The following is a 67,613-nucleotide window of genomic DNA, read 5'->3' on the forward strand; positions in this document are numbered from 1 at the left end:
GAAACTGTCCACGGAAAGATTTATCTTAGATGTATGCTTGAGTGGAGTTCAGGTTGGGCGTGATCATGGTAAGGGAGAGACAGAGGCAGTCAGGGTGGAGGCTGGGGAAAGGAGAGGGCAGAGCTGAGGGGTCCTTGCTGCAATGTCACCAGGCAAAGTGACACCAGAGAGGAAAGCTTGGTCAGCTCTTGTTGTTTCTCCAAGCATTTCATCCCCAACACACCAGCTCCGACCTCTGACCCTTCCAAGACTGGATGTAGGGGAAGGAGTTTCAGGGGCAAAGGTGATTTTACACCCACGCGGCAGGTGCTGTGGACAACTCGGCATTGGTACTGCTGGGTTGCATAAGCAACTAAAAAACACCTGTGTGTGTGTGTGTGTGTGCCTGTGTTTTGTGCCTTCCTCAAGATTCTTCATCTGGGAGCTCCAACTGCCCTCTTTCTTCAACAGAGCGATGCCTCTTTTCAAGTTGGCCCCTTACAAGTCTCCCCCGACCCCTGAGCTTCCGTAGACCACCTCTCTCTCAGGATCCCCCTCCTTCAGTGGTCCCCTTGGAATGGACCTGTTATAAGACAGCCCTGGGCATCTCCCACGAGGGGAGCGTTCAGGAAATGCGTGGCTGTGCCTTCCGTCAGGAGCTCCAGCCACATCCTCCCGCCTTTAAGCATCTAAGGGATAGCAGCCCCCAGCTGCGTGTTCCGCGCGTCCAGGGACAGTTTCCTTGTGGGTTTCTTGATGGAAACACCCCGCCCCCCACCCCCACGGGGGCGGTGAAGTTCTGGAGTGGAGGGGAACGCCCGCCGCTCTGACAACCCTCCCCCAAGGGGTTTCCTCCCCCCCCTTCAACCGCATCTCTTCTGGGGGAAGCTGGAGGTAGACAGTCAGCAACACTGGCGACCCAGCTTCCGCTCACTCCCGAGCAGCTCCTCAGCCACCCAGCTCTCTCTTTAAGGCGCAGCGATGCTCTTGCGCTCTTAGCCTTCCGGGCCTCCGCCCAAACCGACGAGAATCTCACTTTAATATCTTGTTTCTCAATATAATTGTGATTCAAGGGGATATTTATTCTAGTGGAAACATGCTTATATTGCGGTCGAATCATAAGGCAATCGGGGAGCAGACAAAGGAGGTCGCGTCTGAGCTCGTCTGGGTCAGTTCGGAGGGTCTTTGCAGAGGAAGCGCCCTGTGGGCGGGTCTGCAGGCCGAGTGGCAGATACCGGGCTCTGAGCGGAGACGCGGCGCTGCTCCAGCTTTGACACCGCCGGTGCATCCCTCTGTGACAGCTCGAGGTCCCTAGAACTAGAAGAAATGGTTTCCAGAGCCTGACGCACAGTGCCTGCCAAACCGTGCGTGGGAAAGTACAGGGAGGCAGGAACAATGAGGGTAGGTCTGAACAGAGAAGCCAGAGAGCAGCTCTACCCGCCGCGCGCACGCCCGCCTACACACACACACACACACACACACACACGCACGCACGCACGCGCGCGCCAGCGGTTTATAGTCCATTCATTGGACCCTCTATCCAAATCCATTCCAGAGCGCACAGGTAACTTTAGAAAAAGGAAAGGAAGGAAAGCGTGAACACGGGGCCCAGGACCCCCGTGTAACTGAAGCCGACGCCCTGTGGGGCTCCCCAAAGGCCCAGCGGGGAGAGAACAGGCGACCGAGCCCAGAGACACAGCTCGGGGGCGCGCTGCGGGGTCAGTCGGGGCTGGCTCCTGGCCGGGAGGGTGGGCGCCCACAGGGCGGCCGTCCCCGGGGGGCGAGCGCAGGGCAAGCGCGGCCCCCGAGCCCGGAGCGGCCCCCAGCTCTGCCCCCAGCCCCGGCGGCCTCGTGGTCTCCCCGAGGGCCAGCGGCGGAGCCGAGGATCGCCCCTCAGAGCTGGGGGGCCGTAGAGACGGGTCCGCGCCGCGGACTTCTCGGGGAGGCAGCCGGGGCTCGCAGGACGCAGAGCCCGGGGCCTGTCCTGACGTCCCCCCGGGCGGCGGGGAAGCGCGGGCCGCGTGCGGCTGTGGCCCGGGACACGCGTGTCTTCTCTCCCGCCGTCCCTCGGGACGCCCCGCGGGAAGGACAGCCAACGCCGGACGCGACGGGAGGAGCCCGCAAGGACGCGGAGGACCGCCGAGGCGCCGGTCCCAGCGGAGAGACGCCAGCAAAATTCTAGAAGAGGCAGAGCAGCTGCCGAGGTGATGAATAATGTATCGGAGTGGAGAGCGCTGCAACCTGATCCCCTGCAGGGAGAGGGCAGGGAGAGGGCAGGCAGCAGCCACCACTGCGCGGGGGCGGGGGGGAGCCCGGGGTGGGGTGGGAGGGGCACCACGGGCAGCGGGGCTGCGCCCAGGGGCCGCGGGAGGCTTGCGAAGGAATCTTAGGGCCCAGGTCCCTCTGGCCCCTCACGTGGCCAGTTGGCCCGCTCACCCTCCACCACCCACGCAAGGACACAAACACTCTCCTCTGCATATTTGCCCCCAAAGGCAGAGCTGAGACGGGCTTGCACGGGAACAGTTTATTTAGGAATCTGATCCCAAGAAGCGGGAACCGAGGGACAGCAGAAGCAAAAAGGGAAGGAGGGAGAGGCTCGAGCAGGTGCATTGTTCTCTGGACCAGAGCGTGGGTGACTAGTTGTTCCATCTCACCAGGATTTCTGAGAAGGCTTGTGAACTTGCTCCCGGAACCGCCTGCCCTGGGGAAGGGATGGGCAGAGTTTGTCTCCATCGCCTCCACCTACTGTGAGCTGTGGCATCCGTTTCCCCACCCCCCTGGGCTGCACACACGCGATACCTACGGAGTTTCCCCTCCAAGGCACCCGGGCAGCCCAGGGGCAGAATGGAGAGTTGCTGGCCAGGTGCTGGCAGCGTGAACCTGCGTGGGACTGGTCACCCCTGTGTGAAATTTCTCACCACAGCAGCAAAGGGAGTAAAGGTCCACGGGGAGGATGTTACATGGTTCACAACTGTCCCAAACACCATTGCGAGCTGGAGGCTCTGGGCTTGGGAGTGGCCGGCGTGGTGGAAGGTATTTTTGTTTGTTTGTTTCTTCAAATGGTTTCTTGATTTTTTTTAACATTTTTTATTGAGTTATAGTCATTTTACAGTGTTGTGTCAGATTCCAGTGTAGAGCACTATTTTTCAGTTATACATGAACAGACGTATATTCATGGTCACATTTTTTTCCGCTGTGAGCTACCGCGAGATCTTGTATACGTTTCCCTGTGCTATACAGTATAATCTTGTTTATTGGAAGGTTTTAGCAAGGGGCTGCAAATAACAGCTTTCATTAAAAACCCAAACACTGGACAGAGACTTCTCCAGCCCACCTCCTTTGCTTGGTCTCAGGAAACCGATGGCTGTGTTTATGCCCTCAGGCAGGAGACCAGAGGATCTTCCCAAGAGAGACAGTCTAGCACAAGATAAAGACCTTCAAATGCTGGTACTTTAGAGTCCCTCCAACAGAACGGCCAGGTCCCCGCCCAGGAACCCTGCATGGAATCCTACCATTCAGCAAGCTTCAACCCTACACACACGGTTTCCAACCTCCTTTGTCCCTCACCCTTAAATAAAAATAGAAAGCAAGAGAGCACCAGCCTGCAACATTAAAGACAGCTTTCGTTTTAAAGTTTTCTCTTACATAGATTGACTCTCTTCCCTTCAAGTGCATTTTAATGTCTGTTTGGCTTTGGCTGTTAACAGCAGCCTCAGAGGGACAAAAGAATCTTGGCATTCAAGAGGCAGCATTAAGCTTAAGAGTGCATGCAAATGCCGGAATCAAATCTGATTCCGTTAATGTAAATTGGTGCAGCCGCTGTGGAAAACAGTGTGCAAGTTGCTCCAAAAACTAAAAATAGAGCTACCAAATGACCCGGCAGTCCCACTCCTGGGCAAATATCTGAAAAAAAACAAAAACACTAATTCAAAAAGATACATGCACCCCAGTGTTTGGAGCAGCATTATTGACAATAGCCAGGACATGGAAACAACCGAAGTGTCCATCAACAGATGACTGGATGAAGAAGATGTGGTCTGTGTATACAAGGGAATACTACTCAGCCATGAAAAGAATGACATTTTGCCATTTGCAGCAACATGGATGGACTTGGAGGGCACTGTGCTATGCTAAGTAAAATAAGTCAGACAAAGAAAGACAAATACTGTATGATATTATTTATATGTGGAATCTAAAAAATACAACAAATTAGTGAATATAACAAAAAAGAAGCAGACTCACAGATATAGAGAACAAAGGAGTGGTTACCAGTGGGGAGATGGGCGGAGAGGCAATATAGGGGTGGGGGAGTGGGAGGTACAAATTATTGGGTATAAGAGAGGCTCAGCGATGTACTGTACAACACAGGGAATGCAGCCAATATAGTATAATAACTGTAAATGGGAAGTAATATTTAAAAAGTGTATAAAAAATACTCTTAATTTTAGAAAAACATCTGATTCCATTAAAGATAGTCACGTGAAATTGAGAAAGTCACTGAACTTATCTGTTCTTCAGTTTCCTCATCAGTAAAATGAGAAGTAATAATGAGCCCCATGTGCTCCTGGTGCCACTGATGTCTGAGGAAAGAGCTGCCATGGACAGTGTACTAGTCACATGAAACAAATGTAAACAGCTCCCCCTGGAGTTGTGCAGTGTACAACAGGCATGACTGTACAAGGAAGCCATGTGCTGCAAAGCTGCCAGGGAATGTCCACTGGGATCTGCATCCCACTGGCCATCCACCAGCCTCCATACCACCATCAGAGTGATGGGGCTGGAGACACACAGAGCCCTGCTTACTTCTGGAGAAATTCTCTCCTCCGTACTCTCAGTGTGCATAGCCTCATCACCACAGTTTACAAAATAGCCCGACCATACACTTCATTGTTTGCACACCCGTCACTGGGTCACAAGTCACCCCTTATTAGCTGGAAACTCACCCCTTTTAGCTTTGTACATCTCTGAGCCCGCCTGCCTCCTTAGAGGTGAAATCCTTCCAGAACTCAAGGCCATCAGCAGAAGCTTCTCTATTTCAACCTCTTCTCTGAACATTCCCTTCGCCGTCTCCCGTAGCTGAACCTGGCTGCCAGTAGTGAGGACTCTGCGTGCCCTTCAGCCTGCTCTTTCAAATCCCTTGAACAGGTGGGCTGGGATGTGAAGCAGGTGTTTCCCACTCTTCACTGTGGCTTCCAGACCAGCATCCCTCCTTACTCATGAAATAAACCTGGTTCTTGGAAACCCTTGCCATTAGCCAACATCATTAGCTACCTGTCATTGTGACAGTGATCTGTGGACCACTAGGTCAGTCCCCTCTTTTCTTAAAGATCATTGTTTTGATCTGTTTGCCTGAATGTAAGCACAACTGTGACTCAGTCCAAACTCATTCTGCTCACATGACAGGCGAGTAAATTGGGAGAAGAGGGGCAAGGAATAATGACTTTATTTAGAAAGCCAGCAGATCAAGAAGATAGGGGACTAATGTCCTGGAGAACCATCTTCCCCAAGTCAGAATTCAGTCTCCTTTTATACTAAAAAGGGGAAGGGGTGTGGCTGATTGTTGCAAACTTCTTGGTGTCAGAATCCTTTGTTCTTGCAGCCGTCCATGTAGGTCAGCTCACAATGTTCCTATAAACCTCCAACAAGATGAATGTTATTCTCTGTTCTGCAACTTGTTATCTCTATATGAATGGAAAAGTGTTGTATCCTTAAAGGTTAGAGCCTTGAGAATGGGCTCTCCTGTCTATTTCAAGCTGTAGGCAACATCCTTTTACAAAAGGTGGGGAACCAGCACGACTAAGCGCAGGAAACAGAGCACAGGGTTAGAGCTAAAGGAACAGATCTAATATGGAGTCAGATTGGGTTCTTCCCTATTACACAACCACCTCCACTTATGTCCTGAATTCAGTCCCCTCTAGTCTACTCAAAGATATCACTGGGCCATTTTCTGTCCTCTCTCATGTCATAAATTTCCCTTTCTGTGGATTGTTTCCCTAATTATACAAAGATGCTCTTATCTTTAAAAATGGTAAGAAAAGAAACTCCCTTGAACTCACATGTGTCTCTGGCTTCTTCACTTGTCCAGTGCTTTACATCAAGACTCATCAAAGAAAGCCTACAATCTCTGACTCTATTGCCAAAACATGGCCTCTGTACCTGCTTACCAAATTGAGACTTGAGGACAGAGTTTTGGATGAAGTAGAAAAGGCAGCTTTATTTCTTTGCCAGGCAAAGGAGGTCATGGTGGGCTAATGCTTCTTAGACTGTGAGCCCGCTGGAGAGAGAAAGCAGGGGTTTTACAGTAAAAGTTCAAGAGTTCAAGGGATGGAGCTAGTTTCCATAGAGACTGCACACAGGGTAGCAAGTTGTTGCAAAGTTTTCCTGTTTTGCAGATGCAGTGGTCCCCTTCCCTATGATAGGTATGAAGTTCACCTCTGGATTTGGGACTCTCTCAACATTCTCATACCTAGAACAAAGGAGGCATAGGAAGGGGCTCCATGGAAAAGAGCTCTAGAGAGAAACTTGTGCAGTTTAAAGTCAGGTTGATAAATGCTTTTAGCCTTTTAAGCAGGCTGAGGCCTGGAACCTCCTGGTGTGGACTGAGGCCTGCAGCTCAAATAACAGGATACAAGGAAACCACAAGGGATCAAAAGCAGCTGCAGACGTGTGCCATTGGGGCAAGTTATGAACAAAAAGATGCACAAAACACCTAACTGCCATTTCTGAGGTGTCAGGGGCAAGAAGAGGACACTGGGGGCAAGAGCAGGGCACTGAGCATGATCCCTGCACACAGCATGAGGGCGTTGGGCAGACCACCCAAGCCTCCCTCCTCCCTCCCCAGCCTAACCGTGGCAAGAGCATAACAAATCCCTTTAAGCCGTTATACAGTTAGACAGTGACAAGCACCACTGCAGATATCAGATGGTCACCAATGACAGCAGGGTCCTGCTTGGTTACAGATCCACATTGTTTCTCGTCATTATCCTTGGAAACTACTCCAGCTAGATTGTTATTGCCGCAATAGAACCAAAATCACCTTCATCAAGGTCAATTCCATGTCATCAGATCTCATGGTCATTTCACCAGGCTCATCCTTCTCAATGAGGCTCCATCAATGCCCATCCTTTATAAAATGTTGCCTTCAGTGGCCTCAAGGAACTTCCGGACTGTTTGGAGGAGCCATGGAAAGAGCAGCACAGGTGTCCACTGGTCTGGGTCTCTGTAATTTAGGACCAACTTTAGGATTAAAATAGGCAAAGTATTTCTTGGGGCCTCTCCTACATTCTACATTCAATGACTACTTCCTACACACAGGGATGCGCTGTGCTGTGAGCCCTCCCAGGGCTCACAATGTAGAAGGGAGACATTCTCATTGATTTAAAAAAAACCTCTTATTTTATTCTTTCCCTCCTCTGCCCAAACTGACTTTGCTGACTCCCCTCTGACTTCCCAGTGAGTCTATTACCAAGATCTTCCATCATATTTCCTGCTCACTCTCAAGCAGATCCCAGTGGCAACTAGGAACAAAAATTGCTGATTAAACTCATTTATTCGTAGGGCAAAATGATTGGGAGTCCCCTTTAAACTCCTAGGTTTTTCGAATCTAATAATGCTCTTTATATGAAAACAAGAATCAATATGTAACAGGCTAAGAAACTCTGTGAAGTACAAAACGTATAGCTTGAGAACGGTATTCAAGCAAATAACAGGCTTTTCAGTCTGATAGATCTATTTTCCTTCAAAGGCTTAAATTCTTCCATGTTGTGGACACTTACAGCAGGCAGCATGGCCCGAAGCGTGAAAACTTGCGAGGAGCGTTACCATGTGCTTTATGTTTTCCCTTGCGTTTCTTACTTCCACATCAGAGCACACAACACCATTTCTGAAAATTGCATCTGCCAAGCGTACAAGGTATCAAAAGAAGTTTTCTAGCTGAGAAATAGTTCTTTCTCCTTTAAGAGTCATGAACCACTGTTTGGAGAAACAGTTGATTTTGCATTTTAGCCTTTTTTGATGCTGTCTTCCCATATTCTGAATTCTGAGAAGCCATGGGAATGCAAACGTCCACCGGTAACTCCTGAAGACTTGTTAAAGAAAATACCATTACTTCCTTAGCTTTACTAAAGACCTAAACTATCTTTGACAAAACAAAGTGGGCCCCAGATTTTTGTTTTCTAAGACATTTTTTAATATGAGGGCATGAATACATCATCAACTGAAGTTCTCATTCTCAGTAGCTCCCACATATTTTCCATTTGGTTCTTTCAAAATAGAATTGCTAGTCAACCGCATTCCAGGGTTTGTGTACATCTAAGGAGGGTGAATTACCTGGGCTAGAATTCACACCAGTTTACTTACGTGGTCCTCCTCTCGTCTTCATCGTCTCTATAAACAGAAGCTCAAACCCAAGACCTGGGACTCACCTTCGTATTCTTATCATCACTCACCTTCCCACCATCACCGGGTCTTGTCACTTCCAGATCCACACGTGTGGGTGTGAACTCGGTCAGTTTATCGCCATCTTCACCACCAGCTCCTGTTGGGGGCAGCCCTAACCTTTCACCTGAGCTAAAACTGTAGGCTCCCAACGGGTATCCATTTCTGATCCATCCTATTCCATTCTACACAGAGCCGACAAAGTCTTATTTGTATATCTCTTCCTGTTCCAAACTTACAGTGGTTTACATTCACAAACAGGATATCCTACGGAATCCTTACCAAGATCCGAGAGACCCTGCGTGATCTGGTCCACCCCACCTGCCCTTGGCTCACTATGCTCTAGTGATATCAGTCTTTCAGGTCCAGCAAAGATCTCTTCTGAGTCAGGACCTTTGCACAGGCTACTGCCTCAGCCAGATGCTAAGGCAGAACATAACTTATATATATATAATAACTTTAAGCTGTGCAGCCAGAGAGTCCTTTCTGAGATCCAAAGGTTGAATGGGCCGCCCTGCTCATTGGCTCAGAGCACATCCCCCACTAAATAATTTTAGTGTATTAAAATCACACTAACGATCTATCGTAAGTCTCCCTCCCGACAGGACTGTAAGCCCCAGGAGAACAGGGGTATGACTGTTTTTCTATTAAGAACATCATCTTTGCTTGGAAGCTTCCAAAATAAATAATTGCCTACTCAATAACTTTTTGCTAAGGCATAAATTAATGTTTTTTTTTCCCTTCTGAAATCTGGCCTGCCCCAGAACGTGTTACTTTTTCCTTCTAATCTGAATCCAGTATTTCCATGGAAGGATGGTTTCTGAGGAACAGAGCTCTCTCTCAACTCCATTTGTTGCTGTAACAAATCCCTTTGCTGCGCTATTCCTTGTTTTTTTATTTATTCCACGCTCATGTGAAACTCGTGTGCGTGTTCTGGCCCTGAGGCAGCTTTCCTTCTCTAGAAGGAAACCCAAGGCTCTTCCATGTGGGAAGCAGCCGTGTTCAACTGAAGCTGTGAACACGGATGCTGCTCTTTGCATCAGGCCCGGAGGCAGGCGAGCACGGAGGACAGGGCCTGGGGAGTGCTGTTCCTGACCTGCGCTCACGCCTACCTGACGAAACCTGGGATTTGACACATGCAACTGCAGGAGAGACACGGAAATATGTTCTAGCCCAAAAAGAAGGGGAAATGATATGGCGATCAGCTCAAAGACAATCCCAAGCTTCTAAAGGGATGGTGTCTCAGGAATTCCTTTCCTAGTGCAGTAGTTTATTCTTGGGAACGCACTTTATTCCACCAGCTCCCTCCTCTCTACCGTCAGGATGCTGGGTCTTTAAGCCCGTGGACAGGAAACACGAACCCAGGAGGATCACAGCTGATTTGACAACTCCCTCTCTGGCCAAGATTCCCATGCTCTTCCTCTGCAGGACAAGGTCGCTGAGTCACCACCCGCCTCTGGGTTAGAGCCGGCAGAATTGAGGAAGGGAAGGATAAAAGGAGACCCCCAGGGACTCTGACATGGGTGAAGATCTGGGAGTTGGGAGATAGATGTGCATGGAAAAGGCTTGCACAGTGGTAGCCTTCGCCTGTACGCGCACCGCTCGAGAAAGGCTGAAACCCCAGGAGCCCCTGCTCCTGCTCTCCCCACTTGCGTTTCCAGTCTCCTCCTTTCCCTTCCGACTTTTGAGTGAAATATGGCTTGTTTTCCCCTGAAATGTGGGGAACATCTCTTACTGAAAATTAAACTGCCTGTGAAATATTCTCTGGGTCTCAAGGATCCTGTGTGTCCCTCTGGGTTTCACTACAAGGCCTCAGTGGGAAAGGATGGAGAATTGTTCCGCAGATGTAGGTAACGCTTTTTATTTATTGTCTTTTTCTAAGAATTTCTACAGTTTGAAACAAAAGTAGTGAGCTTGCTCTAGGGCAGTAAAATATCGAATGTTATTCCGTAATGGGCCAAAAGTGAGAGACCGCAGCTGGAAGGAATAAGCTAGAGGAAGAAAAGACGGGAGCCTGCCCCCGGGGAGCTTTGGGATAAATCAAGTAAAGGAGAGCGGCCGAGGAGCCCTCTGAGAACCAACGGCCGGCGCACCCGTGGGAGACACTTTACGCAGGAGGGACACCTGGAGGAAGCAGGTGCCTCCCCGGCACAGCGCCACTTCCTTTCCCCAAGGAAAGGCCAAAGACATCAATGCACGGGCTGACGAAACTGAACAGACAGCCTGTGTGCCCAGAGGCCTGCTCAGGGAGAGCTGTGGGACTCTGATTTGCAGCGCATACATCTAACTCCAAACCACCTACGCCGACCCTTTTCTGTCCTTCAAAACGAGTATGTAAGAAAGCCATTACCTGTCTTAAGATGATTACATGAAGCCCATTTTTCTCTTTTTTCTTCTTTTTTGGAGTATATTTGACCTGTGACATTGGATTCGTTTAAGATGCACAAGGTGTTGATCTGATCCATGTATATGTTGTCATGTGGCTGGCGTGGCAGCCTTCACTGGCACCTCTACCCCAGAGTTGTCATTTCGTTTTTTGTGGTGGAGTTAATTAAAAGCTAGTCTCTGCAGCCATCATGGAAAACAGTGTGGAGATTCCTCAACAAATTGAAAGTAGACTTACCATGTGATCCAGCAATCCCACTCCTGGGCATGTATCCAGAGGGAACCTTAATTCAAAAAGATACCTGCATCCCAGTGTTCACAGCAGCACTATTTACAATAGCCAAGACCTGGAAGCAACCGAAATTTCCATCGACAGATGACTGGATAAAGAAGTTGCGGTTGGTCTATTTATACAATGGAATACTACTCAGCCTAAAAAAGAATGAAATAATGCCATTTGCGGCAACATGGATGGCCCTGGAGATCGTCACATACTGAGAGAAGTAAGCCAGAAAGAGAAAGACAAATATCACATGACATCACTTATATGTGGAATCTAAATAAATGACACAAATGGACTTATTCACAAAGCAGAAAATGACTCACAGGCATAGAAAGCAAACTTACGGTTACCAAAGGGGAGGGGGGGAGGGACAAATTATGGGTTTGGGACTAACAGATACACACTACTGTATCTAAAGTAGATAAACAACAAAGACCTGCTGTAGAGCACAGGGAGCTACATTCAGTATCTTCTAATAACCTATAATGAAAAAGAATCTGAAGAAGAACATGCACACATATATATGTATGACTGAATCACTATGCTGCACACCTGCAACTGGCCCAATATTGTAAATCAACTAGACTGCAAACAAACAAAGGAGAGCTAGTCTCTTAGCAAGTTTAAGGATTATAATACAATAATGTTGTCTCTTTGTTCATACTCACTAGACTGCGCACTGGCTCTCCAGGACTTACTTATCTAGTAATTAATTGCAAGTTAAGCATCCGCCCACCACCTCAGCCCCGGGAACCTCCATTTCACTCTGTTTCTACGAGCTTGGTTTTTCAGACCCCGCATGTAAGTGAGGTCGTACCTAGCATCTGCTTCTGTTAGTTGCCCCTGCCTTTCATCTCTACTTTCTTAGCTCCTCCTGATTCACCTCTTGCCACTTTCTCCCCCCTTCTCGTCTCTTTAGTTCTTGGTTGCTTCCAAATCCCTGTTTCCTCTCACCACGGCAGCTCCAGGGCCCCCGTGATCTCTGAGGACCTGGTCCAGCTAATTTCCTTCTCACGCTGGGCTGCAGATGCCACACTTCCACCCTCATTTCATTTGTGATCGATCAATCTGGAAATATTTATTGAGTGCTGGTTTGTGCCAAGCACAGAGGTGGGACTGGAGGGCAGAGCGTTTCACGCCCAGGATGGCAGAGAGCTGACAAAGTTAGTGAAGTTCTGGGCTTGGTGTCGGCTTTGGTGTGATGCTGGGACTGTCATTTATTAGTTCTGTGACTTTGTTCAAGGTGTTTACCTTCTCTAAGCCTGAGCTTTCCCATCCATGCAGCGCTTGGTATGGATTATAAGAGCGCCTATATGTAGTGGAAGGCGCTGATGGAGATCAAACAAGGTTATTTATAAGAAACGTTCACCACGGAGTGAGCAGCGTAGTGCCCACCACTGACACGGGCTAAGAGCTCATCACCTCCTCGGACTGATGCTGAGCTAACAGAATGGTAGCACTGATCACCCCGGGATCTGCAGAACACTTGATGGGTTTTGAACTTTATCTGTCATTTAAAGGTGGATCATTCCCGGGGCTACGGTGAATGCCTGCTCCACCCTCCTCTCCAGCCTCCAGTCCCACATCTCCTGCTGGCAAGGGTCGCAGGACTGCGCAGCCCGCGCAGCCGCAAGGCGGTTGGAACCCCACCGGCTAACAGGAGGTCTGCCCAATTGAGAGCCACGGGGTCGGGGTGGGTACCAGTTGCCTCAGCACCGGTTTGGGGCTTGGAAATGACAGTGGATGCGGGGCCCTGAACACCCAGTGGCGGCGGCAGAGTGCTTGGCCAGGGAGTCGCACAGGCTGTGACTTTGTCCGGCGTTTCTGCTTGTCGTGGCTGGTGGAAGCTTCCTCCCCCAGCGGGGGAGCTGCGGCTAGCGCTCGTGTACCACATATGGTTCCGCCTCAATTACGATTTTTATGAGAAGCATGTCTTTTGGAGACAAGCTCTTGGGGAGAGATTGCTCTTTTTTATTGTTTTGCCTGAAAATACGAAACTCCCTTCCTGCAGCGAAGCCGAGCAGTCTTCTGATCTCCCTCCAGGAGTGCACATATGCTAGCGAACCATACCTCCCCCAGATCCCTTAATCTGGGCACGGCTTGCAAAATTAATGAGCCACGAGGATCCCAGTTGCACAGGGATTTTAATGGCAATACTGATTTGCATGATCATTCTGACTTTTCACCATGTTTTCTTCTCAAGTCTTATTTCCCCCTCAAGATACTGTGATTGCACAGGGAAATATATACAAGATCTTGTGGCGGCTCACAGCAAGAAAACATGTGACAGTGAATATATATATGTATGTTCCTGTAAAACTGCACAATTTTCCTCTACACTGGGATTTGACACAACATTGTAAAATGACTATAACTCAATAAAAAATGTTAAAAAAATAAAATAAATTGGGCATCCACCCCTCAAAAAAAAGCTGTTGTGATTGCTTCTGTCATCCAGGATTGAATGGTGACCCAGAGAAGTCAACTCGACTTCCTAGGGTCACTGGAGAAAAGCCTTACCTGTCAGCACTGGTCTCCTGATGTCCGGTCCCGTGTGTCAGCCTTACCCATTGCCTTGCTGGTGTAGGTCGTGCTGTTCATTCTTCTCTCCAGGCTCAGTGAATCCGTCTCATCCAAGCTTTCACCGTGACATTTCTGACTTTGCTTTCCACCCCGCTGCCGTTGTCACCAATTAAATCTGGTCTGAAACGCTCACAGTCCTCACGTCTTCACTTCTACTTCTCCTGGCTCCGACGTGTATCCATCCTTATGGCCACATGATCCCTCCTAAAAATAATCTTTGAGACTCTATTATCTGTAAATTAAAACCAAAGTCTTTACTCAGGCGCGAGAGGTCCCTACCTACCCGTCTGAGCTTCCTTCCAGGGAGAATCCTCCACTCCAGGCTGCTCCAGGGGTGCGCTGCCCTCAGAGGGTAAAGGGTGCCCCAGCCTAAGGTCTGTCCCTTTCCCTGGAGCACCCTCTACTCCACCGCCCCCCCCGAGACCGGGTGAGGCCCGCTGCCCTGTAAGCCTTTCTGACCACACCGGCCAGCAGTGACCGCTTGTTCTTCAAGTTGCCTGCCTCACTGCTTCCGGGCAGGTTCTGCCTTATGTTCCTCGAGCATGGTTTTGTTTGTTCACTGTCCCCACAGAACTCCAGGAAACTTGGCTGCACTGCTTTCTTTAGGCTCTGAGCAAGCGGTGTGATCCTTCACAACTAACAGACAAGGGCGCTTGTGCACCTGCTGAGCCACGGGGGTCCTAGAGCACGTGGGAGAGGAGAGGCAAAGGGGATACAAAGAACAGCCAAGACTCACCGCAGACCCCAGACACCTCGGCAGTGGCTGCTGGGACAGGTTCTGCAGTGGATGTGAATAATTTAGTCTCCAAGTGGACTGAGTCTTTGAAGTAAGTAAAGAAAAGCCATGAAGCTCTGTGACACTGGAGAAGAGCCAAAGTCCCCCCAGACCCCTTTGGGGGGCATTTTCCAAAGGCCCTTGGTGTGGTCGCCGGTGTGGTCACCGGCTAACAGAGTGGTCAGCTTCGGAAGAGAAAGTCGGGAGAGTCTCCACGTCTAAGACCGTTTTTCATGAAAACGTGTATTTCCTGTAGCCGGTTACTCTCAGAGACCGTGCTGCGCCCTCTGACACACCAGGGTTGAGCTCAGTCATAGCCCAGTCAAAAAGGCAAGGCGGCAGCTGGCTTGTCCGGTGTCCTTTGTGATGGGGCTGGGGTTCCCTGTCACTGGGAAAAACAGCCCAGAGATGCCTCTGGACATCACCCTGGAGGCCACGCTGCCCCTCATCACTGATGCTGTCAGCCTTGGACACTGGTCCGCTCCCCGCCCATCCTCTCCCAAGCTTTTCACGGTCAGTGCTGGATCCTGGAACTTGCCTTTGAAGAGCCCCAGGGTGGGGATCTACTGTTGACTGCCTGGCTTGGACTTGCCTCTCCTGAAATTTCTGAGCAAAGCCTTGTACTCGGGTTTGTATTATTACTTCACCAGAATTGGCCCAGAACCCGTCCTTGATGAAAGCTTTCTCAACAAGACAGAGTGCTTCTTTTTATCACTTCTGAGTGACTCTCTTGAGCGGATCTAACCAGTGCTCACTAAGTGGCCCACTGTGCCCAGCACTGGGCTGGGCCCTGAGAGCATTCACAACATTCAGAAAAACGGGATGTGTGACCCGGAGGGTCCCAACAGTCACCTAACCCAAGCCTCCCCTTGGAGAGCGGAGGCCGACGGCCAGTCTGACGGGTTTATAGGATCAGATCCATACGGGCTCTCGTGACGAAGCTGAGAGAGTGTGCTCCCTCAATTCCTCATCTCATCCCTGATTCAGACTGTGAACCCAAATAAGGAAGTTTGTTAAAATTGTTTCTAAAGTGAGACTAACAAGGTGGGACTAGCTCAGTGGTAGAGCGCATGCTTAGCATGCATGGTCCTAGGTTCGATCCCCAGCACCTCCATTTGAAAAAAATTTAAAAATAAAGTGAGACTAAATAAGTGACTGGTGAAGGCTTGAGAGGCTCTGTGTGACAAGGCAGATGAACGGGCAGGTGGTAAAGTACACGTCTCACCCTCAGTCAACTGAATACTTTCGGGATAATTTATTTTTCACGGGCTTCTGAGCAGGTGAGCCTGCGTGATGACTATCCTGCCCGCCCAAGGAGCTCAAGGTTTCCGTTCACTGACGTTGTCCCTCAACGGAATACACAGTCTCTTTCCAGGGGATACTGAGTGGCGTGCAGATTGCAGGGAGAATAAATATTTCACAGCCGCTAGAGGAAAAGCAAAGACGAGCTCCCGCCCCCGAGAGAGCGATGGGCAGTCAGCCACAGCTTGCCCCGTTCCCCACGCGGGGGAGAGGGAGCGGGTGAGCTGCGCGTCACAAACGCCAAGGCTCCTCTGACTTGCCTGCCTCCGCGCTCACTGCTAACCCAGAGAGGCATGACAGGGCCCCGGGGTGGCATGAAGATCCCCCAGCAGAGGTGTCCATCGATAAGCACCGCAGAGGCAAACACCGCGGGTGGAGAGAGCCCCTCAAAGATCATAATTAGGCTGAACAAAACCCCCAACGAAAACAAAGCAGAGTCACTGGGCGGGTAAGTGACAGACTGACAATTAAACGTGAAACCCTTATGCCTCAGGAGAAAGCGCGCCCTACAAGAGTGTCTGAGTTCTCAGCCGCGGGGACAGGCTGCTCCCAGACGGCAAAACGAGGAGCTCGCAGCCCACCGTGGGGCGGGGTGCAGCAAGGTGGCGAGCTCGGTAAACGCCGGCCTTCCACAGGTCAGCGCGGGAAGGTTTTCCACTTTGACTTTAAATTTTAAAAATTGACTGCCATATTGGCTTTTAGTGAACACTGGTTATTTTCTAAATACTAACAAGTCAAATTCATAGTGTACTTCCCAATGATGTTTCTTTTAATCTTGTTTTATTACTGTGGCTACCATGCTAATTAATATACATACATAATGCAGGTGTGGGTGTGGGTGTTTATGCCATTACCCTCTGGAATTTACAATAAAACAAGAAACATAAAATACTTCGATATTCCTGAAGTTTATTATTTCCTCCAGAATGATTTTTGATTATTGAGAGCCCCTCTTCCTACATGAATAACCCAAAATGACATTTTCCCATAGATGGGGAATCAGGAGAAATCATAAACGTATTTTTCCCCCATGCTAACTCAGCACAAATTCCTTTAGATTTATCTTGTACTAAAAATTCCCAAGGTCATTTGACTTAAACACAGAATTTTAAAGGGCATAAGAGAGCACAAAGCCTCTTAGAAACATCATTATGGGCTTTGAAACAAGCTCTTTATTTTCATCACACTTCATCTCAGAAAGAAATAGGACACATGCAGGGAGAAGCCTGGATAAGAAACAAGGAACTTAGTTTGGGGGGTGGGGGTGGGGAAAAGAAATGAGTTATGACTAGAAAAATACAACAAAGTAATTTCCAAGAAGCAATGTCCACAAGAATGAACAAAGAACTCCACACACCCCAGAGACAAAGTGAACGCATTTATTAGAAGCATCCCTAAATATGGCAAGATTGAGACACAGCAAGGCACACAGGAAAGCAGGACATGTTTAAAAAAAAAAAAAGATGCAGAAATAAATGATCAACATTTGGAGATTATAACTTGAAAATAAGCTTCACAGAGACAGAAAGACACAGAGAAATAAACAGATTTAGAAAAGATAAAGAATATCTTTGTGGGTTGTAAAGAAAAGGAAATTCCCTGTGGGTTAAGAATTCTGAAACTACTTTGCTTTGTGTTCTAGTGTGGAACAAATAAACACATTGCAGATAATGAGAACTACATGTCTCACTGCCAGAGAAAGCATTTACAAGTAAGAAAAAGGGAAAGTCTAGGAAAACATTCTCTGGTGCTGGATTGGGGTTGGAGGTATCAGTATGGGCTGATGGATTTCTTTTAATACATGTACTGAAAATAGACAAAGACATAAACACAGGTGTGTGTGTGCACTGACACGTGAGTCCACGCACCCTTCGCTGTACCCTCGGAGGACGGCTAGAAGCAGTGACACCTCAGTATCAATGAGCACAATGATCACCCACGACTTGGTTTCTAAATACCATTCTCAACAACAAAGTAAGACAAAACCCAAACAAAACAAGCAAACAGAAAAATAGAACTGTGGACAAAACATGCTGCCTGTCATTTCGGTAAACAAAGGATGTTGCCTGCCGTTCCAGTAAGCAATAAATTATGCCTGCCGCTAAGCCATCAGCCACTGCAGCCACCCACCAAACCACCCACACCCGAGGGGAACTCATGATGGAGAAAACTAGGACGCTGGCGCTGGACAGTTAAGATGCTTTTCAAAGGGACGATTTCAATAACCCCAGACCCTTGCATCTTCCCATACCTAGAAGAGCACTAAAATCATTAACTTGAGGTGTCTGTTTTTTGTGAGTAACAGTAATCTTTTGATGTTCAATTACTTTTTTTTTTCCAGTAAAAATGCCTATATATCCTGGCTCCTCCTTTACTTTTTGGGAACGGTTCCTCGGAGGTGTCTGAGAGGCTGCATCCCAGGCTATGTTGTCCTCAGTGCTGTCCCCAGATGAAACATAATTCTCAACTTTCAGGTTGTGCTTTTTTTTTTTTTCCAGTCAACAGAACCAAGGCTCCTTAGTAAAGAGGTTGATTCCAGGACTGAAACAAAGAAAATACCAGATGAGCCTGGGGCATCTTGCAGAGTTAGAAAATAAGAAAGTGCTGAACAAAAATAAGCATACATATTGAAAAGAAACAGAAATCAACCTGAAAGGTCTCCCAATGGGCAAAGTTAGAACAACTCCAGACATAAAAAAATAAAATAAATAAAAGTAACACTAGATTATAACTCAAAGGATAAAATAAATATTCATGAGTCCATACTGATGGAAATAAATAACTGAATAAATAAATCAGTGGAAGAAGAGGCAATGCCTCCTGACAGGAGAATTCCAATTATTAAATGTAGGAAGAAAGAGAGAACTAAAAAAAATCACCGTTAACACAGGCAAAACATTCTCAGGCAAAAGTCATAGGCATTTTCTTAGATCACTTTCCCAAGGTAAAAGAAATAAAAGCAAAAATTAACAAATGGGACCTAATCAAACTTAAAAGCTTTTGCACAGCAGAGGAAACCAACAAAATAAAAATACAGTCTATGGAATGGGAGATAATATTTGCAAACAGTGCAACCAACAAGGGGTTAATATCCAAAATATACAAACAATTCATACAACTTACCATCAAAAAACAAACAAATCCAATCAAAAAATGGACAACAGACCTAAAGAGACATTTCTCCAAAGAAGACACACAGGTGGCCAACACACACATGGAAAAATCCTCAGCATCGCTAATTATTAGTGAAATACAAATCTAAACCACAAGGTATCAGCTCACACCAGTCAGAATTGCCGTCATCAAAAAGTTGTATAGATGGTTCCATGATTGTATAAGACCTATGATTTCAGAAGACATTCAAGGGGAAGTTGGATGAAGAGTATATGAAAGCTCTCTGTACTATTTTTGAAACTCTTTTGTAAGTCTAAAACTATTTCAAAATAAAAAGGTTAAAAGAGAGGAAAGTCTTATTGAAAAAAATAATACAAAAGGGTGATAGTAAATGAATGGAGTCATAGATTTCATGACATTACCTGGTAGAAACTATCTGTCCAAAAAACAGCCATTATGAAGGAAAGTGAGAAAGGGCAGTTTGATTGGCTGGACATCTTCTTATGTTTAGCAGTCATCCCTGCACTGGGACCTGCCCTCACAGCTCTCCCTGCACGAGGCTCTATTGCCCATCCTCCATCCGTGCCCCTGGCTCTATCTAGGGCAAATCGGAACTCATACCAGATCCCTTCCTCTTCAGTTATTTCCAAAAGAGGGAGAATCTTAACATGCCTAGTCCAAGGGGCGCCCCGATTCCTAATTATAACATCGGCTGAGCTGAGGCTGTGTTCTAAGAGGAAACCGCTGAGTCAGTCTGCGGGGTGCACAGATGGCAGATGGCGAGAGACCCTGTTGGAGCCTGAAATGACAGGGGAAAGGGGGTGGAGTCCTCCCTCCAGCCCAGGAGGTGGGCAAGGAGACGGCTGTCCCACGCCAACACCCTGAGTTTGGCTGGAGGTTCTCCCCTCAGAGAACTGGAGCCACACACCTCGGGGCCTTCTGGGTTGATGAACAGGTGAAATCACACTTTCTATTCCTTTGCCCTGCACATCTTTGTTTTCTGCTCAGAAGTCACACTGACAAGAAGACAAGGAGCAAGGATGCTCAAGCATCTGAGAATGTTAATATTTCTTCACATACTACTGCATATTTAATCCTTCAAAGTATTTTATATCTGCCTTCTGATCAGGGCCTCACAGCATCCCACTTGGCAATCCTGTGCACAGCGTATAATTCATTGATTGCTATCAGCTAAACCCGGTGCCCGGGACTGGGGTTACACACATCAGTCACCAGAGAAAACACAGCCCCTTCCCCCACTGACTACCAGTAGGAGAGGCAGACACTGACTACACACTTATGTGTGTGGGTTTTACCATGCCCTTCGCCGCACTTGCAAACCCTTACTTCCCTTCACAAAGCGTGATGACAAAAGGGCTGCCTTGGACCCGGCCATCAGACAGGCATCTCAGAGGATGTGATGTTTGCAGAGAGACAGGAAGGATGAACAGGAGTTGGCCAGGGGAACAGAGGGGAAGAAAGGGCCCAGGAAGAGGGGGACCTGGGCGGGGCTAACGCAGAACCTCTGACGCTGGGACATAACAAACAAGCGGGTGAGTCACACAGGAAGAAAGGAGAAATAACCCAAGCCAAGCCAAGCCACATAGAGCCTCCAAGGCCACAGTAAGAACCGGGGGCTTGGGCACGAGCCTGATGGGAAGCTACAGAAGGGTTCTATGCAGGGGAATGCCGTGAACTCACACGTTAAGTGGCACCAGGAAAGCAGTGGCTTGACACAGCCTCACCACTCACATGTCGCTCTTACCCTCGGTGACCCCCTCCCCAGCCGGAGACTGGCAGAGTCAGTAGTAGAGATTAGCCTGAGAAAAGATTGTGGATTTAACTTTGGGGGAAGGAGATGGTCCCCAAACGAGATAGCTTGATAAATACTCTATCATTTAAAAGTTTTCAATTAAAAGAAAAATACCTGAGATAGGCAGAGTAATAGCTCCCAGAGAGGTCCAGGTTCTAGCCCCCAGAACCTGTGATTATGTCGCCTGACAATGACACGGGGGGAAGGGGGCAGAGCACAATCATTAAAAGAATGACCCAGCCATTAGCACCAGGATGGCGGAAGAGTCAGCTCCCAGCGGACCTTGAGCTTCATTATACGCTCGTCATAACACAGTATCTGCTAAACGGCGCTCCCACAGGGGCCAGGACAGATTCAAGGTTGGCCATGAAAGGTCAGAGGGTGGGTGGTGGCCCAGTTCCTGGGAATCCCGGCCCCTTCCCCAAAGAAGCTGGAAAAGTCCTCCCACGTGTTAGCACAGGGAGTCGCCGAGCCCGAAAGAACTAGCGCCACCTGGCCGGCGGCCCTTTCCCTGCCTTGCGGCGTCCACACTCCATCTGTGAGTGTGCGTCTGCTTCTGCTTTGAACTGCGCACCCCAGCCCCACACCTCGGGGCCTTTCTCCGGCCTTCTGAAGCGGCCTGCATGCTGTCTGTTGAGTATGAGTCTCTCTGAACAAGTCTACCTTTTCTCAACTGCTGCTCGCCCTTGAATTCGTTCCCACACAAAGCCAAGGACCCAGCTCGGCAGGGCGCATCCAAGGCACTCAGCCAAGACCTGGGACACGGCCCTCCTCTTGCCCCACATTTTTCCTGTACCAACAAGGCCAAAGAACTTTGAAGTTGTGATTAAGTGAAGGGTCTTGAGAGGGGAGAGGAGCCTGGACTATCCAGGTGGGCCCAAGGAAATGGCTTGGGTCCTTAAAAGTGGAGAATCTTTACCAGCTATGGTGAGAGAGATGCAAAGGCCAGAAGGGCAGAGAGATGCAACATTGCTGGCTTGGAGGGTGGAGGAGGGGGCCAGGAGCAAAGGGCGCCTCTAGAAGCTGAAAAAGGCAAGGAAACAGATCCCACCCTGGGGCCCCCCGAAGGAACCAGCTCTGCCTTCACCATGGTTTTAGCCCAGTGGGACCGAGGGGGACTTCTGGACCACGGGACTGTGAGAGCATACCTCCTTGTTGTTTTAAGCCACTAAGTCTCTGGTCACTTGTTGCAGCAATAACAGTATCTTTCCCCCCAAAAAAGTTACTAAGAAATGGCAAAGAGCATGGAGGGGACGTTTTGGTCACTGTCTGGGAGAAGCAGGCTCAGGGCTGTGACAGTCAGAGCTCCGTTCTGGGTCAGCAAGTTGTTCTGCTGTTTGACGTCTCGGCTGTCTGCCACTGGGATTAAAAAAAAAAATGTGTCTTTCCCTTCTGTTCAGACAGCACAGTTGTTCCATTACCTTGCAGGAAGAGAAAGTCCCCACGAAAGGGGTAGCTTTGTGGCTTAGACCCAAGAAAGAAAGAAATGAATTTGAACTTGTCCCCACCAGGGCGAGGGGCTCTCGCTCCCTCTTGCTCTCACTCCCTCTTGCTCTCACTCGTGCTCTTCCTTCCAAGTCGGTATTTCATGCACTATTTACAGCCATCCGAAAGACGCTGTGAAGTGCAGTGCAAGGACTGTCTCCTCGTCGCTGGTAGCACCTCACTGGCCTTGACTCTCTCAGCCTGTAAATCTCATCTGCAGTGCTTCCCCTCCCTCTCGCACACTGAGGAGTCATGATTATCTCAGACGACGACCTTGTATCTGTGGGATAGCCACTCTCTTATTTGTGCTGATCACCCACTGCTGCGTAACAAGCTACCCCCAGACTTGGACCTAAAGCAAAAATATTTGTTATCTCCCAGGTGAGCAGGGGTTTGTGGCAGAAGGGCCCTCAGGAGGCTGCTGTCAGATGTCAGCTGGGGCTGCATCACCTCATGGCTGGACTGAGGCCGGAAGACCCTCTTCCAAGGTGGTCCACCCACATCCCTGGCACAGTGGTGCTGGCTGTGGGTGGGAGCCCTCAGTTCTTCACCACATGGACCACTCCATGGACTTCTTACGTACCCCAACCCAATATTGTGGCTGGATTTCCCAGAGCAGTGATCCACGAGAGAGCAAAGAAGAAGCCACAATGCCTTTCTCTAAGCTCCAGGCTTAGAAATCACATCCCATCCTTCTACAGTGTCCCCCTGGTTACACAGAGTGTCTCTATTCGGTGTGGGAAGGAAGGACAGGTCCTAGGAGATGAGGATCATTGGGACCATTTTGGATCATTTGGTAGCTACCCCAATTTAAAAATAATAATAATAATAATGGTAAAGCTAGAATTTAGTGGTTTATAAGATGCCCACACTCTCCATCGTCATGTTGACTTGTCCTAAAAACTTCATTATCAGTCCACAGTAAGCCAGCCACACAAGGACTCTGTATTCTCTCACCTACAATGCCATGATAATTTTTCTCCAACCCTAAGCCTTCCCTTTTGCCTGTTCAAAGATTACATTCCATTGATTGAGAACTGATTATTAATTAATGGTGGGGAGAGGCAATGGATGACAGTGTTCATAAATAATTGGAGTCCTTGCTAAGTACATTTCTCTAACCTCCCAACTTCTTCTAGTACGCAGAGTGATGGGACCACCCCATCAGACTTCCTGAGAGACAGAAGAATTTGTGTGTGATTCACACAAAGCCGACTTAGCTTTGCAGACACTCTGAAGGCCTCCCGTAAATCTGATTTGTTGAATCCCTTAGGCTCTATTGCTAAGTTCACTCAACTCTTGAACAAAAGTGGAATAGATCAGTGAGTGTTGAATTTGACAGATTACCTCATTCCTCTGGGTCCCAATCAGATTCCCAAGCCCTATCCATGAACATTATGATTTAGTGGGTATGTGGTGAGGTCTCAGAACCTGCATTTTATGTAAACGACTTCAGATGATCTGGTGGTTTAGGAATCATTGAAGGAGCTCAGATTTTCTTGACTGGAGGTGGCAAACCTTAGGGAAAGAAAAACAGTGAGGATTTTTTTCTTTGAAAAGAGTTTCTGCATTACTGAGAACAGACTGAATGATGTAGCAGACAATCTTCCAGCTGTAAATATCTCAAATTTTATGCTTCTAAGTAAGAAAAAGCCTGTGTGTGCTGGTGCACAATCTGATTGCAATAGGCTTGGCCTGGTCTTATCTATAAGTTTGTATTTATTGTCACTTTCCTCTAGGGCAAGTAGTTCTTAAACACTAATGCCAAAAAAAATCACCCAGCCTAGAATCATCCTCCCAGACCAGGGTTTCCAAAATTTCCATGATGATAAGAACCACTTGGTGGTGCTTGTTTTTTGTTTGTTTTTTTTTAAATCTCTTTTTCATTGAAATATAGTTGATTTACAATGTTGTGTTAGTTTCCAGCGTATAGAATAGTGATTAAGTTATACATATATATATATATTCTTTTTCATTATAAATTATTAGAATATATTAAATATAGTTCCCCGTGCTATACAGTAGGACTCTGTTGTTTATTTTATATATAGTACCTTATATCTGCTAATCCCCAACTCCTAATTTATCCCTCCTCCCTCCTTTCCCCTTTGGTAACCGTAAGTTTGTTTTCTATGTCTGTAAGTCTGTCTCTGTTTTGTAAATAAGTTCATTTGCATCATTTTTCAAATTCCACATAAAAATGATATCATATGATATTTGTCTTTCTGTGTCTGACTTCACTTAGTATAATAATCTCTAGGTCCATCCATGTTGTTGCAAGTATCACTAATTCATCCTTTTTTATGACTGAGTAGTATTCCTTGTGTATAAATATACCACATCTTCTTTATCCAGTCATATGTTGATGGACACTCAGGTTGTTTCCATGTCTTGGCTACTGTATATAGTGCTGCTGTGAACATTGGGCTGCATATATCTTTTTGAATTAGAATTTTGTCTTTTCTGGATATGTACCCAGAAGTGGAATTGCTAGATTATATAGTAAATCTGTTTTTAGTTTTTTAAGGAATCTCCATACTGTTTTCCATAGTGGTGGCACCAAATTCTTGGTGGTGCTTGTTAAATGCAATACACAGGAGTTAGATCTCCTCCCTGATTCTACTTTGGAATGCCTAGGTCATTTTGTAAATAAGTGTTTCAGGCAAGTTTGGGAGATCCTGTTCTTAGAACCTGTGAGTGGAGAAATCTAGAGAAAATATAGCCCCATCTTGTCCTCGTACACATAGGATGACAGAGGCCACCTACCTGGCTAAGGTTACCAGCTGGCTAAGCTCCACTTGGGGTGCGTGTTGTCTCCAAGGTTTGTTGACTAAGGGGTCTTTAGAAGCTGTGTGGGCCCAACAAATTTGGTTGGTCTCATTAGAGACAGATTAAAGCAATATGCTAACACAAGTCAGGAAGAGAAAACTAATTAGTGAATTCATTTTATGCTCTTTCAAAATTAAAAAAAAAAGGAAGGAAAAAGGAAAGCCAATAAAGGATCTAAAAAATTTGTTATTTAACCCTGTGAACCAGCTAGCTCCTGGAGTCCAGGAACTGAACACTCTGGTGGTAATTAGGGGAAGACACATGAGCTATTTAAATTATAAATAGGAAACGTGCTTTCTTACCACTGGCTACTTTCTCCATAATTATTTCAAGGGTGACCAATTCCAGAAATAATCACAGGAATACCTAATCTGGAGGAGATCCCAAATGAACTGTAAATTGTTGTTTATTATGACAACAGAAACTGTCGCGCGCTGGAGCGCTCTCGGGACGCCATGGCTTCAGAACAAGAAGGCCCTGAAGAGCGTCGAGAGGATCAGTCGGGAACCAGCCTCCTTGGTTCCTGGACCACTCGAGGGGCTTCGTGTTGAGAAGGTCTTAAAACTGGGGCCGCTGCCCAGCCCTGGGTGGGGAACGGTCTCCTGGGCTCCGCACTGGTGCTGCAGCCAACAGCCTGATGCAAGGATTCCCGGTGGATATTCCTAATGCTGAGGCTTCCTCTGCAGACCGAGGAGAGCCCCGTCAGCCTAGAAAGCAGTCCAGGCTAGGCGGGAGGGAGCTGACAAGCAGGCCGCCTCACCTTCTCATCCTTGGTTTGTTCCGGGGGCTGGGCACAGCTCAGATGGGCTGCATTTCCTCTACTCACACTGCAGCATCAACCTCTTGGAAGGGAAGACTCCACGCCGCTTCCCACTTCCCAGGCTCCTCTGACACGTCCCTAACGTGTACCTCCCCAGGGAGGAAAGAGTGGCTGCTGTGACTGGCCAGCACTCAACGTCAGGTGATGCTGTTGTGTTATAAACTGGCGGTTCTGCAGAGAACACAGCCCTGCCCTGCCGCCCTTTCTGGTCCATCATCTGCCCCAGGTGTCCTCCATGGACTCTCTGTTTGGGGTGAGGAAGGAGCAATACCCTGGTTTGCTGTGGCCCTCTATCTTTTCTCTTTTCTGCCTGTCTTCAAAAGAGAGAGCGGAAAGAGGGTAGGGCTCAGTGGTGGAGCGCATGCTTGGCATGCACAGGTCCTGCGTTCAATCCCCAGTCCCTCCATTAAAATAAATAAGTAAATAAATAAATCTAATTACCCTCCAGAACAAAAATAAATGAATAAAAAAGAGACAGAGTTCCAACTTCTTGTCCCCCCAGCAGATGGAGGCAATGGGCTTGGAATCCACCATGGTTCTCCACTCGCAGTGACTGTGAGCCTCCATGTGGGCAGCTGCAGGATTCTTGCTCAGTAGTTCTGTCCTCACATGATTTATGAAACTGCAGTCTCTCCTCCACTGCTCCAAGCCCTGAAGGCCAGAAGCAAGACATACCTTGAGTTCTTAATATATAGTATCTGAGGATTGTGGCCTCTGTAGACAAAGTCCCTCGGTTTGAACTTGACCTTGCTCCTTACCGCTTGTGTGACCTTGGACATCTTTACCATCCCGACCTCTGTGTCCTCATCTGCCTGCTAGGGGAGCTAGTGGTCGCCAACGCAAGAGGTTATTGTGCAGATTCAGTGAGTTAATACCTGTAAGTAAAGCATGATGTTTAAAGTGCCTGGAAATAGTAAAGAATCGTTGTTTGTTGTTTATTATTATTATTATTAGCATCAAGACAAGAAACGATCACTTTAAAAATCAATGTTCATGTTGACGGTGTGTCTCTAGGATTGTAAAGGCATAAAGTACGCACGTGGGATGTGTTAACAACCACACGAGCCAGTCTGTCCTTGGATGGTAGTAGGAATATATCATTCCGATTGAAGAATCCTCCTCTGCTCCTCTCGTTAGGCAACTGCATCCCAAGCAGTGCCTTTGTGATGCCACAGGATCAAGGCACATCAGCAAACGGGAGTGTGAGCCCATGAAAAGGGGCAGTAATCAGGACCGTAATCACTGGAAAACAAGGCAAGTAAAGGGTTGGAAAACCTGGTAATGTGCAACCTAAAGAAAAGAGCAGATCAGCGGCACATGGCGAGTCCCCGAAGCACGAGCTGGAGACGAGACCGTTAAAGTGCTGCAGCCCAAGCTCTGCTCGTGCCCCCTGCACCGACAGCTGTGCGACCTTGGGTAATTCACTTCATCGGCTCATCTTCATTTTTCCCATCAATATAATGACTCTCAGTTCCCTCCAACTTCAACCTTCCAGGACGCTGAAGGTGGCACTGGATTTGGATCCCAAATCCTCCCATTTACTGGCCCCTTCTCTCTTCCACTCCAGAGCTCTGGCTGCTAAAATATAAATACAAACAACCGAGCCAAGCGGGAAATACGATCGGAGCTGTGCTGACGGCAGAGTAGTTTGGACAGAAGAGCTGGGCACTGATACTGAAGCCAGGGGTGTGACAACTTCTTGGCATCCTGAATTGAAGCCAAGGTCACAGCCCAGAGCGCTTCTTTCTGCTGCCCTCTCTGCAGGCTGACAAGCTTGAAGTGGGAGAGCCCCAGCTTTGCACAAGAGCCCAACCCGAAAAAGCAGGGGCATCTGTAACCTCCCTCTCTTAACAGACTGTGTGCGTTCTCAGAAGAGGGAAGACAGTCTCCTTCCGTTCCGTGGAACATTATGATCTCTCATTTATGTGAGTCCTTTTGCTGGAAAAGGTGTGATGATGTAATGGTATTTTGACTTTTATTTTTGAGATTCAGCTCCACATTTGCCAAAGGTTCCATCATTGCTTTATTAACTTCTTGATGATTTCTCGTACACAGTGGCATCAACGCAGTCCCATCCAGTGCATTAATTATGCAGACTTTGCTCATGGGTGCAGTGTCCCTGGAAGAGTGGTTGGGAGAAAATGGCCTATTCTGGAGAAGCCCTCTTCTCTACAGCAGGAAGAGCTTGAGAACAACCACGGAAGTTATTCAACTTTTAAATATATGTGATTCTTCCCTTCCACCTTCTTTACAGAAGCACTTCCTAACTAGTTAGAATTCTTCAGCCCAGGTGAATTTATCACCGTGCAGTGAAAGAAATAAAAGTCTTGGAATGAGGAATGAAGAATTATTGATTGTCTTCTTACACTAGGTGTTTTAATACAAGTCCTCCATCAATCCTTCCAACAGCCTCTCGATGTAAATGGCGTTTGCCACATTTACACCTGGGAGGGCCGGGTCTCGGCCACGGCCGGTAGACCAGAGAGCTACCTCGGGCGCGACCCTCCCTGACTGTAGAGCCCAGAGCCTGCTCTACCACCATCTCCCTGAGCGCATCCACACGGATTTCACTACCGTCAGCACCGCCGTGAAGGAAAAGCGCAACTTAGGGTAAAAGCACGCACGACACAGCGAACATCTCAACACGGGTGCGCAAGTGCTGCTTGGAAGCACGTCTGAAACAGAGCGCTTCGGGGCGAGCCCTGCCCCCAGGCTGAGTCCTGGGGGCCCCGACCCGTGCTCCAACCTCCCGTACTTAGCACAGGGCCTGGCGCCTTTGCGTCCCCCAGAAACAGGGTGCATCGCAGACCACCTTGATCCTGGCCGATGTCACTGGGAGGGGCTCGCCCTGCCCACTGTTGTCGCCTGTGACCGACCAAATAAATGCACTCGCTCGAGGGACATGGGCAAAGTGCTTATGCTGACTTACAAATGAAGTGTCTGTAGTCTATTACAGGGCGTGATTGGCCCATAATTCAGAAACCTTAGGGCGCCGTCACAGCCCTGGCTGCGTCCACGTGCGGGGGGCTCTTCCTGGGGGGCCCTTTGTCTGTCCGTGATCCAGGCAGGCAGTCTTTACTACCTTCTCCGTTTCAATTCTGCGCACATCCCCCGATTCACAGTATAATAAGCGGTAAGAAATTCTGCGCCTGAGGGAGAACTAAAGAGAAATTGCCGGTCGGCCTCTCAAATTCTACAGACCCGGAGCTTTCACCGTCACCTCCACGGCTGACCAGGGCTTAGTGTCACTTCCCAAAAGAGTGAGCTTCATCGCTCTCCTCTGCCCCAGTTACTTAGCGACACCCCTTTTCTTTTAATCATCAGAATCAGATCACCCAACCAACAGCTGAACTTCTTTTTGCTCCATCAGCCTGACGACGCAAAGATTCCAAACTTGCAGGCGTTAGCCTCAGCCTCCAGATGAAAGGAACCACTGCTCTCTCTTCTGTTGAGACATTTCTTACTTTCCAAAACCTCTAATTCAGCAAAGTCCATAGTTAATGGAGCAAGAAATAAAAACTAACTACAAATGGGTCTTCAGATGTAACTGTGTGAAGACTCACCCTAATGTTCGTTCTCTGATTCCTAGACCAACAGGTTCTGGCTATCCAGAAAAATCGCTGGATATTCTGGCCAGACAAATCACCATCCATGTTTCGCTGCTTCACTCTGTCAGAGTCTGTGTGGCATCGGAAAGACAGCACGTCAGACTGGGGTGAAATCTCCTTGGCATCATGCCTCAGCCTCTGACAGTCACTCTACTCCTGTAGGTCAGTGACTTCCAGATGGTGGGACTTTTAATGGGGTCGGGAATCCCACGAGCATCTGCATATTCCTTTCCCTCTCTAGCTGTAAAGGTAATCCCTTGATCCAGACCGAACAGTTGGGGATTTGGTGGTAAGTAGGAGACACCAGGCCCATGAATGATGGATGGAAGAGGCCGGTTTCCCTTCTCCTCCTCCTCCGCTCTTCAGAGCATCACAGCACCCCCATGTGACTGACGTCAGTGTGATGTGCACCATCCCAAAAGGGCTTTTGTCTTTTCCAGTCAGTGTCCGTGAGCCGCATCCATGACCCACGTCCCACAGGCACGGGCGTTTGTTGAGGGAGGAGCAGCGGTGTTTCGAGACCAGGCACTCTGTTTGTGAGAGAGGCATTCTTGCCGATCGCCTGCACCTTCAGGTCCTGGCACCACCAGTGCCACAAACACCATTTCCATCTGATAACAGACAGCTGCCGGGCATGTCCAGGCTACATCTGGACGGCTCGGATGTTGCTGGCTCCTTGAAGAACACATCCGATCACCTACGTCCACGGTCAGCCAGCCACCAGCTAGAGACCATTTCTCCAAATCAGAATGTCATTTGCCAAAGAAAACATGGCTGTACTCCCTATGCACAGGGACACGCCACAGGCTCCGTGTAGCACCCCTGATGTCTCTGACACTTTGAGTACCGTGAGATCGGCCGCCAGGGCTGAGGACAGAACCCCAGGCGCCGCAGCCAGGACCCATGGGAGGACCAGCCCTCACTCTGGGCTCTACTCAGAGCTCAGTAGCTTTTTCAGGGACCTGTCAAGTTAGTTGGGCCGGCATATTTCAGCTCAACAAATACTGCCTTTTTCTTGGTGATGGGAGGAGCAGAAGATAAAATAACCCCTTGTCCTCGGGTTTTTGAGGAGATCCCAGCAAGTGTCAGCTCAGCAGAATGTCAGGCATTTTACTACGGGGCCAAGCGCCTGTGTTTTCCCAGAAGTGATACTCACCCTGGTGAATACATGCATTCACACACGTATACCTGCCACGTGTCAGAAAAGCACTCATATTGCTAGAGCTGCCCAGCTGATAACACACGAAGAATGGAAATTGCCATCTCGTGTTCCCGAGCTAACGAAGAGGGTGAACAACCTGTGACTGACCTATTAGACACTCATGAGCTCGTCGCCCAGCTGAAGAAACACTCCCCCCGCCACGGGAACCCCAAGGGGACCACCGCCCGTGTATTTCTTCAGGCAGAGCCACGTCAGTTCTGTCGCTCCCTCCCCAGCGTGGTGCTCAGGAACACACTGACGAATGGCTCGAGTCTCTGTATTTTTAAGAGGACACCTGGGACATTGTAAGCTGTCTTTCTGGGCGGTGACGCTTTTCCACGTCGGGCCCACCGTATTCCCAGAACACAGGTGAGCGCTCGCTTTGCATAGCGAAACCTTGAGCTCACTTCTGTGATTCCAGTGGTGACTCAGCGTCTGCATCACTCAGGGCTTCTCCGATGGCCCTCATCCATACCTGGGCGACAGACAAGGGACCATCCACTCCATTATTCCTATCATCACAGAAGAATGAAAGCTACTTCCTACCCCTTTGTTTCTGATGATCAATCTCTCGGCAAATATTCATCAGGAACATAGCATTTGTTCAAAACTACACGTTGGGCTTTCAGACTGGATGACAAAACTGCCAGTAAGAAGAGAACACCCCTGTCTTGCGGCCCCGACAGCCCGGCGGAGGAGAGTAACACGGCTGATGATCGGGGGCGGTTTCGCCGAGGAAGGCAGATTATAGCTGCACCTGAAGCAGCTGTAGATTTGGGGTTCGGTCCTCGAAGAGGCAAAGGCTTTCCAATCCCTCAGTTGTCCCTCAGGCAGCAGCGCCCTCAGGCCAGCCAAGTGGAAGAGGGAAGAGCAGAAAGCAACCCTAGAAATCATGCGCTCATGTTGATTCACGCTAGCAAGCGTATCTGGGTATTTTAATTTGGAGGCAATGTCAACTGGGCATTGGGCCCTCCGCTCGTTCTGTCTCTGGTGTGTTACACTCCTAGTCGGGTGCCAACCACACACTTTATGGCTCTGAAGCTACACGGCTTAACGGATCCTGCCTGACCCGCACGCCAGCCCTCATTTCTTCCACCCTAAGGTTCTTGAACACTGTCCCAGAGACCCACAGATCACTACACAGCGTCGGCGGGGTCAGCCCTGCCCCACTCGCAGCAATGAAGCACGCACGTACACAAGTGCAAAGATTTTAAAACCATTTTACCTAAAAGACAAACCCAGGGCACAATGTTTATTTTAACCAGAAAGGTCCTCCTCTCCTCATGTACATGTTATATTTGCAGATCTCAAACTCCTGCCACAGAACTTCTACCAGAATGTCTACACAAAAGCTTAGCAGAGGGCATTTGTAAAACTAAAGAATTTTCAGCCACGTATGAAAGATAACCTTTATTCAGTGGACATGAGGTCATATCCAAAAATTTGGATTTAGACTGTGAGAGTCTTTTGATGGGTCACCTTGGTTAGATGACAGTCCTCAGTTACTCAGTCAAGTGTTTTGTGAAGATATTTTGTAGATGTGATCAGTAATCTTAATCACTGAGTGCCCAACAGTGAGCAGAGACCAACGCTGAGCCACCAAGATGCGCCATTCGCTGGGGTGACCAGTCGGCTACCTGGCGGCAGGTTGGTTGCACTGGACCACTTCCGTCCTGGAAGAAGCAGTGCTTCGACCTCGCTAGAACAGACACCTAATCTAGATACAGATTTTCCTTCTCTACATGCAGAGTGTCTGCCAAAACTACCACGCATGGACTTCCAGAATGCCTTATCCACCCTCATGGTGCTCCACACAGCATTGCTTTGGGTCAAGGGGTCAAGGGACTCACTTCACAGAAAATGCAGTGCGGCAATGGGCCCATGCTCATGGAACTCACTGCTCTCACCGTGTTCCCCACCACCCTGAAGCAGCTGGCTTAACGATGGAATGGCGTTTCAAAGACTCAATTACCGCACAAGCCAGATGGCAATACCTTGTAGGGTGGGGAAGGTTCTCCAGAAGACCATCTATGCTCTGAATCACTGTCCAGTATATGATGTAGATACGTCCTGAGTTATCATCCTCAAATGGTGGGAAGTAAGCAGGAAGGAGCAACGAGTTTCTCAGAACCACAGAGACCGAGACCAAAATACAGTAAACACAGCTCGGCTGTTTTGTTCATCCTGTTCATCGGCAGTTTCAGCCAAACAGAGGGAAGCGTGGTGCCTCTTCTCCCTCTGACCTTCCCTTCAGCCTGACACTCACCAAAGCGGGTGGTTTGCCTTGACATTAATTATCCTTCAGAAACATTTCTGTATAATTAATAACCTTTAATGCTTGCTTTGTTGGCTACAAAACCAATGACTGTCATTTGTAACATTTACTCTCATCAGTTCTGACATTCTCCAAGGCTTTGATTTCTGTAACTGCTTGGTGACACAATGGTATTAAATAGAAAAAGTTTACATGACAAAGCTACTGAGTCTGGGATCATGTTGAAACTGACGGTTCTGAAGATAAGAGCTTGATCAAAAAAGGAGAATTACAAGGCAGACAACAGAAAGCAAGGGAAGTTGAAAAGAAAATGGGGAGGTGGGTGACTGGTGATGCTAATGGGAGGGAAGACATTGACACAGGAAATCAGGAGACGACAGTGAGCCTTTTAAGAAGGGAACAGCCACGTACATGTGGGCTCCTGTGAAGAAGAGGAAATTCAGAATTCAAGCTGGTGCTCCTCCCACCCCAAAGACAGACCAGCGCGACAGCTTGTCAGCCCCGCTGCTTGCGCCTCAGAGAGTTACACGAGCCACGAACACCTTCCCAGCATTCACACGCCCACTTCCCTCCACGGTGCATCACGGGGACCTAACTATCTCCCCACTAAAATTAACTAGAAAACTAGACAAATACAGAGGAAATAAATCATCGTTTCTGCTCACTGGCCATTGACAGCACAGGAGTGTGATTCCTGCAAGAAGGAGAGGACTGAGGTGGGCCTGACAACTCCCCTGGATGACAGCCGGACGCAGTTTGCAGTTCACAGCACGAGACGGGAAACTGAAGAGACCCCAGCTGGGGAGATGGTGACGTTGGCTATAGATGTGATAAAATTTCACAGAATCACGTGTCGCCCAAAATGAGTGTGTGTGAAAACTGGCTAAATCCAAAAACATCTTCAGTATTGTTATAATGTCAGTTTCCTGGTCTTGCTAAATGTGTCATAATTACATAAGATGCTGTCATGGGGGAAGCTTGGTAAAGAGTGTTATGTTTGCAACTTCTGTGTGAGTTTAAAATTGTTTCCAAATAAAAAAAGTTTTTTAAATAAAGGCTAAAGGTGTCTTAGAGGAAAAAGCATTAAGTAAATTCATTGCCACCAGATTTTTAACTACAAGAAATACCGAAGGAATTTCTACAGGTAGAAAAAAAAATGATACCAAGTGGGAATTTTCATATCCAAAAAGGAATGAGAGCATTGAAGATGGAAATAAGTGGTCAAATGTAAAATAATATTTATAATCTCTTTAAAAGTTGATTGATTGCTTAAAATAAAAATAATGATGAAAGCGAGTTTATGTTAGTCATCAACTGATATGTAAATGATTATAATAAACAGTTGGCTTAAAATAATAAATTTTTTTTTCTCACAGTTACTGAGGGTCAGAAATTTGGGAGTGGTTTAGTCAGGTGATTCTGACTCAGGGTCTCTCATGAGGTTGTGGTCAAGTGTGGTCAGTGGAGGAAGCTGTCATCCAAAGGCTTGACCGAGGCTGGAGAATCTGCTTCCAAGATGGCAAACTCATCTATACTTCAATTAAAAAAAATACATATATATATATACACACATATATCTCTTCCTTGCAGAGACACATCTTGTGGGGTCCTGTATCAGAGACAAATGAAGTTGCACGACCTCTTCTCAAAGCTTCCAAACACACGACATCTGAGTACAGGCACTGTTCTAGAAACACTTGGAACAGAAGTTCTCCCAGGAGGAAGGGGTCATGCAGAAGTACCCGATTCTGGTGCGTCCCCTTCCAGGGGCCTGTTTTTTTCAGTCTCCCTGAGAATTACTGCAGTGAGAAAACACTCATACTTACGGGAGCTAACCTTCTCCCTGCACCAGGCAGAGAAAAGAGGTGTTGAGAACCCCCACCTGTGGTTTGAAAAATCCAGCTTTATACCTTGTTTTCTATTCAATGCTTCCCACATCCAGTTGTTGGCAGGTTACCATGTGGCCTGTTGGTAATGAGCCAGAAGCTGTGTGATTCCACAGAAAACAATTTAAAGACCCCAAGTGCAGCAGTGAGAAGTTAAAATGGAGGAGAGAAGCAGGGAAGTGAGGGAGCTGGCGTGGGGAAAGAGCCAGGGGACATAATCACTGAGCTACAATCACCAAACCCCTCCAGGAGCCGCCTGGCCCGGCCTCCCATCTGCATTCTTCTATGTCTCCATCCCTCCATTCACCAAGGAGTCAATGAGCACATTCCTGGCCCGGCACTGCTCAGACAGTGGGGTCCTAAAGGAAACAGATTTTGCACAGTCAACCTCAAGCCCCCAAGGTTTCAATCTGGTGCTTCTTTGCCCCTAAAACTCCCCTCTGCTTCAGGATCCTACTCAAGATACTGAATATAGTTCCCTGTGCTGTACAGTAGAAACTTGTTGTTTGTCTGTTATATATATGTTAGTATCTGCAAATCCCTAACTCCCAATTTACCCCTTCCCACCCCCTTTCCCCCCAGTAATCATAAGTTTTTTACTATGTCTATGATTACATTTCTCTTTTGTAAATAGATTCTTTTCTGCCTATTTTTAGACACATATGAGTGATATCATATGGTATTTTTCTTTCTCTTTCTGACTTACTTCACTTAGAATGACAATCTCCAGGTCCACCATGTTGCTGCAAATGGCATGATTTCATTCTTTTTTCTGGCTGAGTAGTATTCCATTGTATAAATATACTACAACTTCTATATCCAGTCATCTGTCAATGGACATTTAGGTTGTTTCAACATCTTTTCTATTGTAAATAGTTCTGCTGTGAACACTGGGGTGCAGGTGTCTTTTTGAATTAAGGTTCCCTCTGGATATATGCCCAGGAGCAGGCTTGCTGGGTCATATGGTAATGGAGGTACAAGGTCCTGATGATTCTGGTGGCCCAGCTGGGTGGCTGCTTCATTGTGATGTGACACTCCCGTGGGGAGCAGAAACCAGAGGCCGCAGACAGGCGAGCGCTAGCTGCGTCTCCTTCCCGCAGGTTTCCTAGAAGTGAACCTCACTCCAGTACGCAGACAGACGGTGTTCCCTCACACGCCTCCCCTGCACGGTCTCCAGGCTGGAGGACCTGGCCTGCAAGGGCCTCCGGCCGGGTGTCCCTGTGTCCTTCACCTGCCAGCTTCCTCCCCGAAACCTAGACTGGTTCCCCATTCCACCGCTCCCACCATCACAGGCACGGACGCCCGCACGGCCGCCCTGGGCAGCACCCACCCCGCAAATCGGTCAGCGGCTCTCATATAGACCCGCACTTGCTTTGGCAATAAACATCAAGAGCTTTAAAAACATTTACACTTTTTCACTCAGTAATGGCATTTCCTGAGAATGTATCCTGAGATTCTGAGAATATCATCAGGGGCGGGGATGCACGAAGCAGAGTAATTACTAAATATAATTTTTAGTAATGGAAAACGTGGAGATAATTTAAATATACAACAGGAGCGTGGATGCTTTGTAAGCTGTGATTCATCAGTTCTGTGGACAACGGTGCAGCCACAGAATGATGGTGCAATTGTTTCTGCCAGGCTGTAATAGTTTGATGTATTTCCTTCCCATTATTTCTTCAGGCTTCTTTTTTAAAATCAATATAAAGTTAACTATAATTAATGGTGGTTGCTTTTTCTACTTTTCTGTGTTTTCCTAATTTTTATGATCGACGTAAATTTCTCTAATGGAGCAATAAACAGACTCTTCCCAAGGCGGGAGGACATGGAAAGGCTCTTTGCAGCCCATGGTAATATCCTGACTCCTGAGGAGAGCGAGCTTGGTCAGGATTCGGCCCCAGATGGAGCCACTGTGGTTAATACCTGTAAGTTTTGTTTTGTTTTGCTTTGTTCTCAAATACTCCATACAAGGGCAATCATGCACACGCACACACAGACACACACATGCGCACAGACACCATCACATGCCCGGCTCTGTGCACTTGGGAAGGGAAACAGGGCACATGACGGCACTAAAGAAAGAGGTCCCTTGGTCTCTTCACTACCCGGCGGTTCTTCGGGAGTCACCAGGTTGTCCCATATCACTCAGTAGGCTGTTCTGAATCCGCAGTGCAGGGGAGGTGGGGGCAGGAGGCAAAGCCTCCCCCTAATCCCTGCCAAGGTGCTGGGCCTGCCTCAGTCCCTCCCAGAGGTTCTGCAAACAGCTGGAACTTGAGATCCAGCCAGATTTGCTAATTCAGATTCAAATTTTAGCTGGACACCTGCTAAGCCATGTGATTTTGAAGAAGTTACTTATGAGCCTCCATTTTTTTTCTGTCCTCTGCAAAATGGAACTCAAAATATATTTCACATAGTATTATCGTAAGAGTGTAAGTGTGCGTCAGTTTTCTAGGATAATTTCTGGGATTAATTAGACGCTCGTTAATTCCCTACCATCCTCTGTCCTGCAGGGCTTAGAACTTCGAGGCCAGCCTCACCCCACCCGATCCAGCTCCCTCAGGCTCCAGGGCTCAGCCCGGATCGGTCCTCCTCTCCTCTGCCGCCTGGTCCCCCACAGAGCCGGGCTGGATACTAACATCAGCATGACAAATGCCAGCGCACCATCCCACGTGCACACGTGCATTTAACCCAGGATTCCTAGATGTGCAATGACCCTCTCAAGATAGAAGGCCAGCATAGGGGCTGGTGGGGAGATAGATGTGAGAAAGTTTACTCTTCCTGGAATCCAAGGACTGGCTGCAAGTACTGTGTCTGAATTTTCAGGGATCACGCTGTCCCCAGACAACCGTCCTGTCCTCTCGTGTCCCTCCTGGCCACATCCTTTCTCCCACCTCTTCCTTCTCCCCCCACCTCCACCCTGAGGCTTAACAGTGCAGTGGCAATTTTGAATCTCCCTCAACGTGCCCCTCAGTTAGGGCTCGGGCTCTGTCACCCGGTCACTTGTCCTTCCCGGGGACACTTTCTCATCTCCAGAGCCTCTAGGAAGCCCACGCCATCCCCCGCAGAGGGCTCGCCTGGGGAGAGGCTGGTGGGGCTGAACAGGGGCGCTCGGCTGAAAGGACTTCCCTTCAGGGCACTCGTGGGCCCGGGTGGGGATGAAGTGGCAGGAGAGGGGGGCTCTGAGGGAGAGAAACTGTAAAGGGAAGGAAAGAACGCAGGACAGAAAGGAGGAACCGAGACCGAAAGGTCGGGCGGGAGGAGAGTAAGAGGGTGCACCGGCGTCCCAGCCAAGCTTTCAAATATGCTTCGTAAATCCTTCTCTCACCCGCCACATCAAGCAGGTGCGCTGCAACTTAACTGAGTAAGCGCTGATGCTGAAGGGCATCAGGTCATCATTTAAATCTTAAACTTAACCCGAAGTCCACATTCTAAAAAGCAAAGAATTAAAGCAAGAAAAGGTCCAGGCTTCTCTTCTCTAAATGGTGGATTTAGAATAGCAGACACTGTAATTGTGCCTGGATGCTCTTTCTCATCAGAGAAGTGAAAATCATTTCCTTCCCAGCCCCCTTCCCCAACAACAGGCTTTCACACCGGCAGGCAGAGAGCGTTTTCCGCTCTGTCCAGTAAGTGGAAGGTGGAGCAAAGAGGGAAACAGAACCTCTGGAAATTGTCTTAATAGCCGGCTGGGGGTCCAGGTGACACAGGAGTGACCTTGGCTTTCTTGGCGCTGCCCCTCCCCCCTCCCCCCCCCACCGCTCCTGTTTCGCCCCGACTCACAGCTCCGCAGATCCACCCGCTGCCTGTGTCTCCTGTCCAGCTGCAGAGGTTGAAGGTCGCCACGAGCAGATGGCACCCGCGCCCCCACTCATCCTGCGGGTCCCCCCCCCCCACGTGCCCGACTTCTTTGGCAGGTTTCCCAGGCCCAGGTCACATGTTCTGCTTCCCAGTACAGGGTCTGCGCGTCTGGCTCCTCAGCTGCCTCCCCTCCTGCAGTTATGGGAAGCAGAGGGAACGCAGTCTTAGCGCTCAGGTCTTAATCCTCAGCCAAGCTGGGAAAGAATCGAAGATTTCAAGTTCCTCTGAAGCTCAGAGGCTGCAGAGTCAAACACATCCCTTGGAGAGGGTTTCTGATCTGAAATCAAAAACTCCGAGTGATTTTAAGGAAGTGAGCCCTCAAGGGAAGATGGATAAACTAGGAGTTTGGGATTAACAGATACACACACAACTGTATACAAAATAGATAAACAACAAGGACCTACTGTGTGGCACAGGGAAGTATATTCAGTTTCTTATAAGAAGCTATAATGGAAAAGAATCTGAAAAAGAATATATTTATATATACATATAACTGAATCACTTTGCTGTGCACCTGAAACTAACACAACATTGCAAATCAACTATACTTTGATTAAAAGTTAAACTAAATTCAATTTAAAAAAACAGAAGTGATCCCTTGAAGCTAGAAGGAAACAGGGTTACTTTAGGTGATTAAGGAAAAAAACAGGGTCCCTAAATTACAACTTCATGCTTTTTTTCCACTTTAAATAATTATTTTTTCCCAAATGGTAATGTTTTCTATTGGATGCCGAGTCACTTAACTAGATCACCATGTCAGGCAGGCGCCCACCTGGCAAGAGAAAGCACATTCATACAGGATTCTGGAGCCGGGGGACTGGAGGGACAGGCTGAGGAGGGCGGGCAGGGGTAAGCCAGCGTCGGAGGAGGCTGGAGCACCCAGAACCAGCAGCCGTGGGGAGGGGTCGACATTCCCAGACCCCGAGGGCCAGAGCATCCTGGTGAGAGCTTGAGTGGTGCTGAGGGGACAGGGCAGCCAACAGAGCCGAGCTTGGGAGATGAGCCACGACCAGGACAGGGGCCAAAGGCGGGGCGGGAGGGTCTGTCCCGCCCTCCCCCCAACCCCTAGCCTGCGCCTGAACCCGCGGGCACAGCCTCGGGGCGAGGAGTCACGCGTGTGCCCCGCACACACCCTCCCCAGGCACGCGGAGGAGACCAAGAAAGGGGGGGAGGAGGATGGTGGGGATAATGAATAGCCAGCACTAATATTTTATTTTATTTTTTTAGAAAGGAGATTGATAGGACAGGCTGCTCATCGCCCTCCTGTTCCGCTGCCACGCTTCTCAAGTTCAGATCAAAGGAGACGCCAAGCACGCCAGCGGTTACCTAACTGGAGTAGCATCTGTGCCGAGACTGGAGTCAGAGCCGCGCCTTGACCTCTTCGATGGAAACCTGCAAGACAGCACCAGCTGTGCAAAGGGGAGAGGGAGGAGCCTGTGATGGCCGAGGAGAGTGTGACCAGCACTCCCCATGTCTGAGCCTCTTTGCGGCCGTTTCCTTGGCGAAGCCCTGACTCCGCACAGTCCTGTCATTTAACGCCCACCCATGAGGAAAAACTAAGTTGCACTGGATAAAGGTATGTAAATGAAGCAGGTTAATTTTTTCTGACCAGTGTTTAAATCAAGGCAGCACATCTGATGGCTTCCCTGGGGAGGAATGCAGTCCCAGACGGCTGCAGTTCAGCTCCGGCCCGAGAGCGGTGACCATACCAGGTCCTGTTCCACAGGCGCTCACAGTCGCGGGGGAGAGAGCTGCAGCTCACAGCCAGTCTGTGCAGAGCTGGTCTGCGGTCACGTCGCACCACACACCCCTGGGCTGTTCTGTTGTCCATCTTCCCGCAGTGGAATGTGAGCCCCACTGTGGCGGAGGCGTTTGTCCCTTTCACTCTCCACTGTGATCCACGCCAAGAGCAGCATCCAGCACACAGAAGGCATTCAAAACCTATTCATTTCACACACAGCTAGATAAAGAAGTTGTGGGTGTGTGTGGGTGTGTGTGGGTGTAGTTTCATTCTTTTTTATGGCTGAGTAGTATTCCGTTGTGTAAATATACCACTTCTTCTTTATCCAGTCATCTGTGTTGGACAGTTTTGGAGCATCCATTTCCAGTGAAGCTCTGTGCGGCCCCTGGAATGGCCCCTGGCTTAAACTGGGAGGAAATGCAAGTGCAAAACCAATTCTTACAGCGTAGGACCATAGGGTTGTAATAAGGATCATAATAGATGTGCAAACAGAATTTCTGCAAGTTCTATTCTGGTCTCCCGCCCCGTGCATGATCCAGATTTCTACCCATCTCCCTTCTAACTTGTCTGATACATTTGACGTCAAGATGTCAACAAGAGAATAACAAGACACACCAACGTGTCCCTTTGAAAATGTAATTAGATAATCTTCTGGCAAACAAATAAACTCCTAGCTAATGCAAAACTTGTTTTCAAAAAATTTTTTTCTCTTTTTCTGCCCCCGGGGCATGCTTACAAATAAAAATGGAGTGTGCCAGGAAGTTGCTCAATTATTCATGTACTAAACTTTGTAAGCATAGCTGGGAAAGACAGTCTCCTTGAATCTACCTACTTGCCCGAAAGCTGTGTTTTATTCATTGGCAAGGAAAAGGTTTCTCCATATTCATTTTATTTAGCTGTCAGTAGCATGTCTCCAGGGGAGGTATCTCAAAATGCATTTTAAACCACTTAATTTCATCCCAGATAGGGTCTGTCTTCCTGAAGCCCAAATTCCAAGGATTCTGCCACATCAGTTGTCGGAGCAGAGGTCAGAGACACAGCTTATAAGCATCCATGAGCAGACATCCTTCCATCAATTGCTCCACGAGTCATGAGGTGCCTACAGATACAACGAAGAAAGGGCAGGGCACTCAGGGCAGGGAGATCCTGCTTCTTGCCAAGCACAGTCATGACCTTGGCAGCCACTTAACCCCTCTGAGGCTCAATTTTCTCATCTTACAGCTAAAACCTTAGAAAAGTAATATTTGCCCTGCCTGCCTCACAAGGCAGAGGTTATATATATTTAATTTTATATGATTTAAGAGATGATGCTATATGCCTACCAGAATACCTACTTTCCCTAAAGTAGGAATTTGCATGCATCTCCCAGGAAGCACACAGTAAACATCCCTGGCTGAGATAGTTTTCGTGAGTTCTGGTCTCGTTTTCAGCTGCCAGGCTTATGGACCGTTCTTTCATCTAATCATTTCGCAAACATTTGTGGGTGAGAGCTGCGTGCGGCCAACACCAGAGAAAGGCACTGGGGATACGAGATGCTCCTCACCCTTGGTGAGCTCACCGAGCCTCAGAGGAGCTCGAAAGGTGAGGAGAGAGGGTGGTGAGAAGGCAGGTTACCAGTTATTCCAATATTCTAGACCCCTCCCCAGATGGAGATGGGACATCATTACGATGGTATAATTGACAATGGAATAGGAGGTAGAGCCGAGTGGGGGGGACCAGCCACCTTTCGTGGTGTTTCTGGCTTGGACGGGATGATGAGATGGATGGTGGCCGATGGCGGGTAATATAAGAAAAGGTGCGATTGAGGTGACAGAAACATGCAGACCTAAGATTCGTGCTTGGTGGCGCAAATCCGCGGATTTGGTTGAGTCTGGAGAGGTTACTATGGAGACACGCTTGCCTACGGAGAGGACACACTCTGGAGGATCTAAGAAGGCAGGTGGACGAGGAGTTTGTAGAGAAGATGGAGCCAGTTACTGGGTGGGTGAAGCGTTGTTCTTACACCCAAGAGTCTCGCCACGGAGCACCCCCTGGAGAGCAGTCAGGGAGACCTGGGCAAGCGCAGCGTGTTCGGCGCCGTCCAGGGCGTGAATTGGGTGGAGGGCTCTCCAGCCGTTTTGTACCCTCAGCGCAGACAGCTTGTTACTATTTTAACCCCCCTGGAGGCTCACTGGGCAAATCTCTAGGAGCCTTCACATGAGAAGGTGACTCTGCCCTGCGCAGTCTAGAATAATAGAAGGAGAAACGTACATTTCTCCTTCACAACCGTTCGTTCCCTTTCAAAACCGTGCACCCGCAGCCGCAGCCGGCATTCGGCAGCACGACACTTCACAACGTGAGGGACGTCACACACGGGGAGCTGAGACTCAGACAGAAGCCATTTCTCCAGGACGCACGGGGAGGAGGGCTGAGATGAAAACCTGGTTCCTTGCCTTCAAATGCAGCGTCTCAGCAAAGGTCAGATGCTTTGTCAAATCACCCGCTGGACCACTTGTTGAAAATGAAACACACGCCGGACACCAGGAGAGAGATGGAGAGGCAGCCTCCCTGCCTTCGGGGAACGCATTCGACTAAACCACTGAATGTCAGATGTTTTCTGGTGAACCCGCCAATCGCCTTCCCCAGGGCAACTTCAATCTCCACTTGCTCGACAGGGGGCCTGCCTAAATGCTTGGGATCGGAAGTCCCCAGGGTTGGAGACCGCCCACTAGACGTGAGAATGCTTAGAGAAAGCCCTCATTTGTGTCCGTGTTTCTCCGTCCTCACATTTCCCACCCTGCACCCAGGCACTCACCTTGGATCCCGCGCGACCTGCTAACCTTCAGCCTGAGAAGAGACAGCGCTGCCTCCTGGCGGCCACCTCGAGGCACTACAGCGCGGCGAGCCTGCCGGTACCGCCTTCTCCGGATCAATTCTGAGCGGGAAAGGGGAGGTGTTTCCCTTTGTCGTCGGCAAATGAAGGTGAAAGGAGGACAGACTGTGCACATAACTGAGACCAAGCGTGGCTCTGGCGTCCAGCATCCGTGCTCTGACCTCGCCGGCACCAGGGATCCCCCTTAGGGTCCGTGCCCTCCAGCCCCCCCTCCCCGATATTGGAACCCTCTCCCATGAGGACCCAGAAGCCGTCACTTACGGGTGGCTATCAAAGCCACAACCCATGTGGTTTGCAGCAGGAGAATTCGATCACAGATTTTTTTTAAAAACTGTACAAACCGGAGGAAAAATTAATTAAAGAGGATTTAATTTCCATCCTTACTGGTAACTCTCAAAGGTCGTCAAAGGTAATCTAACATCCAGTCCCTAACAGCACTTCTCACATCCCTTTCTATCTTCTCCAAAATTCCCCCCAGCCTCTCCCCCCACACCCCTCTGTTTCATTCCACTCCCGTGTCCCAAAGAAACAAAAAGACAGCCCCCCCCCCCGCCACCTCTGAGCCCCCTCCCACCCCTGCCCTGGCTCCTTCACCTTCTCCATTTTGAGTGTAACATGGTCCCCTGTGTCTTGTCTTTCCTCTTCCGGCTCCAGCCCTTCCATCTCTCTCCTGGGTCACCTGTGCTCACAAGTGCCTGGAGCACCTGCCTGGCCTGAGGGTGGGGGGGATGAGCCCACCTGAAACGTCAGCCCCCTTGATGGGCCAGTAAGAGCAAGGCTGGTCATACCCGTACCTGAGACGTTCCATCAAAGCCACGCGCACGCGGTGTGATGTGCGCCCTCCCTGTTACCCTGTTACCTGTCCCGGCCACATACTGTGTGTGGCCACGGGAATATACCTGAAGCCACTTTGCAGTAATGCCTATTCACTAGGCAAAGGGGAAGGCAAAGAACCCTCTGAAGATTATTAGATTCTGGCTCTGGACTGATACTAATTATCAGAAAAGCTTTTTTATAAATGCTAAAGTAAGGTCCTGGGGGGCGCTTATGGAGGTCAGGCAATGGTCATTCTTGGCTTGACTCTCTCTCACGGGGAGTCCAGAGGAATAAGGGACACGTTTTGTGTTTAGGTCCCCAGCCCTGGGAGATGTCCTGAGAGCAGGTATGCCTCGTAACTGGCAGGCTCCCCACGCTGAGTCCCTGACCTGTGGCGTGAGGGCTAGAATGGTAGGAAAACCCAGCAGAAAGCCCCAGGAACCGCCTCTCCTCTGCCAGAACAGTAAGCTCGGAGCAGCCCCGCACGCCCAGGGGAGTTTAGGCACCAGGCACCAGAGCCCGCGGAGTGAAGGGAACTGCACGCCCCTCTGCCTTCCCTGTTCAAATGGTGCAAACCCACGTGAGTCTTGGAGGATGACTGTGGCTATCGCACAATTGATCCGGTGGTGATGACCATCAGAACTGTGGTTCCACACGTGGTATCTTTCCTGAAGCAAATTAAAACGCACCCCGCCAAGCGTACAGTTGTTGAGCTGGCATGTGCTTTTCCCTGTAGCATTCATCAGAAACAGCCTGCCGCTCTCACGTGGGCAACGTGGACGGGGGCGTCCGCACACTGACGTGATGCGACCCTCCTACATTCTGCTTTCGTCATAAAAGAGACCAGAGGGAACTGAATGGCTTAATACCTCATCAGGTACCACATCACACTGTTTGCTAACTGGATCCGATGGGGGGAGCAAGAGTGAGGGCAGGTGAGAGATGAACCCCACAAGAGTTCGGGCACCTAACATACTGATAAAGTTTCTGACACCAGAACACCCCCCGGAGTGAAGGTGCATCGTCACACTCTGTAGCACCCGTTTCAAAGAAATGGGCATAACTGTTGGTGGACTTTTGCCTTTTGGTTTCCTGTAACCCTGTGTACACAGTGGTGAATGGCCTCTTCATTAAACTTTCCTCAATTACCCACTGGAGTGTGACCTCTGTCTCCTGTGAGGTTGTAAGAGATACACACTCAGATCGGACCCTCAGAGCCAGACTTCAGTCGGAAATCAGCCACCAGCACAGGCTTAACACGGACTCTCTTGACTACCGCGTGAGACGGGACGGTCTCACCCGGGAGGCTGTGAGCCGGCCTGAACCGAGCGGCAGGGAGCGCTGCACGCCACAGCCACCTACAGCAGGCCCAGAAAGGGGGAAATTCGTGCGCTAACAAAAGAAAAGGATTAAAAGTAAATGTCTCAAAAAGTGAAAAGCTTAGTGCAAGCTTCTAAAAATAAGGCAGACATAATAGAAGGTAAATTAATAAAATGGAAAAAGGAAGGAACAGATGAGCTTCAACAAAACAAAAATCTGCTTTTTTAAAACCTTTAGGAAGAAAGATCAAAAAGAGAGAAGAAACAGAATAAAAAATTTCTTAGCAGGTTTCAAGATGTTATAAAACCGAAATAAAGAAAACACTGTACTATCAATGCCAACATATATAACGGAACAGAACAGAGTGTAGACAATTACCTCTTAATTGTGGAACATTGATAAATGACATTACAAATCAGGGAAGAAATGCTAAGCTCTTCACTAGAGCTGGGAACATTGATTATGCATACACGGAAAGACTGACACCGCCCTCACAACGTAAAGAGAAAAACAAAATTTTAAAGACTTAAGTATCCATACGTAAAAAAGAAACCCCAGAATCTTACCAAAAATTAGAAGACAATGCCTTGGGGAAAAGATGAAATTACTCAACAAGCGACAAAAGTCACAATCAATGAAGACAAGAATGGATGACTTTAAATGTATGTATGTTCATATAATGAATGAATTACATATATAATATTTGCAGAACTGTACACGTATCACATAATAGACATAAAAACGTATTTATTCACACAAGAAAGTGAGCGACTATGCCACTTACCCTCCCCTGTGCCAATAACCCTCCACATTGCTGTGGATCCTTCCACAAGCAAGGCTGACGCGGTCTCTGCCCTGGACCGGGTGTTGGCAGATGAGCACGCGAGTTGAACAACACAGCACTTACCAGTACAGTGCAAGTATCATTTTCACTGTCATCAACTCCACCATGAAGGTCTTTCTTTCCAGACACGTTATTCATCAAGGTGTCAGTGTAGCTGCGGTGAGAGATGGCAGACCGGGGTCGGGGCTGGGGGCTGACTTTCTCCTAAGGCATTTGCCCTGTTTGTTTAGTCACTCAGTAAGTATTTATTGGCTGACTCTTGAGTGCCACACACTGTAATAAGTCCAAGGAAACTTTAATGAAAAAAATGTGAAAACAAATACGTGTATGTATCTGCACGCCTGGGACATTGTTGTACACCAGAAATCGACACATTGTAATTGACTGCACTTCAATAAAAAAATAATTAATTAATTTAAAAAAGGTAAGTCCAAGGATACAAGATGAATAAGAAACAGTTTGTCCTCTTCCTACAAGCAGGAAGTCTCTGAGATCATCGCTGGCGAGAAGCAGACATACAAGCAGAAAGGTGCAGTGTCGTGTACGGGGTGCGTGGTGGTGCGTATGGGGACGCACTGAAGCACCCACCCCAGACTCTGCAGATAGCAGTAAGGTGCGTTTACGACGATGTTTCAAAACCCAACGTTGAAGGCAAATAAAATATTTTAATTCAAATAACTGGGTGAATCTTAAGGCAGAATTCTAAATGCACGCATTGCTTTAAAATTACAATCGTGTGTTAAAGGCTGTCACTTCAATTTTGAGCCAATAAAGTTCAGAACAAAACAGGTAATTCAGATATCTCAACAGTAAAATGTGCTACAGCAGGAGTTTTCGGAGCTAAAGGTGGTGCAATAGCAGAGTATCTCATGTTTCTTGGAAAAACATAAACTAAGAGACAAGAAACTTGAGTTTCTGTCCTGATTTTGCTGCGCGCTATCTTTCTAAAGCCTCAGGTAAGCCGTTTATCCTCCCGAGTTGAGGAATAAGCTCACAAACATAGTGTATTTATTGGGAGAATTAAATGGGAGCATTGACACCAAAGTGTGTAACAAAGCGGTGTGCACACGCTGCTGCCGAGCGTCTTGCGCTGTGCCTGGCAGCAGTCCTTCCTGATGGGGATTGCACCAGTTCTATCATTGCTTCACCCTGGTTTTACTGAGGTATGATTTTCGTCTAGTGAAACGCACACGGCTTAAGTGTATCATTCGTTGAGTGTGGTAATTGTATACGTCATGTAACTACCAAGAAAATCAAAACATAGAACGTTGCCATACCCAGAAAAGAGCCTCTTCCCATAAGTTAATTCCACAAAAAACAAAAAACAAAACGCTACCGTCTTGTTTATATCACCCTGTTTCTGAAAGATTGGAATCTGTAATTTTCTTTTCTAGTAACTTCCCTGTCAGGGTTCTGACCTCATGGTTATACCAGCCTCATAGGAAAATTAGGAAATGCTTCTTCCTCCACCTTTTTTGTGGAAGGAAAATGTGCCTTGATGGTAATATTTCTCTTTAAATTTTGATGGCGTTTATTAGTGACATCCACCAGGGCTCCAGCCGTCTTTGTTGGCAGGTCTCTTCTTAAAGCGGAAGTACGTGTACACGTACGTGTTCTCGGGTTTCCTGCTTCTTCCCGTGTTCGTTTCGGTCGCGTGTCCGTTTCACTTGCGCGGTTGGCCCTCCGGGCACGGGCTGCTCGTCACACTTCGCTTCCATCTGTATTTGGTCTGGAAGGTGCTCGCGGACGTGTCCTTTTAAATCTTCTCACGCTGAGTCCTTTTTGGTCGATGACTCTAACTTGGAGTCTCTCCGTCTTGTAAACGTTTCTAACATACCCGCTTTGATTTGGTTGCTTTTTGCCTAGTTTTTGTTTCGTTGATTTCTGCTCCCGTCTGAATTGTTTTCTCTCTTCTATTTAATCTGAGTTTAAGTTGCTCTTCTTTTCCCAGCTTCTAAACATGGAAGTCTGTTTTCAAAAGAGGGAAGTTAAAAAAAACAATGATCTGAGCGTGCGAGACTATAAACTTCCTCCTCGGCACTCCGTTAGCGGCATACGAACTTCGTTATATTGGGTTTTCATTGTCATTCAGCTCCCAATATTCTCTAATTTCCTTTGTGATACCTTCTGTGACTCGTAGATTTTTTGTTGTTGTTGCATAATTTCCCATTGGAGCTTTTCTAAGTGTTGTATTGTTAATTTCTAACACGTGTGTCTAGAAAGAATATACTTCCTCTGATGTCACTCTTTTAAAACTAATTGGGACTTATTTTATGGCCCAGCATATGGTAAATGTTTCTGGGTGGATCTGCTTCTGCACGCGGGGCTCTGCACGCGTCAGGGTAAGTTGGTTGCTAGCTGCGTTCAGATCTCCTACATCTTTATGACTTGCTCAGTTGTCCTATCAGTTACTGAGAGGGGTTTAAAACCTCCAGCCCTGGTTATGGGTTCATATATTTCCCCCATTACTCCTGTCAGTGTTTGTTTTATATGTTTTGAAGCCCTGCTGTTAAGCACATTCAAATATAAAATTGCTATGTCTTATTTCAGTCTTCGAATTTCCATCATTTCTTTTAATGGTTTTCATTTCTCTGCTCAAATTCTTCATCTGTTTGTATATAGATCGTTCACTTTTTTCACGCATGGATCTTAACACATTTATTATGGTTATTTTATAGCTTATGCTGGCTAATTCCACAATCTGTATCCTTGGATCTGGGTCTGCAACAAAGTTTCCTCTTGGTAGCCGATGGCGTTTTCTTGCCTCTTTGCTTATCTCTTTGATTTTTAAAATTTCGCTCCATACGTTCCATGTAAAAGAATAATTGAGAATTAAATTCAGGTTATTTGCCCCTGAAAAGGGCAGGAGCTAAATCAAACATCCCTGTAATCGGGCTGAGTCGGGGATCTGCTGCAGCTTTAACCAGTCTCAGTTCACCCCTGGCTTCAGATGCTTGGAGGGCAGGATCGAGGCTGTCCCTTCAGCGAGGCTCGGAACCCGAGGACTGCTGGCACGCCGAGACCCTAGGCTTTACGAGCCAGCAGCCGCTTCCTGAGCCTTGAGGGACCCCTCTCCATCCTCCGACAATGGGAACAGGCTCTGATTTGCAGCTGCCTCGCATTCAGGAGAAGCCCACCGTGCCCCACGAATTGCCCCCCGCATTCCTGCATGTCCCCGAGTCTCCTGCTCTGCCCTCTGCCTTGGTGCGGCTACCGCGAGCCCACTGAAGGTCCCGAGAGATGGATTTGAGGAGTAGGTGTGGATTCACCCCATGCCTGGGGGTCCTCAGAATTCCATGCCATCCTGTGAGCCCACACGTGGCTGGTGAAGTTTAAAGGACAAGCGGGTATGACATCCCACCACGTGCTGATGTAAAGAGAAACGTGCCAGGGACGAAAGCGCCCCCAGTCTCTTCTCTTCTAGGAAGGGCTTCTCTCTCGCTGGAATTCGGTTCAGTTCCGTGTGCCTGTGTTCCCGGTTCTAGGCTGCTTTTTAACTTGCCTGGGAGTGCCACTTCTCTGTTCTCCCTCGTAGGGTGGGAGCGATGGTCCCCTGCAACTTACCACGTGCCGACAGCTGAAGTGCCCCTTCCACGCCTTGTTAGTGTCTGGGAGGTGGATGTGAATAAATCATCCTTGGGGTGGGAAAGATATGAATGCAGAGTTAAATAGTTACAGGCGTAAATTTTGATTTCATCAGTTTTACACACACTGAAAATGAAACGGTCTTTGCTACCTACCGTGTCCCCATTCCTAAGGGCTTCCACCCAAAGTGATGGAGGTGGTGTACTGCCTGAAGCGTCGAAGCCAAGGGGGCAAGTTGGGGTTGAAACACAAATTCATTTTTTTCCCCATATTTATCTTTTCAAAGGAAAATCTGTCCTTAATTCATACAATGTCTCCATTTGCAAAGGGGATCCCTGTCCTCTGCGGATGAACAGACTCCTCCCCTAAATGCACACAAGCACGACCCGTCTCTCTCCTTTTGTTTCTGTCTCTTATTAATATGGAGAGTGTAAATCATGGTGCACGAATTACTGACCGGTCCAGTCCACTTCACCATGCCCCATCCTGCCCCAGGGGAGGCTGCCTTTCTCACGTGAAGTTCCCCAAACTCAAAAATGAAGTGGAAAATGCCTGAAAGATTCTGACATAATTTTTTTTAAAAAACTGGAGACCTTTTTACTTGATATTAATATTTATCTTTTCCCTAAAATTCCCAGGCAGAAATCTGCTGTTCTTGATGGGGATGCAGTTCATACGTCTTATTTATGGAAAAAGACAGACGTGGGTGGTATGGCTATTTGCAAGAATATGGCCTAAATTAGCTGGAGTAACTTGCCATATACCAAGGCCAGATACGGAAAGGGAAAAACTCGCAAAGTTGCAGAGAGGACTCGAGCTATGAACGGAGAAATCACTGACCTCTTCAGGAAGTTCCATACAATCTAGCAGAAGCGAGCTTTCCAAACGAGGTTCTTTTTCTTTTTCTTTTTTTGTTTCGTTTTGTTTTTGGTTTTGGTTTTAACTGAAGTGTAGTCAGTTACAGTGTGTCCATTTTTGGTGCACAGCAGCACGTCCCAGTCATGCACAGATATGTCTGCAAGGTTCTTTCTGAATGGACTTCTTGACATTTTCTTCACAATCTCATTCCTCCAAATGAGTGTGTGTTTATTCCTATTTATATAATTTATATATATATATATATAAAATTTGGAGAGTGAGTCCACATAACTATGAAGTAAAACCTGATCCAAAAGTCTTCACTTCAGTGCGTTTATGTGTCTGTGTACAGACACACTATATGAAAGCCTATAATTCATTTTGTTTAATTGGTTCCATCAAAAAATATTTACAGAGTTCTCACAACGTTTGTTCACTGTTGCCTCCCAGGGCCTAAACAATTCCCTGATGCAAAGTTCCCATTCCTCCATTCTAGTGAAGAGACACCACATTTACTTATGGAAAAATAAGTAACTATCATCTCCACGAGTGACAAATATGATCACTGTATAACTTAGTATTTAAACCAGAACACTCTTGAGAGCGATTAATGATTGCACCAGGAAAGCAGGTGTCCACAGGGACAGCCTGAGAGTAGACAAGACATACGGAACTTAGGAGAAAAGAAGCTGAGGTTATGGCTTGGAATTGAGAGGCAACGGGACAGAGACTGAATGGGTATAGCTGACATGAATAGGGGCTCAGGGGAAGCCTCGTTGAGGGTTGGTATTTGGTCCTCATCAGAATGATAACAGTGAAGCACTGACCAATACTTGGGGGAAGAGCAACTTCAGGTAGGAACATGGCACGTGCAAAGGGCTTGAGGCAGAAACAAACATGGTGTGTCCAAGAAAGAAGAGGATACGGAAAGTGGTGGGAGACGGAGTCGGAATCGGCGAGGGCTCATCAACATGAAGCCCAGGTCCTCGCAGGCCCTGGTGGGAGCTGGTAATTAGCTCCAAACCCAGGGGTGACTTGGCAAAGATCCAAAGAAGAGAGACAAGGTCTCATTTAATTAGCAGGAAATCTCCATGAGAGTCGTGTGCTAAGGTAGTGCTCTCAGATCAGTCTAGTCACAGCAATAGGCTAACTTGCTATGTCAAGAAACGTCAAGATGAGTTGTTTTTCTTTCCCTAAAGTAAATTCTTTTACAATGTGAATAACGCCTTACCTTTTGCACAAATTTTCACGTGGTGGTTATACAGAAGTACATTTTTACTTATTTTCTGTGTGTAGAGCATTGTCCTCGAGGACTATAAGGCTTTGGAAGGACGTGGAGGGGTTATTTGGGTCTCCAGGTCCAGTCCAAGTTCAGCACAGAGCGCTGAGGGTGCTGCCTGGGGGAGGTGGTTATGAGTAAGAGGACTCAGGACCAGTGAAAATTTCATAGGGCAGGAAGCATCTTGCTTTTTAATAGAAAGGCCTGAACTCATCTACAAAACGGAAACAGACTCGCAGGCATGGTAAACTGTCTTATGGTAACCGGGAAAAGGGGATGGGAAGGGATAAACTTGGGAGTTTGAGATTTGCAAATGCTGACCACCATATATAAAAATAGATAAAAAAGCAAATTTCTTCTATATAGCACAGGAAACTATATTCAATATCTTGTAATAAGTTTAATGAAAAAGAATACGAAAACAAATATACATATATATATGTATGACTGGGAGATGGTGCTGTGCACCAGAAATTGACATATTGTAACCGACTATACTTCATTTTTAAAAAGGAAAAAAATGGCCTGCATTAAGGTCAAAAACTCAAGTGCAGGACATGACAGAGGATGTGAGGCTTGACAATAGTTCGAGACAGTGAAAACCTCCCACTTTTTGGCAGTAAGTTCTGGACATGATAACGTGCCCTAAATGTCAATGCCGCCTTAAGAGGCAGGCAGAGACCCTTCCACCCAGGTAACGAGAAGGGGTCCTGCACCCCACTTTGCTCAGACCACACCTGGAGTTAAGACTCATTAGAAACCCGCGTGGAAGTCATGCCATAGGGGAAAGCTCCGTTTTGAACTCAGGAAGAGAAGGTGATCTGAAATCGGCTCCAAATCACCCAGGGCAGCCACGTATATGTGTTTCTCTGAGTTGCTCTAAACCATTGTTGGCACAATTAACCCAAAGGGTATGTGTGAGTCTTCACTTCATCGTATGTACAGTCATCTTGTCTCAGGATGAAATATGAGAAACGTGCTTCCACAATGTTCCTTCTCAAACGTGCATTACCATCAGATGGACACTTCCAGGAAAGGGAAGTTGGGGCTGGAAGTAGCTCTAAGTGGACAGTCGGTGACCCAGGGCCCCACCTCTACTCTGCGCAGTGAAGTTTCAACCATCACTTCGGGGCAATGCTTCTGGGACACAGGCCAGTACAGGGGAAGAGCAGTCGCATGAGGAGGGGTCTGGGTTCAGAGCAGCTCCCCGGAACCTCAGCGTCTCTGCTGTGAGCTGCCCCTTAAGAGTGGCGCCCAGGAGACCCACAGGGTCACCCAGCCATGAAGAATTCTGAGAGCTGGAACAGCCTGCTCAGGGGAGTGGGGCACTGAGAAACGGGAGGATAATGAGAATGAAATCCAGTAACAAAAGCGGCTGCCAAACAGCCCGTAATACTGCCCGTTGCGCGAAGCGCTTCACGCAGTCACTCACCCTCGTGTGAACCTCTGAGTGCTTCCTATCTCTGTGCCTGTTTACAGATAAGAAAACAGAGGCTGGGGATAAGGACACACCTGGGAAGTGGGGTGATGAAGATGTGGGGTCTGGATTGTCCAGCACCAAGGGTTGGACTCTCGGTCAATACAAACCGGAGCCTCACTGAGACGGGGGCTGGATGGCTGAGGACAGAAGTCGCACGGACGAGAACAGCCGCTAAGAATTTCAGGCGGATGCAGTGAGAGGCCGCGGCAAACCACAGCAGCCAAGTGTCTTTGTTTTTCTTCTTTTTGCCATTGTAATATGTTCACTCTCAGGCCAGAAGGGAATTTTTGTCATTTTATATTTTTCACGACGGAAGCAAATATACCAATTTCCCAACAGAGAAATCCCTGTGGATTTGGCCCCTAGGTACCAGCTAAGGCTTAATTCCATCCCAACAGTCCTCAGAGAATTGTGCAGGCCAGCTCAAAAGCAAAGCTACTTCATTTATATTTGTAACTTATCCATCAAAACTGTAGCTTTTGAGATTTAAAGTGCCATCCTTAATCACATGGTCTCAGCTGGGATTAAAATAAACATTAAAAATATCTGTAGACAAACTTCCAGATAGAAGATTAACAATCACGGGGGTCTAAAGTACAGCGTGGTGACTGCAGTGAGTAACGCTGCGTCATACAGTTGGAAGTTGCTGACAGTAGATGGTAAATGTTCTCACCAGAAGAAATGGTATGAAAATGAATCTATGTATGTTCCAATGTGACTGAAACATGATGCAATGCACCAGAAGCTGACACAACATTGTAAATTGATTAGACTGCAATGAAAAATTTTTAAAAATTCAAAAAAAACAAAGAAATGGTAATTACATGACGGGATGGAAGGGTTTGCTGAGGCTATGAGGGGCTTCATTTTGCAATAGGTAAATGTACCAAATCAACATGGTGTACACCTTAAACCTACCCAACATTAGGTGTCAGTTATATTGCAATAAGCCTGGGAAAAAAATTAAAATACAAAATTAATTAAATCTCTATGTAGAAAAGAAAGCCTACAAGAAGTTATAATCAAACAATATTTGAGTAGGTGCTAATTGTTTTTTTGAAAGGTTAACAAGCATTCCATATTCCAAGGCAATATTAAGCATTAAAAACGGTCACTTAGGCAAAAAGCAGGTACAGTCTAAAAATGGTGGAAAGAGCATCTCCGGTTCTAAATGCTCCTGCAGAACCTGCTTCAGCTCCCTTGAACCCCAGGCAGACACGTGGCTCACCCGGGACCCGCAGACCAACTCCCTTACAGCCCAAGGGTGGCTTGGGAGCTGTGAGGTGACTTTTCCTGCAGGGACGGACAACAAGACCGGCAGGTGTTGTCCTCCCTCCGCAGACTCACAGGGAAAGGAAGTAACTCTCCACAGGACACGCAGTTTTACTGGATGCAGATTAGAGGCCAGATCTCCCCACACTTAATCCAAGGTTATTCCTGCCACAGCCTCCACCGCCACGAGGAATCATCACAGCTGGCCTCCCCGGCATTTGCCCCCGACTGAACTGGATTTTAAATTAAGTTTTCTGCCTGTTTTGGGCAATATATTCTCTTGCCACACTTTGGTGGCTGTGTGCGAATTTTATGCAATGAAAATCCATCATTAAAAGGGGGATTAAAAAATACATCATTGCCTTAGTCCTGCCATACATTTTCTCCCAAAGAGACCTATGTCAGCAATTCATACTAACGCTCCGTTTGGCCTTCATCGTAGTTCCAATTAGTTGCTATTAATTTTTAAAAGGCAAGATATTAACTTCTCACTTTTTGAAATGAAAGAAATGGGAAGAAACTTCAAGACTGAAAATGACCTCAATGGAATATATTAAATAGGGTATGAAAAGGCCGGACTCTAACAAATGTAAGTTAGGGAAAACTCCCGAGCAGAATGTGTCGTTTCTCTCTGTTGATTTCCTCCATGTTTGGTTTTCTGTTTGGGAAAAGGAGGGAAAACAGGAACAGGAAAGGCAGAGGTTTAAAAGAGGGCTAATTTCACTGCAGCAACATGGACGGACCTAGAGATGATCATACTAAGCAAAGTAAGTCAGACAGAGAGAGACAAATACCACAGGACGTCACGTGTGTGTGGAATCTGAAAAAATGACACAGATTAATTTATTTACAAAACAGAAAGAGACTCACAGACATAGAAAACAAACTTATGGTTACAGAGGGAAGGGGAAGGATGAATTAGGAGTTCAGGATTTGCAGATACAAACTACTACACATGAAGTAGAGGAACAGCAAGGTCCTGCTGTACAGCACAGGGGACTATATTCAATATTTTGTAATAGCCTATAATGGAAAAGGACCTGAAAAAGAACAGATATATATATACATCCAAATCACTGTGCTGTATACCAGAAACTAACACAACATTGTAAATCGACTATACTTCGATTTAAATAAATAAATAAAGTGACAGTACTAAAAATAAAAAAAGAAAGCCTAACTTTAGGCAGAGTAGAGCAATGGCTTATTATGAAAGTCAGGTGAATCTCAACAGAGATAAAGAAAAAAAAAAGCCAAAAGTTGAGAAAGAAAAACAACAGTCCCAGAATTAAAGATGAGAAACTTCAACCTTATGTTTTGTCTTCTCATTTATAATAATTACAGACCAAATATATATATATATGTCTACACACTTATATATATGAGCGTATATACAGGCTACACACACACACTGGAGTTTCCTTTCAGTCCCGTCGTCTGATGGGTGAGGACCCTGAGCCTGGAGACGATCTGCATCAGTGGTGCAGCCACGCCGCTGCCCTGTGCTCAGCAGCAGGAGAGCCCCTTCTCAGACGGCTGCTCCCCGGGCCTCCCCGCCGCCTGGCCGAGTGCATCATCTGTTACTAGAGATGCTCCCACCCTGTTTCCTCCACTGGGAGGGGCCATGGGCGGCCTGGGCACGGGATCCTGCTCCCGAGGGGAGGCGGTCCGTGTCTCAGCGAGGGCTCTGTTCCTGTGTTCCTTTCTCTGCACCAGAACCAGCACAGCATCCAGGATAGTAGGAGCTAGATGGATCCTTCGTTAATGGGTTGAGAAAAGGAAGACGGATCTGTCACCTGCATGAATGTCTGGCTGAAAGTTTGACACCACGTACTGGTGTTGGAATAGTTACGACGGAGATGGAGGTGCCCACAGATCTCTTCTTCTGCCCTCTGGCCTTACTGTTTTCTAGCTCTGAGCCTTTCCGTGAGTATCCGGAGGGGAAGACTGGAACCCGGTGATGACAGAAGTAAGTCTGTTAGGAGGCCGCAGCTCCAGCAGAAACAAGCAAAACTCCACACTGGAAAATAGCTTAAGAAATTTGTAAGACCCTGATGACATATGAACATGATCAGAATGTTTGTAAAGTACATGAAAAAAGGAAGAAGACATATTATGGTGCTATTTCCTCCAGTTGGTTGTGTCCAAGAGATGGATGTCAGGCTGAAGCCCGTATCTGCCCTGTATGTCTCCCCGTGTCTTATCTGTGGGGTCTCCGTTATAAACCCACAGTGGGCAGCTTGGAGGGGCTCCTCCTCACCTTGGGAAAGACATCACAGAAAGTCCACACACCCCCAAAATACCCAGCCCCAAACAGGTTCTGGATTTCCTTTTGAAAGTCATGGCCTATTTTCCCTGAATTCCCTGGACATTAGATTTACACCATATAACGAGCACGTTATAACGTGCAATTTGTTGGAGAAGATGGGAAAATAGTTTCCCAAAATCCAAGATCTGAAATTCAACATTTCTATCTAGTTATTGCAGGAAGAAATACTACTTCTAACAGCCTGCATCGTCTCAAGAGAATGGATTCTGCAACACCTCCAAGGAGGAGGAAGAGAGCTCTGTGGGGAGCCAGCAGAAGTCCAAAAGTGGGACGGAAGGGCCTCCACGAATGCATTTCCCGGAGAAAACATTTCACTTCCTTTATGTCGGCAGAAGCAAGATGATGCGTTTCTGGGAGTAAGGGATCTCACCGCCAGCTGCCAGATGCTTGCCTACGCAGGGTCAATTTCCTTTCTTACCTGAAGCTCGCAGTCGCCTGGCCGCATCATTAGGCAGGAGAAATGCCCCCACTGGACCAGAGACACTGCAAGGTGGGCGATCAGGCAGATTCTACCCAGTCCCTGGCTCTGGGACGCCGCGCCGGCCAGCTTGGCTGCCCTGGTCTGCCTTCATCTCCTTTCCACAGTCCTCTTCTTGTCTTTTTCCAGCCCACCATTCCTATTTTAACCTTTATTTTCCAGCTTCTGGGTTATCCGGACTACCTTGGTCGCAAGCACCGGCTGCCCACTCTAGCCTCTCTGAGATGGCTAAAGAGACCCTTTGACCGAGACATCTTTTTCTTCCACAATATTCACAATATCAACGTCATTCTGCAGTCTCTGCCCTTAAGGGAAGTTGGCGTAGCCTTCCTTCTGCCGGGGCAGAGTTCATCTCCACGAGCCGCGGACGACTCCGGCTCTGTCCGCCACGTGGCTAAGGCGACTCGTACAGCGGGAACGCCCCGTAGCTGGGGCGATCACGTTGAGGCCGACCTGCCATCTCTCGGGGTGTTCAGAGGACTTCCGCAGGGGGGAGGGCTTGGCAGCACACACCTGCGGAGACGGCTGCTTCTCCCACTGTGGTCCTCACTGTCTGTTACGAATCCACGGCCCTGTCCAAATCCTATTTCTGGATTTATTTCCTAGTTCACACGTAGAAAGCACACCATCTCCGTCAGTTTGTGGTCTGAGACAAGAAGTGACTCTTCGAGCTGAGAAAAGCAGTAAGAGTTTGGGAGACAGATGGTTCTCACCTCAGAGACTACCGTGTGAAGAAGCTGACTCAAAGCTACACCCCAAATTTCCAGGACCTCTCACAACCCCAGCACGCCCAGCACAGCCCATAGACCGCCCTCATCTCCAAGTTTACAGAGTAATTCAGGAAGTTCGGGAGGTAGCACGGTGACCAGTGGAAACGTCTAGCTCCGAGCAAGCAGCCTCTTCTCCCTGGACCTCAGAGACCTTTTGCAGATCGGATGACAGATGAGGAAGTGAAGACCTCTTCCAGCTCCCATTGCTTTTATCACAGGACAATCTGTGACCAGCCTGACTGGGATGTTTGAGCCCAAAGCACACTTGAGTGGTTTTATTAAAGGTGCATCTCTGGAAAACTCTTAGCATCATTACCTAATTTAAGGAGCCAGTTGGGTCATTAATTTTTGAAACTGTTTTGGTGCATCCAGCCTCGCTTGATTAGCATTACCGCTCTTTAACCTGTCGTTTCCAAGCACATGTGAACGTTATTTCATTCTTACCTGCTTCTGGTATCGATGCACAAACATTCAGGCAGCCACAGGATTCACCACGCTGGTAACTGGCAGGCAGCCATTTTCCCCGCGCTCCCTCCACCGGGCACCGTCCGCGTGCTGTACTGGAGAACAACGTGGGTCAGGCTTGTTTCCAGGACCTCAAGGTGCAGGAGGGGAGGCAAGTCACTGAGGAAGGGCTGGATAACCCCATCAACCTTAAATGCCTCAGATATGGTGCTTGGAAGAGTTAACAACCTGTTACTCTTACATGAAGCCAAGAACTACTGGTCCTGAGTGTAAAACACAAGATGGAGTTTTATTTTTTATTTTCAAATGAGAATCTTTGCCCACTTTGCTTTCAAGCTTCGTTTCATGTGATGGCTTACTCCCATCAAGCAGTACTCCTCAGCTTGCTGACTCTGTTCCCTAGAAAACACTGGGAATTCTCTCTCCCCTTCAATCAAGTGAATTCTAGCCTCCTTTGGAAGTCTAGTTCAATGTACGCTATAAATAACTTCCATAAATGTTGTCATCGTTACTTCAGCACATATTGCTCCCCCCCTTTCATTTGTATTCGCACTTATGACGTGTATTATAACACTGAATTACAAAGGTTGTTTATGGTTATTTTACAGCAAGAATGTAAAATCTGGATCAAAGGTCTTTGAATATAGTCCCTATTGATTGTTAAGTTAAACTGTTTAACATCTGAACTTCCATTTTCCCATTTTTAAAATGCTGATGCCATTAGCCACTTCGAATGAGCATTTAATTTATTTAATCAATGATTTTGACTCTTACTTTTTCTCCAGTCAGCATCCTCGATCCTGAAGTTGCAGTCTCTTCCTTTAAAGAACAGAAGTAAACAACAATGAAAATACGATGTGAAAGACTTCCAGGCTCTGTTCCAACATGCGAAGAGCTTGGAAGTCATCACTTTCGTCCTTACAACAAGTGGAAGCTGGACATACTGAAAACCAGCGATTTTTACTGGACCCATTAGAGAACTGACGTGGCAGGGAAACCCCCCACCCCCTCCAGTTCTGGACAGACAGGTGGACACAGAGACTCCCAGCTGAGGTCTGTTACCTGGAGGCACACACTGGCAGAACACTAAGTGGCGATTTGGTGGGCTGCTGGAGGCTGCGTGTTACTAGTTCAAGTGTAAGAGACCCCTTTGGGTTGCAGCTTGGAGGGCGATGCGGCCACACGCCCATGGGCTCACCTCCGGGAGCTTCCTAGGCTGTCGTGGTGAAGTTCTGAGAAAGATGCCCTCACAGCTCTGATGGGGGAGAGGGGTGAGCACCGCAAAATGTGCCCAGAGTGGGTTCACGACAAAAGCCTACTCCCTGGGGGGAAGAATTGTCAGAGATTTACCCCAGCAGGTGGAAGAGAATTCTTCCCACTCCAAGCCCACCAACCTTCTTTCTCGTCTAATAGAGAAAAATAAATAAATATAAGCATAATTAGAAAACTGCAAGAAGAGAGAAAGGAACAGAAAAAATATTTGAGGAAATACGGCAGAGGCTTTTCCAAAATTAACAACAGACGCCAAACCACAGTTCCTGAAAATTCAAAACCACACGAAGCAGGATAAATACATTCAGCCTGGGAAAATGACGACGCCAGTAAGGCACATACGTATCACACACACGGCGCAATGCCTAACGCAACCGCTAAAACCTATGTAAACCGTACACTCAAAACCACTGCAGATATATTTAAGTCAGTTTTTTGAATTCAAGTAATCAATAGAAAGGCAAGAAAATGAAAACAGAGAACAAACAAAAAACAAAAGTAAAAGGGCAACCCTAAGCCCTAACATACCAATACTTACTTCAATGTCAATGGTCTAACTATTCCAATTTAAAGAAAGAAGCTGGCAGAGTGGATTAAAAAATATTACCCAATTATATGTTGTCTGCAAGAAACTCACTTCAAATATAAATACACAGGCAAGTTGAAAATAAAAGCATGAAAAAAGATGTACTTTGCAATCAGTAATCAAAAGAAATCAGGAGTCTGTACATTAATATCAGATTTTATTAGACGTCAGAGGAAACAAAATTAACAGAGACAGAGAGGGTGACATTATACAACAGTAATAGGGTCAATCTACCAAAAAGATACAGCAATCGTAATTGTGTATGCACCAAACAACAGAGCTGCAAAATATGTGAAGCAAAAACTGATGGAACTGAAGGAGAAATGGACAAATCTACAATTATAGTTGAGGATGGCAACACTCATCTCTCAACAACTGACCTAACTGGACAGAAAATCAAAGAGGATGTAGAAGAACTCAGCAACACCATCACCAACAAGTCTAATTAACATTTACATAACACTCTACCCAGGAACAGCAGAATACACATTCTTTTCAAGTGCCCACAAAAAAAAAGAAGAAAAAACAAGCTGAAATCTGAATCACAGAATGCCTGCAGGTAATTTCTACATGGGCATCTTTAAGTGTACAAAGTACCTACAGCAAAAAGCAAGCATCTCCTGCTTAACATCAGGAACCCCTTCCTGAAATTCACATCTGTACAAAAGCAGGACTCTATTTCCTACTGTATTAAATGCAACTTGAATAAATGGAAAACCTCCTACCAGCCTCCTGAAAAGTAACTGAAACACAGCAAAACACCTACACATAAGTAACAAAACTGCCAAGTTAGAGGGAACATAACCAAAAGTCACCACATATAATCACCAACATGACTGTTACCAGACAGTGGTTTGGTGCTGGAGCAGGGGGAGCATCTGAGGTGCCTTTGCTGACACTCAGCATGCTTTCCACAGCATCCACAAAGGATCCTCACAGTCCACCAATTCCATCTGGAATGGAATGTGAGACTTTTCCTGCAGATCATTTAGCTAAAATATATATTGAGTTGATTTGGGACATAAATATATTTTTTCCTATATAAACATTGGCAACAAGAAACAAAATATCTTTAATAGTTAAATGTATATGTTTTTTGAAGTTTGTGTTATAAAATCAAAGGTAACTGAACCACACACATACACTCATGTACACACACATTCACACACATGATCTTCTGATTTATGAAAAAGGTGACATTGCAGCACAGTGGGGGAAAAGATGATGTTTTCAATGAGCAGTGGGGGACAGTTTTATACCTATATGAGAAAAATATATTGGCCCCATCACACAATAGGAAAAAAACAATGCCAATTGGATTGAATATCTAAATATAAATGGTGTAACAATAAAGCTTTTTAAAGGAAATCATAGATGACATCTTTGTGACCTTGCAGTAGGCAAGATCTCTTTAAAAGGGTGAAAGAAGAAATAACCATAAAAGAAAAAAAAAGAATAACCAAAAAAGAAAAAGAAAAAAAAACATAAATTAGTCACATTAAAATCAGAACTTCTACCTAAAGAAACATTTCACCAGTGAAAACATACACATGGCCAATAGAGACATGAAAAAATGCTCAATATTGTTAATTCTCAGTGAAATGCAAATCAAAACTACAATGAGGTATCACCTCACACCAGTCAGTATGGCCATCATTCAAAAGTCCACAAACAATAAATGCTGGAGAGGGTGTGGAGGAAAGGGAACACTCCTACACTGTTGGTGGGAGTGTAATCTGGTGCAGCCATTGCGAAAAACAGTATGGAGGTTCCTTAAAAAACTAAAAATAAGGCTACCATATGATCCAGCAATCCCATTCCTGGGCATATATCCAGAGGGAACTCTAATTCAGAAAGACACCTGCACCCCAGTGTTCACAGCAGCACTATTTACAATAGCCAAGACATGGAAGCAACCTAAATGTCCACTGACAGATGACTGGTTAAAAAAGATGTGGTATATTTATACAATGGAATACTACTCAGCCGTAAAAAAAAAAGAATGAAATAATGTCATTTGCAGCAACGTGAATGGACTGGAGATCATCATACTAAGTAAAGTAAGCCATAAAGAGAAAGACAAATACCATATGATGTCACTTACAGGTTGGATCTAAAAAAGGGGGGGGGGCAGGGAACATGAACTCATTTACAAAACAGATTCACAGACATAGAAAATAACATACGGTTATGAGACAGGGAGGGGGTGGGAAGGGTTAAATTGGCTAAATTCATAGATATTAACTACTATATATAAAATAGATAAACTGCAAGGTCCTACTGTACAGCACAGGGAACTATAATCATCACCTTGTAATGGCCTACAATGAAAAAGAATATGAAAAGGAACACATCTATGTATAAATGAATCACTATGCTGTACACCAGAAATTAACACAACATTGTAAATCAATTTTAAAAAGTCAATTTAAAAAATAAAGCACTTCTATTTATCAAAAAACATCATTAAGAGAAGATAAATGCAACCCACAGAGTAGGAGAAAATAATTGTAATGAAATAGAGTCAACAGCGGACCAACTTTCAGAATATATAGAGAATCCCTACAAATCAATAAGAAAAAGAGAACCCAATAAAAAAAGACGGGGGCTAATGATTTGAGCAGACACTGTGTAAGAGACTCAACCAGCCAATAAACACACAAAAATGGCACAATTTCACTAGCTAGCAAAATTGGGTACCATAACACTCTTGCTAGAACTAAAATTTTTAATATTGAAAATACTAAGTAGCAGTTTAAAATAAAGAGCAAACAAAAATCTCACATTGCAGGTCAGACTGAATTGTTGCAACCACTTTGGAAACCTGTTAGGCATTAACCACTAAAATTAACATACGCATACCTATGACTCAGCAATTCTACTGCTGGACACACACCCGACAGAAATGTGTGCGTGTGCTCACCAAAACACACCAGAAGGCTCATGGCAGCATCAGTCATAATATTCCCAAACTAGAAACGACCCAAATGCCGACCAGCTGCAGAAAGTTTAAGTAAATTACGCAAAGCACACCCAAAAGAACACCCTGCAGCAACAAGAATAATCTTCAAATGTGTGTAATAACAGGGCGGAATCTCACCAACCCCATGTTGAGCAAAAATTGCAAACACAAAAGCGCACGTAAGCGTGGCTCCGTGTGTATAAGTCACAAAGCAGGTAAAAAATCCGTGCTATCAGCACTGAGAGCGGGAGTTGCTTTGGAGAAGGTGGTTTCTGGGAGGCTGCACAAAGGGGATTTCTGGGGTGACAGAAACATATCCTTTGTCATCTGAGTGTGGCTATGTGGTGGTTGTGTTTCATTTGTGAAAATTAACCAAGTTGTCCATTTATGATACGTGGAGTTTATATGTATATGTAACATACAATGCATACAAGTGTATAGACACACACATACACACGTACAAATACGTATGTGTATACCCTCACGTGTAAATATGTAATGTCTCCATAAAAAAGAAAGGATCGATTTTATAAGCCTAGAGATCAGCTTATTCAAAACGTGTTTTCATTCCTTATGAAAAACCATGGCGCTGTGTCAAGAGGCAATAATGCCGGTCCGGCTGCCTCTGACACTAAGACGCAGTCCCCTGATGTTTTCATGGCCCAGCACAGATCTTTCCGAAGTTAAGACGCCTGCCCATCCCAGAGAGCGAGGGTTGTTGACTGAAGTCAGGTCTGGCGTCCTTTCTGAGTTTTCATGATTGGAATCCACACTCTTTTGAGCTGCGGGGAGCCAAGAGGAGGCTTAGCAGCAAGAAGAGAGCTGTGTTGTTGGTGTTGCCTTTTACTGCGTGTCTTACATTATGTGAGCACTTTGTGTTCCTTCAGCGCAGACCGCTGGCCTGTCTCTCTCACGGGAGCTGCGCATCACAGTGCCCTGCGACTGGATTGTGGTCCCCGCGTTCCCGGGCGTTACGGGCTGAGTTGACTTCCCGCAAATTCCCGTGTTGAAGTCTTGACCCCAGTGCCTCAGACTGGGACTGTATTTGGAAATAAGACCTTGAAAAAGGTGCTGAAGGCAAAATTATGTCCTTATCGTGGGCTGGAATCGAGTCTGACCGGTGTCCTTATAAGAGGCAATTTGGACACACAGAAAGAGACGCCAGAAATGTCGTCTGCAAGTCAAGCAGGAGGCTCCGAGGGAGCCAGCCCGGCTGACTCCTGCGTCTTGGACTTCCGACCTCCTGAGCTGTGAACGGACGACATTCTGCTGTGGGGCCTCCGGTCTGTGGGAGGAGTGGTGGTTGCCCCAGCGGAGAGATACTCCAGCTTCACTCCTCTTTGACCTGCTCAGTACAATCGCCCTGAAGTTCTCCCAGCAAGTCTGAGCCCTTTCCTCCCAAAACCGTTTCAGGAGCAAATCCCACTTCCCAGTGGACCTGAGGGAATTCTCACTCAGGGACCTCATTGCTTGTGTCTTCACTTAATCCATTTCCCGCCTCCGTGCCTCCTTTCCCCGGCCTCCCCCGCTGCTCGTTCCCATCTCTGTTCTGTTCCTTCTTGGTGTCTCTCACTGAGTGTTTCTATTTGTGCTGAAATCTGTAGGTTACATTGGGACGTGTTCCCTTTTCACCAAACCTCTCTAAAATAATTTGAGGGTTTTTCACACGTTGTGCACTGTTAGCCCTCCCTCAGGGACCTTTTCTCATGGACCCACGAATACTGTTAACTGACTCTGTTCATCACTTTTGGGTACCATTCCCGTGGCCAAACTCCACGGCACAGGTAACTTGCACTATCCCCTTCCAAACTCCTGGAGGCTGGCCCTCTGCTGAAATGACAGCCCTTTCCTCGCCAGCAAAGATGGTCCACCACCTCTCCACCCACTGGGCTGCAACTTGAGTCCCCCATCAGAGCCTTGTCTTCCCCCACAGCCCACCTCCTCCTTTAGAAGGGCCATGCTACCTTCCCCCAGCGCACCCCACTCTCTCACCCAGCTCCCAAGCAAGTGACCCCTACGTGAACCCCCAAACATAATCATGTTCATCCAGAAGAAGTCCATCTTCTAGAATCTAGGCTAGAAAGTGCTATGGCGTGGCCCAAGCCCACATAGCCAGAGAGCGGCAGATTGCGGGTTAAATCCCAGGTTAACCTGTAAAAAGATTCATTGGTTCTTGTTTTGTATTTGCCTCGCTTTTTCATTAATAGTGCTGATTGATCCCTAAAGAACTATGGGAGTTTTCTTACTGGTTTAAGAGAAATACTTACCTTCACTCCAGGACGACTCTCTTCACATCATTTCCCTCTATTCTATCACAAAATAGCTGAGAAAGCTAAAAACCGCCAAAGCATCTGATGGCTTTGATACTTGCCCACAAGCCAGGAATCTTAGCAGGTATGATGAGAGAAAAGTCATCTTTAAGAACGATTATGTCTCTTGCTTTGCTTTTTAATATCAAAGGGGAAAAAAGGAACCCTCCCAGCTGAGATTTGCACAGGAAAGCAGCCCAGTTCTCTCTTGCCATAACCCTTTGAATAACTGAGACGTGTAAGATAAACACATTAACATTCCTTCAGGCCACGAGGCACCCAGGCATAGAGAGAAATGATTGTTTTTTTGAGACCCTGGAAGGATCTAAATTTGAAAGAAAATTGTTGCTAAAAAGTGTCTCTTGATCTGACACATAGTTAAACCTTAATTTGATGGTGCTTGTTGAGCCAAGATCTGTCTTTCCAGTTTGGAGATATTACATCCAATTTGGAGTTTGTGATAAAGGCCAGCACCAGTAAGCCTGCTTAGAGGATCAAACAGTGGAGACGCCAGAGGAGGGGGGAGAGGCCAGCAGACCTGCTGTATTCTCAGGACGTACAGCCTTTTACAAACTCTGACCTTGGCAAATCACTGGCCTCCTTCGGTCTCCTCCTCTGTGAAATGGGAGAAAGGCCAGCTCTGACTTCACTAGTGCTGGTAATTGCTGCAGGGGGACCCAGTGCACATTTCAGTGCTGCCTGTCTTTGTTTAATGAAATAAATAAAAACATGCATCCATGACACACGTGGAAAAAAAGCAGAAGTAGGATTCAGAGAGCCCACTTCTAGTCCCAGCTCTTGTGCTAGGCAACTGAGCGGCTTCACACAAGTCGCTGGATCTCACTGTTCTCATCTGCAACATGAGGAACTTGAACTGGGAAACATGGACGATGTCTTGCTGCTCATCACAAGAGGCAACGCCCGTGACTCTATGGATGGCGTCACGAGGATCTTTAAATGGCGTGTCTAAAAGATTGCCGGGGGCTGGTCAGCCTGCACACCCTCTGACAAGATAGAATCTGGATCCAGAGCTGAGGACTAATAAAGCACAGTGGGTGTAGGGAAGAAAAGACAGTAAGCTGTGACGTGGCTGCTTACTTTTCATGTCCTCTTGGAGGAATTCCACGAGTAAAGAAAGAGATCATCGTGGCAGAGGCAGGCTCAGTTTTCTTGCTGACACCAAACGTCTGCCATCAGCCAAGGGTGGGCTCATGTGGTACCCGAGGGATGGAGTGTCCAGTTGTAACTTCTGCTTTAGGGGAAATGAGAGTGTTCTTGTGTCTGCTTTAACCCCAAGTGTCCACTTCTAAGGCCACAGCTCATTTCAACATATTAGGCGCTTCTAGTGGGGCAGGGGACCCGTCACATCACTCAGGAAACAGAGGGGAGGGGCCAGCTGGCTGCCTTTAGCTTTCTTGCAGCACAGAGGGTCAGAGCGCACGCTGGGCTGCACCCACAGGAGGATGGGGTGGCACCAGCGCTCCACTGTGTCCCCGGTACCCAACAGCTGCTGTAAGTCCAGGGATCATGCTGAAATTTCAAGGGGCAGACCTGTCGTCTGTTCTCTCAATTAAAAACTCCAGTCTTTAAAATCAAGGCACATTGCCCTTTTTTCCCAAGGACGATTGAAATTTCTTTGAGAAATAAGGCCATAAAAGTAAAGGTTACATTCAAGAGGAAAAGCGGTAGGAGGCAGTGCACCTTCTCTGGGCGTGTGTCTAAAGGCATCGTCAGCTTTGCCCACTT

The 67,613-nt window shown here is 47.2% G+C and overlaps 1 pseudogene; it reads right to left on the reverse strand.

Annotated features, from left to right (window-relative positions):
• Positions 1-7,673: 7,673 nt before the first annotated feature.
• LOC116278582 (PAX3- and PAX7-binding protein 1-like) lies at positions 7,674-43,479 on the reverse strand (annotated as a pseudogene).
• Between the last annotated feature and the right edge of the window lie 24,134 nt (positions 43,480-67,613).

Source organism: Vicugna pacos, chromosome 7, assembly GCF_048564905.1.
Source record: "Vicugna pacos chromosome 7, VicPac4, whole genome shotgun sequence".
Taxonomy (NCBI): Eukaryota; Metazoa; Chordata; class Mammalia; order Artiodactyla; family Camelidae; genus Vicugna; species Vicugna pacos.